The sequence below is a fragment of the Benincasa hispida genome, chromosome 12 (assembly GCF_027475165.1).
Source record: "Benincasa hispida cultivar pf3 chromosome 12, pf3_genome.v1.1, whole genome shotgun sequence".
In the NCBI taxonomy this organism is placed as follows: domain Eukaryota; kingdom Viridiplantae; phylum Streptophyta; class Magnoliopsida; order Cucurbitales; family Cucurbitaceae; genus Benincasa; species Benincasa hispida.
In genome coordinates, this window is record NC_143489.1 from 33,346,023 (window position 1) to 33,418,111 (window position 72,089).

A 72,089-nucleotide genomic window follows, 5' to 3' on the forward strand; every position below is an offset into this window, starting at 1 on the left:
CCACTTGCTCAATCGTCTACACGATTGTTGTTCCTCTAGTCTCTTTCTCTAACAAAGATCATACAAAGCCCACAACTCCTGGATTCTCACACCGAGAATACCAAGGTAACTATTGTGGTGGTGTCCTCACTCAACTCGATTGATTTTGAGGTTTTAGAGGTCGTTCGTTGGGTTCGTGATCGTTGTGCTCGTGTTATATCGATCGTTGTGTTTGAGCGTACGTGTATTGCTATCTTGGAGACTGATCGAGCATTCGTGATCAAGGGAGTTTGAAGAATGAGTCTTCAAAGGTATGTATACACTATCCCTTGATCTCATCTTAAAGCATGCTATAATTTCATATTGTGCATGACCTGTTAGTTTCCGTTTTGTGACTGTAATTGTTTATGTTCAATTTCGAATGGAATTTGAAACGATCTTTTCGTTGCTCATGAAAATCCTCATGTCTGATTTCTTTCAATTGGTACCAGAGTTAGGTTGTTCTGATATTCCAAATTTCACTTCTGTTTTGAACTTCTTTTACAATCGTGGTGGATTTTCTGTATTGCGTTTAAATGTTAAATGTGTTTGTGGATGATGTTGATGAATGTTTACAGGTTAATTGCCTCCCTTTAAAGCTTTCTTTAAAGTTACAAAGTGTCAATTTGTAAGGGCCCCTGCATTTTTTGGCATAATTAACAAGAAATTGAGTTTGTAATTCAAAGTGTTTGAGTTTGTTGAGTCATTCATAATGAATTTTCGAAGCAAAAATGCGGTTCTCAGCAAGGAAGTAGACCAAAGGTTGGTCGTATCATGTAGCCTCAGGTAAAAGATTGTTGGGATTTGACTAAATGATCATGTAGAATTTTTTTGCACGATTGTGTAGTATTTGCTAAACGATGGGGTAAAGTGTTTGCTCTATTGCGTAGCGTTGGTTGTCCGATCGCGTGGAAACTGGAGGTAAACGATCAAATGGGAGCATTTGATGCTCATCGTTTAATAAAATGCGCGTGCGCTAAACGATTGTGTAGTTAGCATGCCTCTTCGCATAGTCACTGACTACATAATCACGCGGTATACGATACTTTCGTGCTTGCTCAACGATCGTTTAAACGATTGTGCTTCACCGCATCGTTGTCGTTTAGATGATCGTTTAAGGCTTTCATTGTACATTGCGCATTGCATGATCGCGTGCCTCATGCTTCATTGCATAGTAAAGGTACACGATCGTTACTAAACGATTGTTTGGCTTAGGAAGCATTGGTAAACGATTGAGTAAAGCATTTACTCTTTTGTGTAGGCGATCACAAGGAGTTTGGTATACGATCAACGAGACGCAGACTTTGACCGGACGGTTCAAGACCCTGTTTGCCTGTTTGAACCGGAGACTCTTTGTTATTTGTAATAGTTAACTTTTTTTTTTTTTTTGAGGATTTGAGGCTAATTATCTCGGTTCATCAACTTTTATTTAATATACATGAGATGTATGTTGGTTTATATGGCACACTATAGGACGTATAGATTTGAAACCCACCTTAGGTTGTGCAATTATTCATGCATCATGTATTATAAGTGTTATAATATGGCATGATGAAATTACAAGAGTGCATGTGCATGCATCATGAAATATAAGAGTTATATTTCTGCATGCAGCAAGCATAATCATGCATCAACTTTATATTATAAGCATTATAGTATAAGGATGAATGGAAGCATGTTTGCTTGGTTGTATAAGTGTTATATAAAAGTAGCAACGAATGAACAATACATGGAGAATGACACATAGGCTAATTTATAAGCGTTATGAATGCCTCGTATGTGTTTGTTTCGCATTGTGAATGTTTTTGGTTGTTTCTGTTATAAACGTTATAATGGAAATTAGAACTAAAATCGATAAGAAAGAGTTGTATGTGGACTTAAGTGAACTCATGTTTTAAAAGGGTTTTAAAATTGGATTGAGGTATACCTAAGTTCAAGGTTCTAATGGGATTAGCAACCTAGTTTAATCCTTTTAAATCAATTTAATAGGATTAAGTTGATTGACATAAAAGATTAAAATTGTATTAAATCTATCTATAAGAAACCTTTTGTCTAAGGCAGGTTCTGTTTAGGCTGGGGTACTTAAGCTGACGGAAACGAAACACCCCTACCTGGAAAGGTGAATTAGATAGATTTTCTACAAGCATGCGACAGTTGATCAAAGACTCTGTTAAAGAGTTTAATGGATGATGATTAAAAGTTGTTCAACTTTCCAAAGTAAATGTTACTCTTGGGCAAACCTAAAAAGTCACTTAGTTAAAATTCTTAGCCATGTTTTATATTAAGTAAATTAAACCCTAGGTTACAAAAAACTCAGTGGGAAGAAGAGATATATATGATATGTTAATGATTCCACTCACGTTTCTCCCTGAATGTTTACACCGTGAGATTCATGCTTGGCCTCATGGTGCCCTGGGAGCATCCCCCTTCGAATGATGTTTGCATGAGTCAATATCAAGGTGGACGGAGAGAGTGTTTATAATAAGTAGGTGAAAGGTGTGTGTCAACATGTCCTGAGGTCTTCTTCATTGGTTCGCACCGTGAGATCATTCTTGCACTCCCTCGTGGCACTCTGGGAGCGTCCCTCTTCGAATGGGTTTTCTGCAGTTGGTCAATATCAAGGTGAACTCTAGAAATGGATAGGGTCACTTTAGTTTTTGCCCCAGTCGAATTTTTTTTCCTTCGGATTGGCTGCTTGGTGCAGAACTTTAGGGCCTAAAATGACGGGTCACGCTTACGAAAAATTATTAAGTAAGTTAATGATTTCTTGATCAAATCAATGATGGTTAGCAATTATAGGAGCAAGAGTTGTTCTGGTATTAATGATTGATTGAGAATGTCTCAATTCAAATAAGGGATAAATTGACCACCCTTCGGCAGCTTTTGTCTTAACATTTGAAACGTCATTGTGAAACTAGATGTCACACAGGGTTCATGTTAGTTTTGCTAAACTGTATTGGATGTTGTTTATTTTTCAACAAGTATTTGTTTCAAAACCTAATGTAGGTCAATGTGTTTGTTTTTTCAGCAACATGTTTGATTTTCTGTTAAATAGCTCTAGTTTGACCGATTACATACAGTGGAAAGAGTCCGTTAAAACGTATTTTGTGGTAAACGACCTCGAGTTTGTCATGGTTGAGGAATGTCCTCAAGTCTCAACCCTTGATGCACAGCAAAGTGTTCGCAATGCATAAGAGGTGTGGATGAAGGCTAATTCATTGGCTCGACTTCACATATTGGCTAGCATACCTGATGCTTTGGTCAAAAGGGTTAAAAACATGGTCAATGCATGTGAAATCATGGACTCATTGCAAGAATTGTTTAAACGGCAGTTCTTACTTTTTGAGCACAAAGGGGTGGATAACAAAGACACCAATAGTGTCAGTTCCCAAGTTAACCTCCAGTTAGAGAAAGTAAATGTTTCTGACTCTATTAAAGTTCATCGACTAGAAATGTTCTTTGACATGGAACTTGGAGCTTATTTAGGTTCTGATATTGATCTCACTACTCTCCAAAAGAGGAGGATGTCTAAAGACAGAAAATATGATTTAGTGATCTTGGAGACGTGTTTGGTAGAGAATGATGATTCTGCCTAGATCCTTAATTTGAGTGCTACTAATCATGTCGGTTCCTCTTATCAAAGATTTATTTCCAAGCAAACGTTGCCACAGTGAGAGATGGCTTTTCGAGTCGGTATTGGTGAGGTTGTTTCAGCTATTGTGTAGGCAGGCTGAAGTTATTTTGGACAAGAAACGTTAGCTATTACTGGATAATGTTTTCGTAGTACCTCATATCAAGAGAAACTTAATCTCAGTTTCTTGTCTCATTGAACAAGGCTATACCGTCTCCTTTTTTGAGAGTAAAGTGTTTATTTTCAAGAATGTTATAGAAATTGGTTTTGGTTCAATGGAAAATAACTTATATGTACTAAGGTCGTTAGTCATAAAAGCCTTATTTAATACTGAAATGTTCAGTACGGCGACAACAGTTAAAAGACTAAAGGTTTCTCCTAAGGAAAACGCCCATCTTTGGCATCTAAGATGTTGGGGATGATGCTAATCTATGTTCTACACGGCCAAGGAAGCATCATTTTTTAATCTCATTATGACTTGGTCGAAGACGAAAGAGAACTCCAAAGAAGGGAAGGGTGTCCCTATCTAAAGTCTCATGTCCTGTAGTTTGTAAACACAGTTTGTACGAACGCTTGTGATGTATAATATATGATATTTACTTCACTTTTTGACTTTGCATATTGGATGTTTTATTTGCTTTACCACAAACCAATAAACTAAAACCCTTGGTTGTCATTATGTAACTTAAACCTGTATGTGGTGACATACAAGTGGATCATGTCTTAAGAGACAACCAACACCTCATGGTATAGTTTACCATCGCCTAGGCTCTTGTTAATGCCTCCCTTATGACCAACGCATGTATGTCTTTGTTGCTGGTCAACGTCCTTAATCTCTTTCTCAAGACCAACGCACACTAACCTCATAAGCCTTATATACCGCCAGCCTTAACAATGCAAATACATTTAACCATGCGTCCACCATGGCTTGTCCCATCGCCTAGCTCATTGTTTAGTAATGCTGCCGCATAGCACCATCGCATAGTGTCTGCACCTATCACATAGCACATAGCCTACCGCACAGCTCTTGCTCATCGTGTAGCGCTAACGCCTATCGTCTAGCGCAACACGGCTATTGTCTAGCGCACACGCCCATCGCGTAGTGCCATCGCCCAACGTCATCGTCTAGTGCTGATGTCGATCGTGTAGTTTCAACACCCCATCGCTTAACGCTATCGTCCAACACATAGCGTTATCGTTTAACGCGATCCTTCGCCTCATCTAGCGCTGCGCATCTGCTAACGATCGCCTATCGTATCGCTTAGCTTTACGCATTTACTACATGATCGTCTCACGCGTGCACCTCCAGCGCCCGCACCCATGTTTACGTAACTTGAGACTGCTGCATGTTTTACTAACCTCTCAAGACATTGGCTGCCGCATGCTTTTCTCTTGGACACACTTTGGCTTCCTTCAACGCCTAAATAACCTCTCAAATGAGCAAGGCCAACACATGGAATAACACCTAGCCAATTTTCTAGCTTCTAATGCATGGGTTAAATTAGCCAATTTTTCAAGCTTTACCCAAGAGTCAAGCTTTCAAGTTCAAACTTCTCTTCTAACTTTTCACCCTTTTCTCTATAATTACACATTAATTTACACATCAACCTACTCACCACACTAGTCTTAGTGGGATCATACTCAAGTACAGAAATTAGGGAACACGTCCATTAGTTTGTAAACACGGTTACCAAAGGTTTCTCCTAAGGAAAATGCCCATCTTTAGCATCTAAGGTGTTGGGATGATGCCTTAAAGTTTCATGTTCTGTAGTTTGTAAACACGGTTTGTACGAATGCTTATGATGTATAATATATGATATTTACTTCACTTATTGACTTTACATATTGGATGTTTTATTTGCTTTACCACAAACCAATAAACTAAAATCCCTAGTTGTCATTATGTAACTTAAACATGTATGTGGTGATATACAAGTGGATCATGTCTTAAGAGACAACCAAAATGGTCTGTAGTATATGGATGTAGGAGGGAAACCTTATCCTGGTAACGCTACGGATACGGCCCGCTTTGTGGAATGGTTACAAGTGTTTTGACTTGCCACAGATGGTCTGATCCTGATCATTCGTGTGAGGACATGCGAGTGGGGGCGTCTTATACAAAGAGTTTGTTTAAGACCTAACTACGAAGTGTTAACTGATAACTTGTAGAATTATAAGTTATTTATACTGCTTTATTTAGACATTGCGACTAAAAGAGATAAAAGTTGTGTCGAATGTATGAAAATTGGCTAAGAAATGCAAGAATTATAAATTGTCGCCAATACACCCACTAACACCATTGCGATGGTAGAAAAGGATGTTTCCATTCTGTTTTGCAGGAAATCAAGTCACCGCAAGCGTTCATGGCTCAAGATGAACTGAACAACGCATCTCCGTCGCATTGCGCCTGTCAATCAATAATGAAGAGACGATCAATGCAATGATGACGCATGCGACAGTCGATCCAGGGCTTAACTTCATCCGCATGCGATAATAAAAAATAACACCACATGCGAGCACACGATCGAAGATGCAAATGAGCAACGTAATTGCAGAGGATTCAGACACGTGTACAGCTAACCTTTGTGCATTTCTGACGGGATTGATTGCGTAACAGAAGGAATATTCACTCCACCATTTCCAGAACTGCCTTAACAATAAAGTGGGGTTCACACTGTAAAGAGTCAAAGCTAAGCCTATAAATAGCCTCTGAAATTCCATTGCAAGATATACTTGATACAGGCATAATTTGATACTTGTATATTGAGAGAAAGACTAGTCTGAGTGCTGATCGGAGAAGATCTGGGAAGATTTAAGAGACAAGGCCGAGAGGTGAGTCTTAGGGCAAATCCTTTCAAATCCTCTCGGTTGAAGCTCTAGACCAAGGTCACTTCTATCGGATGAGAAAGCCTGAGAGGGAAGCTCTTTTTTCCATTCATTCCATACGTCGGCAAACAAATCCACCGTCTAGATCTGTGTCAAGACGTTGGCACTCTTCTGTATTTATTTCTATCTCTTATCATCAATTGTATTCATCTTCTTAATCTCTATCATTCACACCATGTATCAGATGCTAAATCTTAGTATAAATGTCATGATCATTTTCATCTCCATCTGTCTGTCTATTTTTGTTCCTCCATGAATCGCTTTCTCCACGATGTTTTCTTAATCCCTTGGTAGTTAGAAGGAATTAAGCAAGTAAATTAATCTGTGCTAAGGAAATAAATATGTTTAGCTAAAGTATGCTAGATGGCATCTTCACCTGTGAGAGCAGAAGTGAAGATGTCATTCCTCATGTCGAGAGAAGGTTGGAAGAATGCGTTAACTAAATCGAGAAGTGCTTCTAGAGATGGAAGCAACCTTGCGTTCATTACGTTCATCCCTGTTTCACCACAGAGATGTGGAAGTGAGGCCGATCACCAAGAGGTGTACGCCAAGGGAAAGCGGAACCTTAGTTATATCTTTAACGCAATTAATGAACTTGCAGTGTTTGTACTAGTTATCCTTTCTATTTCTGACTCATACATAAAGCCTTGTCATCGCATAACACGATCCTTTGTATAAACTTCACAGTCAGTCTCGAACTCAGTATCATGTATCCGTATCTTGTATCTTGTATCATAATAACTTAGGTTTACTTTTATTTTATTATCGCAACTTTATTTTACCGCACAATTTTACTTTACCACAACTTTAGATACCTGTACATACAACTTTTATTAATTGAAAAACCCCCAGTCACATATATCACGAACGTAACGCATTAACTAAGCAATCATTGTGTTCGACCTCGGATCTCTCCGAGAAACTTGCGTTGGAATTATACTTGGTTTCAGTGCAAGGAAACTTGTGACAACGCATAGCATACTACAAGCATTTCATTAATAATGCATACATCTAGAAGTAGTATTGCATAAAGTATGAATAAGCATAACACTTCATCCACATTCCATTTCCATCCTAAGTCATCAAGTTTATGGCAACATGAACTTGTATGATCCATCATTCATCACTATCCATATATGCTTATTTAGAACATCAATTTACGAGTTTACATTAACCTCTCGTTATATAACATCGTTCATGATAGAGACTTCATTTCACTAGGATGACCATAGGTAACATGACCTCAATCTTGAGTGAGTTGGGAACTCCTACCATTGAGAGTGGTCCTTTGATTTGCATGGGTGCGAGTGGCCAGGTCGCTGACTCAAACCTACCACTTTGGGGATTCGTCTGATTTGGGAGTTGGGAACTCAGCTACACAAGATGGAATTCACTTTTTCCCCCGAAGTAGAGGTGAATAGATAGATTGCTCTCTTAAGGGCTGATTCCGGGGCTTGAACGATGTGCCGCCACACACCTTCTCATGGCCCGAGAGGTGTTCACACATAGTAGAACTATGTTGTATTGTTCATTAGAGGGATTAGTGGTACTTAAGGAGTAAGATGTAACTATAGGGACATAATGTTAAATTGGCCCAGGTGTACATACAAGCATCTGTGAAGGGTTATCGTACTCATGATTGGTTATATCTGATGGACACAAAAATATATCTGTGGTAAGAAGAGTTCAGTTATCAGTCTTTAGTGGAATGCTTGGCAATTAACAGATGATGGATCTCGTGGCTAAAGAGTTTAGTCAGCTATTCACGTACCGTTGGAGCTTCGAGTCATAAGTCTATAAGGTCCCCTTGGTAGCTTGGATACAAGTTGAGAATCAGTTTTTGGGTCAGTTTGAACTGTTCAAATTGACAAGAGGGAGTTCGATTATATATGATATGATTTATCTGGTTAATTATATATGATATAATTGACTTTATGTATGTGATTCATTAATTTGGAGGAAATTGGATATAAATATGACTTATATCTAGTGAAGGAGAAAACTTTATGGTTGATATGTGATATTAAACTATAGGTTAATAAATAAAATATGATTATATTTATTATTTTTTTAAATGGACAGTTATGGGACAATTGGTCGGCATTTTCTCTGTAACCATGCGTTAGTGGGAAGTTCAATTCGATTTTCGTAACTGAAGAATAAAATGAAAATGGTTTTCATTTTGCAAAGAACGCGATTATTAGCTCACGAGATGTTAGCATCCTATCGCTTAGTGAATTGAGAGCCTATACGATAGCGCATCTTTTACTAAACGATCGCTTACACCCACACGCACTTCTTTTAAACGATCGTCCACATTTTTCCTAAACGATCGCTTAGCGCCCGAGCTTTACTCGACGATCATGTAGACAATCGCTTACCTTTTCCTACACGATCGTGTACCTCACCTAAACGATCAAGCATCTTGTCTATAAAATAGACTTGCCTTTTTCCCACTTGTTTGATCGTTGTATACGATATGTTTTCCTCTTTTCCTTTACCAAATCCGAACAGAGCCCACTCTTTGGATTCTCACTCCGAGAATACTAAGGGTTCCAAGTGGTGGTGTCGTCCCCATTCTACGTCTGTTCTTGTGAAGCCGTTCGTGGTAGACGATTGGGTGTTGCTGAATGATAGCCTGACATTCTAGCGAGAGCAAGAGCTTCCATTCATGGAGAGAGCAAGATTTTCCGAGAAGAAAGTCTTCAACTGGTAAGTTCGTTGTTCTCTGTGTTATTTTATCTTTAAGCATGCCGATAATTTAATAGTATAATGCATATTTGTTTGTGGGAATGTAAATGTGAAAATTTTGTCACAATGTTTTGGAAGATTCGCTTCCGCTCAGAGGTACTCTTGTATAAGAGTTCCTTCATAAGGTTAGGTCACATCAACCTTAATAGGATTTAGTAATTGGTAAAATGTGGACTTTTAAAGAGTTTAGAAGAAAACTCCTTGTCGGTATGTGAATCATGCCTTGAAGGCAAGATGACCAAATGACCTTTTACTGGAAAAGGTTACAGAGCCAAGGAAACCTTGGAGCTTGTACATTCAGACCTCTGTGGTCCGACGAATGTTAGAGCTCGAGGTGGGTATGAATATTTCATCTCTTTCATATATTATTCAAGGTACAAGTATCTCTACCTAATGCAATGTAAGTCTGAAGCCCTTGACAAGTTTGAGTATAAGGCTGAAGTTGAAAACTTGTTAGGTAAGAAGAAAAAAACACTAAGATCTTATCGTGGTGGAGAGTATATGAACCTCCAATTCTAGAACTAAATGATAGAACATGGAATTACATCCCAACTCTCAGCCCCAGATACACCTCAGCAGAATGGTATATCAGAAAGGAGAAACAGAACCTTGTTGGACATGGTTCGGTCTATGACGAGTTATGCTCATCTTCCAAACTCGTTTTGGGGTTTTGTAGTGTTGCATGTTATATTTTGAACAACGTTCGAAAAGTGTTTCTAAAACACCTTTTGAGCTGTGAAGAGGCCGTAAAGGTAGTTTACGCCACTTTAGGATTTGGGGGTGTCCGATCCACGTGCTTAAGGCTAACCCGAAGAAGTTGGAACCGCATTCGAAAGTTGCCTTTTTGTAGGCTACCTCAGGGAAACGAGGGGTGGATACTTCTATGATCCAAGTGAGAATACAGTGTTTGTTTCTACAAATGCTATTTTCTTGGAAGAAGACCATATCAGGGATCATAAACCACGAAGTAAGCTTGTTTTACATAAGACTTCTAGTGAGACTACTGAGAATTCAACAAGAGTTGTTGAACAGACTAACAGATCAACAAGAGTTGTTGAGGTCGGTACATCTAGTAAACCATCTCAAGAGTTGAGACTGCCTCAATGTAGTGAGAGGGTTATGAACCTACCGGAATGCTACATGGGATTGATTGAAGCCCAGAACATCATTTTTTATGATGGGTTGAGGATCCATTGTCTTATAAGCAAGCAATGGATGATGTTGACAAATATTAGTTGATTAAGGCCATGAACTAGGAAATGAAGTCTATGTACTTCAATAAAGTCTGGGAACTTGTGGATCAGCCTAATGGGGTAAAACCTATAGGGTGTAAGTGAATCTACAAGCGAAAACGAGGTGTAAATGAAAAGGTGTAAACCTTTAAGGCTAGACTCGTGGCAAAGGGTTATACCAAGTCGAGGGAGTGGACTATGAGGAAACTTTCTCACCTGTTCTCATGTTAAAGTCTATCAAGATACTCCTGTCCATAGCCACATTTTATGATTATGAGATATGGAAAATGGACGTCAAGGCTGTCTTTCTTAATGGTAATCTTGAGAAAGACCATCTACATGGCTCAACCAGAGGGGTTCATTGTTCTAGATCAAGAGCAAAGAGTTTGCAAGCTTAATAGGTCCATTTATGGGCTGAAATAAGCGTCTAGATCGTGGAACATTAGATCTAATAGTGCGATCAAATCGTTTAGCTTTGATCAGAACGTTGATGAGCCTTGTGTCTATAAGAAGATCATCAACAACTCAGTAGCTTTCCTGGTATTGTATGTGGATGATATCTTACTTATTGGAAATGATGTAGGGTTTCTGACTGACATTAAGAAGTGGCTAGCCGCCCAGTTCCATATGAAAGATTTGGGTGAGGCATAGTATGTTCTAGGGATCCAGGTCATTTAGAATTGTAAGAACAAGAGGTTAGCCTTGTCTCAGGCATCGTACATTGATCAAATGTTGATCAGGTACATGATGCAGGATCCCAAGAGGGGTTTATTACCCTTCAGGCATGGAATTATATTGTCTAAGGATCAATGCCCTAAGACACCTTAAAAGGTTGAGGAGATGAGACAGATTTCCTATGCTTCAGCTGTTGGAAGCTTAATGTATGCAATGTTATGTACCAAACCTGACATTTGCTATACGGTAGGGATTGTCAATCGTTATCAGTCCAATCCAAGATTAGATCACTAGACGGTGGTCAAAACAATACTCAAGTATATTCAGAGAATGAGGGACTACATGCTCGTGTATGAAGATAAGGATTTGATCTTTACAGGATACACAAACTCTAACTTTCAGACTGATAGAGATTCTCAAGGTGAAGAAGCTTTTCTCTCTAATGATTGCAATGACGAGAGATCATTAAATCTTCTGCTCTGATGCGCCAATTAATGGTCATCGAAAAGTTGAATGTACTTGCTACAGTGTGTCATTAACAGCTTGTCAACTAAATTTGGATTCGACCATCATCAGCTTTCCGCCCCATCATGATTTATTAAGCTTTCACCTCGATGTGCCATCTTTATGCAGCCACCTTCTTGAGCAAGTTCTCACGAGCGCATACGATCGCATGACTTTTTTATCGCAATCTTGCAATGCGCATGGATGCCAAATTCCTTGTATCGCAATTTTACTTGCGCCAACGCATTTTCCTGCACAAAATAAGTAAATTAGCTGCTTTTATGCGATGGGCGCATGCGATCACAATATTCTCAGTTTAATGCTTTTGGACATGATTTTGTATATTTTGACCGTCGCATTCCCTCATTGTTTTACTTATTTGCAGTGTAATAACGTGCATTTCTACCCGTTATCACACAAAGTTGTTGATTCGTTTACAAAGGCTCTCACGGCTAAAGTGTTCCAGGGTCATCTGGAGAGTCTGGGTCTATGGGACATGCGACATATTGTCTAGGGCAAGTGGGAGAAGATACTGGGGTATAGAGTATGCCCTAGTTTATTGTATATTGTACTTGTTTTTTCATGTATTGTACATTAGTCACCCAAGGCATTAGAACAAGTGAGAGATTATTGGTATTGGTGTCCTAATTCTCTTGGAGTCTCGTAGTTTGTAAACACTATACACATTGTTATGAATAATGAATAAAATAAGAGTTATTTTATTTTGCATTTACTCATACCCAATAAACAAAGATCCATGGTTATTGTATATAAACTTAAGCATGTATATGAGATATACAAGTGGATCATGCCACATCCCACTCCAGATTACCCTCTAAACCTGAATAAAATGGTGACTGCAGCAGTTACCAACCCTTTTGCTGGCACTTACCGCCTAACTATCCTGTTAACCTTTACTCAAACCCTAAATACATATATATCACCAATATACCAACATATTAACTCGAAACTTAACACATTTATATTACAGGGTTTTGCAATATTGTTCATACATGAATATTACCACTTAGTGAGCCCCATCTAGTATACTAGTCACTAGACAGACACATGTGTACTAACTAACACAGGTCTTTAATTACACTTCCTTCAACCTATTTCTTTGAGTGGCAGAGCAGCAACAGAATAGTCTTTTGGGAACTGACCGCTACCTGAAAGAAAACATTTGAAAATGTGAGCTAGAACCCCAGCAAGTGACTTAATAAAAATATAAATCTCATGCTCAAAACCGGAAGCTTGAAACCATAATACTAAAACTAAAGTATACCAAGCAAACGTGTACATAAAACATTTAAACCACCATTAAACATCACTATTCCTTAGTTGAGAACGAGCATACATCGCTCTAGCTCCCAACGTCTGTTATCGGCCAAGAGACCCATACTTCAGCCTCCCTTTGCTGGTATATAACCTAGGAGACCCATACTTCGGCCTCTCATTCGGAACTACCTACAGCACATGGAGTTTTCTATGCACCGTCAACACCTTAGGTTCATTTATTCAAATACCTTCCTTACCTTCAGTATCCGACTCACTTAAGCTATCAAGTTCTAGAATATAACATAGAAAACTCTTTAGGATACCTTCCCTACCTTCAGTATCTCTTTTCATTATGTTTAGGAATACCAATGCATGTACTTTGACAATCTTAGGTATTTAAAACATAGTACATAAGGCTTCGTTCAACCTTAGCTTTAACCCTAACGCCTGCTTCATACTTTGTAAAATAAGTTGACTCAAATCATGTTGAACTAGCTTGTAGAAACTATTAGCATGTGTTAGATATGGAAAACATACTTGGAAAACTCATACAATAGTAACATCATGCGTTGATAAACATTCATAAGCATTAGCAATTCCAGATTATCCTTCTAGCCTAGGGGAAGATATGATTGCCTTTATCCTTAGTTGAGAGTGAACTATTTGATCTAACCCTCAATGTCAACCTTGGTCGGGGAGAACCCTTTTGCTTATTCCCTCGACGTCGTATTACCTACGTGCACGTGGTTATAACCGAGTACCGTCATACCTTAGGTACTTGACTATGATATCTTCTCATTGTCCTTCAGTATCCTTAGGATACCTTCTCATTGTCCTTCAGTATCCTTAGGATACTTTCTCATTGTCCTTCAGTATCTGTCATATAACTAGTCATAACCATTTAGTTGAAAGGATACCTTCTCATTGTCCTTCACTATCCGTTATATAACTAGTCATAAACATTTAGTTGAAAGGATATCTTCTCATTGTCCTTCAGTATCCGTCATAAACATTTAGTTGAACACTAAGGCTTAGTGTTCAAATCATCATACTAGTTCATCCATCATACTAGTTCATCATAAAAATGGAGTTACTTAAACATACTGATAGTATTTGGACAATATAACATATCTAAATAATGTCAATTCCATGGAAAACATGCTTTACTTAACATGAGAAACAGTTTCACAAATATGTTGCTTGGCAATCCATTTAAACACTTAGCATGGGAAATATCTTCAAGAAATCATAGTTTCTAAGTCATCACATAGTCACTCACAGATCGTTGGCCTCTTAACGGGTTATACGCCTCTCCTAGCCCTTTTTTTCCTGAAAGAACATAATTCCCGGTTAAACTACTCAGACTTCTTAGCAAAATACCTCAAATAGTTCATTTACTAAAGGATTCATCAACAAAGACAGCTTTACTAACGAGGTCCTCCTCATGAGCGAGATCAAGCTTTTCCTGGCAAACTATCATCCTAGCGATACTAACCTTACCGGCGAGATTCAACCCAATTTCTAGTGAGATTCCCTTCTAGAGCGACATCCTCATCACAAAATTAGCAAGATTTCCTTCATTAGTGAGATCCTCTTTCTCCATATAAGCTGTTTGCCTGTTCTTCCCAAGCGGCTGTTTGCTTATGCACAGCTTCTCTATTACAATTTCAAAAATTCATAACTCAAAATCCCGCCCTCTTTTGAAGAAGCTTCCTTCTACAAACATGTTTAGAATTAAGTTAGCAACATTACCTTAAAATTTTAACTTAAAATTCCTCGTCGTTTAATCTGGAGATTCAAAAATTCATTATTGGCCCCAATTCAAATAGCTGCTTGCTTGTTCAACAATTTCCAGTTCAAACTTCAAAATTATATAACTCGATTTTCTGGCCTCATCTTAAAAAGTTTCATTCTACAAGAATGTTTATAACTGAATATTTCCTCAAATTTTTAGCTCAAAATACTTCGTAATTTGTCCTGGAGCTTCAATTCTTCACTAATGGCCTAGATTCATTCGAGAAACGAACCCTTCGTCTTTATTTTACCCCTCTGGCCTTATTCCAGCGAGTTTTCCTTCCAGCAGCCCAGCCACTGAAAATAGACACACAGAGCTTTCGAATGCCACTGGAATTACACAAATGGCCTAAGTAGTTTGTCCAAACCGACCCAATGGACTCGACCTTCATACTTATATTACCGCCCAAAATCCAGCATGAACTCTCCTTGTGCCACCGGGCCCACTATTGGTGATGAAGGCTAGGATTTAACAAATTTCTTTTTGTTAACTTCTCTTACAATATTACTTCAGCACCATACCTCATTAGATGGCATGGTTTCATTCATATGCTTATTATGCATTCCATCATCAAGCATGCCCTTCCTTAGCCTAACCGAGTTTTGTCCTACTTTTACACTTAGCTACCCAAGAGCCTATTTTTTCTTGCTTACATCTTCTACCCTTACTAAGACATGGCTTCATTTAGTTCATTAGAAGACATCACATTACTTACTCTTACTTGAAGTAATTAGGGTTTGGGTTTTACAGATCATGCCTTAAGTGATAACCTAAAAAGGTATGTAGTATAAGGATTAAGGAGGGATACATGATCCTGGTGACACTACGGATACGGCCTGCTTTGTAGAAGTTTACAAGTGTTGTGAACTACTACAGATGGTTGATTCCGACCATTCATGTGGAGACATATGAGCAGGGGTGTCCTATACAAAGAGTTTGTATAAAACCAGACCATGAGATGATTCGTCTCTTTATATAACGCCATTGATACTTGAGATTCACATCTCACTTAAACGACCATAGGTGATATGGCCTTAATCCTGAGTGTTTTGAGAACTCCTACCTTTGAAGCGATCTTTTGATTAGTATGGGTGAGAGTGGCCAGATTGTCAACTCAACAAGTCTACCTTTTAGGGAATTTATCTGATTTGGAAACTGGGAACTCAGTTATACAACATGGAATTCACTCCTTCCCTGAAGCAGGGGTAATTAGATAGATTACTCCTCTTAAGGGCTAGTTCCGGGTCTTGAACATAGTGGCCACAACCTCTTTTTAGAAGAGAGGACTCGGTCGTAGTAGGACTATGACTTATGTTCATTAAAGGGATCGGTGGTATTTAAGGAGTTAGATGTAACTATAGGGGCATAACGGTAAATTGGCCCAACTGTACTTACGAGCTATCTGTGAAGGGTTATCGTACTATTGATTGGTTGACATGGACACATAATATTTCTGTAGTGAGGAAAGTGCAGTTGCCGGTCTTTAGTGGGGTGCTCGACAGTTAACGAATGGTGGATCCCGTGGCTAAAGAGTTTAGTCAGTTATTCACGTACCGTTAGAGCTTCAAGCTACAGGTCCATAAGGTCCCCTTGGTAGCTCAATGGATTCAAGTTGAGAATCAGTTCTTCGTGTTGATTTGAATTGTTCAAATTAACAAGAGGAAACTCAATTATATATGATATAATTGGTGTGATGTATGAGATATATCAAATGAAGGATTAATTTAAATATGATTTACATTAAATACCATAAAATAGAAAAAGAACTATGGTTTACATGTTTCATGAGATAAAATATTCAAACTATAGGTTATAAATATAATATGGTAAGTTGGTTATCATATTTATTTATAATTGTTGAAATTAGGATTTTTTACTCTAGGGGCATTTTTGCCTTTTTTTTCTTGTACCCTAGGGTTTCCCTTTTTTCTATTTAAGCTGGTGACCACAATGTATTCTTTGTATCAGTCTTCTAATAAGAATTCTTTTATCCCATGGTTTTTTCTCCCTGATTAGGCTTTTCCACATAAAATCTTGGTGTGCTATCTTTCTTTCTCTACTTCTTTTTTTATCATGGTATCAGAGCATGGAGACGAAACTCTGGCCACCATTGAAGAAAATCCAATAAGAGAATCCCAAATCAATAACCCAAATATAACCAGTATCATCCAAAAAGCCATTGACTGATATTTTCAGTCTCTTCTTCCCCACTTTCAGCATGACGATCACCGAACCCATTCTGACCAGCCGATCCAAGCTGACCAATCAGTAGACCTGCCAACCGGCTCGTTCGAAGAGGGGATGACCAGCCGACGTGACCTGCAGATCGGCGACCAGATCCAGTTGCCAGTCGCGATCAGATCGACAATCGATATTGCCCAGTCGCGATCGGTGCCCAGTTCTTCGCGCATGTTGTCATCGCAATCGACCTTCACTCCTCAGCCGACACTGCCCAGTTCTTTGAACCATGCCCAGTTTACCTCTCAGCCGAACCATACCCAGTTTGTCTCTCAATTGAACCAAAAAATCGACGAAAGATTTGTGGGTTTCTCTCAGCTGAATATGAGCAATAAATTGGGGCAGTTTTCGCCAGTCATGGGTGAGTTTGGAGAGGGAGATTCTTCATCATACCACCAGAACCAAGCCAGTATAATCCAAGATCAAGTTACTCAGTTGCAGCTACAGATTAAACGACAGAACGAGATGTTCCAGCAACAGATAGCTGCTATTGGGGAAGCCCTGGGATCGACATCCAATGTCCAACCAGATCTAAACCAATATCCTGAAAATTCGATAACTTTGTTCCCTACTTACTCCTCAAATTTATATTCTGGAGCTATAGGCAACTCTTCTAGCTTTATTATGGAGAAAAGTTGAATGGTGATAATTACTTCTTTTGGTCCCAATCCATTAAAATGGCCCTTAAGAGTCGTCACAAATTTGGACATCTGATAGGTAAAATACCAAAACCAAGGACAAGTGATCCCTAAGAGCTAATTTGGAAAGGAGAAGATTCTTTATTAAGATCGATTTTGATTGGAAGTATGGAACCTCAAGTTGGAAAACCCTTATTATATGCAGTCACAACCCGTGATATTTGAGAGGCAGCCCAAAAACTCTACGCCAAAATCGCTATTCTTCAGAATGATAATGGTCGAGAATATCTTAATAACACCTTACGAGAATTCCTAATCTCAAAAGGAATTGTCCATCAGAGTTCCTGTGCGTACACCTCTCAATAAAATGGAGTGGCTGAACGGAAAAACCGTCACCTAGTCGAAGTTGCTCGATCTCTTATGTTGTAAACTTCCCTTCCTTCTTATTTGTGGAGTGATGCTATCTTAACAACAACCCATCTAATAAATCGCATGCCATCCCGGGTTCTAAAGTTCCAAACCCCCTAAGATTTCTTCAAAGAGTCCTACCCAAATACTAGACTTCTTTCTGATGTACCCCTTCGTGTCTTTGAATGTGTGGTATTTGTCCATACTCATGGCCCTAACCGTACCAAGTTTACCCCTCGAGCTTAGAAATGTATCTTTGTGAGGTACCCACTACATCATCATGGGTACAAGTGTTATCATCCCTCTTCTAGAAAATACTTTGTCTCTATGGATGTGACATTCTTTGAAGATCATCCATTCTTTCCCAATGGTTCTCTTCAGGGGGAGCATACTAGTGAAGAAACCCATTGGGGTCCGAGTCTATCTGTCTTACCTGAACCCATCCTTGATATTAGTGTCAATACCAATGAACTTATTCTCCTGACCAAATAAGTCCCTTAGATCACATACTATAGAAAGAATCTAGGAAGGAAATAGCACCGCCTATTATCTCTCCGGCTCCAGTCCATGAGTCAGAACAGAGATCAGTTCCAGGTACTAATAGTCCTATCCCTGATCATGATAATAAATGTGATAAAACTGATGCTTATGTTTAAAATGTTGAGAGCAAAAGCAGGGAAGATAATGACAACAAAGATGTAATCGAGGTGATGATGGTGTAGAGACAGATGATTGTAAGACTCTTGAGAACATGGTTGAACCTGGAAAAGAAACGTCTCTTACTCCCGCTGAAAAAAACCGTTGAAAGTGGGAAAATAATAGAATAGGAGGGTGAGTGCAATATGTCAGAAGGAAGTAAAGACAGAGATGAATCCCTTGATCTTCTGATTGCCTTAAGGAAAGGTACTAAATCATGTACAAAATATCCGCTGCAGAGTTACTTGTCCTATAGCAACTGTTTCCTGAGTTCAAGGCCCTCACTACAAATCTAGACACAATGGTGATACCAAACAGTATATACACAACATTGGAAAGCCTAAATGGAAAGCTGCAATCATGGAGAAATGAGGGCTCTCAAGAAAAATCATAAGTAGGACCAAGTCAATCTTCCAAGTGGTCATAAAGCAGTCAGATGTAAATGGGTGTTCACAATAAAGTATAGGCCCGATGAAACAGTTGATGGATATAAAGCCAGATTAGTTGCCAGGGGATTTACTTAGACTTTCGGGGTTTATTATTCCGAGACTTTTTTGTCGGTCGTAAAGCTAAATACAGTTTGGATCCTCATTTCTGTTGTAGTTAATAAGGATTGACCCCTTCAGCAGATTGATGTGAAGAATGCCTTTCTCAACCGAGAGTTAGAGGAAGAAGTCTACATGAGTCCTCCCCTAGGATTTGAGAAACAGTTTAATCACCAAATTTGCAGATTAAGGAAGTCCTTATATGGGTTAAAACAGTCCCCAAGGGCTTGGTTTGGCAGGTTTATTATGTTTTTAAAGTCGCAAGGGTATAAACAGGGTCATTCTGATCATACTCTTTTCACAAAAAGGTCAGTATCTGGGAAGATTGTAGTTTTGATTGTTTATATTGATGATATTGTTATTTCAGGCGATGATACCTCAGAGATTGACTGATTGAAGGCAGAGATGGCCGAGGAATTCGAAATCAAGGATCTTGGAAAACTAAGATACTTCCTTGAAATGGAAGTAACTCGATCGAAAGAATGAATTTCAGTTTCCCAACGGAAGTATGCTCTAGACTTGCTTAAGAAAACAAGTATGACAAGTTGTAAACCAATTGACATTCCTATAGAAGTAAATACAAAGTTAAGTAATACGAGTAAAGGTGTTCCAGTTAGCAAAGAAAGATATCAGTGACTTGTTGGAAAATTAATATATCTCTCTCACACTAGGCCCGACATCTCCTATGCAGTGAGTATGGTAAGTCAGTTCATGCAGTCTCCATACGAAGAACATATGAGGGCAGTGGAGCACATTTTGAGATATTTGAAAACCTCTCCAGGGAAAGACTTGATGTTCAGGAAAATTGAAAGGCGATGTATCGAAGCTTACACCGATGCTGATTAGGTAGGATCTGTAGTAGACAGAAAATCGACATCAGGGTATTGTACCTTTATGTGGGGTAACCTTGTTACATGGAGAAGCAAAAAACAAGGTGTTGTTGCCAGAAGTAGTGCTGAGGCTGAGTACAGGACCATGAGTTTGGGAATCTGTGAAGAGATTTGGCTTGAAAAAGTTTTAAGAGGCCTTGATCAAGATTTACCGGTCCAATGAAACTCTACTGTGATAATAAAGCTACAATAAGCATAACAAATAACCCAGTTCAACATGACAGAATAAAGCATGTGGAGATTGATCGGGATTTCATCAAGGAAAGACTTGATAGTGGCAACATTTGTGTTCCTTATATTCCTTCCAATCAACAGATTACAGATGTCCTAACAAAGGGACTACCCAGACAGTTGTTTGACGCATGTGTGAGCAAGTCGGGTCTTATTGACATCTACGTCCCAACTTGAGGGAGAGTGTTGAAATTAGGGTTTTTTACTCTAGGGACATTTTTATCTTTTTTCTTGTACCCTAGGGTTTCCCTTTTTTCTATTTAAGATAGTGGTCACAATGTATTCTTTGTATCAGTCTTCTAATAAGAATCCTTTTATCTCGTGGTTTTTTCTCCTTGATTAGGGTTTTCCACGTAAAATCTTGGTGTGCTATTTTTCTTTCTCTACTATGTTTTTCATCAATAATAATATTAATTATTTGATAATTATCTCTTTTTCTCTAATAACCAATAGAGTGGGAGGTTATTGGTGGTTTTATGGTAACCATGAGATAAAAAGAAAAATATTTTCTTAAAATTAAAAGAGTTACTTGATTCGGAAAGAAACTCATGGTGAAGCCTATCAAGTGAAATTGTTTCACTAAACGATAGCTCATAAAGAGACTAAACAATCGTGGAGTGCCATTTTTATACGATAGGCTGCCATCTTTTACACAATTGAGCACATTGTCTATATGATAGATTGTGTCATCTCCCACTTGCTCAATCGTCTATAGGATTGTTATTCCTCCAGTCTCTTTCTCTAACCAAGATCATATAAAGCCCACGACTCTTGGATTCTCACACTAAGAATACCAAGGTAACCATTGTGGTGTTGTCCCCACTCAACTTGATTGATTTCGAGGTTTTGGAGACCGTTTGTTGGGTTTGTGATCGTCTTGATCCTTGTGTTCGTTGTGCTCGTGTTGTACTGGTTGTTATGTTCGAGCGTTTGTGTATTGCTGTCTTAGAGACTGATTGAGCGTTTGTGATCAAGGGAGTTTGAAATGAGTTTTCAAAGGTATGTATACTCTATCCCTTGATCTCATCTTAAACTTAAAGCATGCTGTAATTTCGTATTGTGCATGACCTGTTAGTTTCCGTCTTGTGACTGTAATTGTTTATGTTCAATTTCGAATAGAATTTGGAACGATCCTTCCACTGCTCATGGAAATTCTCATGTCTAATTTCCTTAAAAAATAGACTTAATTTTTAAAAAATAAAAAAATAAAAAATGAAATGGTTGCCAAACGGGACCTAAAAAAGTTGTTTTCAAATAAAGAAAAATGGACAAACTTATTTACAAATATAGCAAAATATTAATGTCTATCAGTGATAAACCACGATAGACATCTATTAGTGTCTGATAAATGTCTATCGGAGTTTATCATTGATAGATGTCTATCGTGGTCTATCACGGATAGATAGTGACATTTTGCTACACTTGAAAATATTTTTAGCAGTTTTACTATTCAAAACAATTATCATTATTAAAGCAATAAATTACCTAAAATTTTAATTTAGTCAAATCTCTATTTCAAAATAAGAGATACGAACATTCTTCTAATTTTTATTTATTTAAAACCTAATTATTTAAAATAATTAAGATAAAAAATTTAAACTAATCTGACATCTAATCCCTTATTAAATAAAATATTTTTTTTTTACAAACTCAAGATTTATAAATCTACACTTTATTTCCATGCTTAAGTTTGCAATCCAAACACAGACTTCTTAAATCAAGATTTCCAAAAACTTGTACTCTAAATACAATTTTCTTATATACAGACTACCTAAATCTCCCAGCCTAAACCCCATGCTTAATATTCTCAAGCTTAAGATTCAAAACTTGCATGCGAAACACCTCGAGTTTTATTTTAACATTTGTATAAGTTTGAGGATATAATTGTAATTACCATCACCATACGTTAGAGACGACTTTTGGAATTTGCCCAAAAATTGATCATTATATATATATTTTTAATGTACAATAAGAGAGAAAAGATCTTGAACCATATGGTGGCCAATACACATTCTATGTCAATTGAATTATACTCGTTTTAGTTGACATAAAACTTGTATTATTATCTTCGAGATTAAATATTTTGATAGATTTTTTCATATTTGTAATTCTTTAATAATGTGATTATAGAATATGTTACTATGCAGTTAATTATTATTAATCCACACGGCCAGCCCAACGTCGAAGATGAAGTCAAAATGCCCTTTTTATTCTCTCTTTTCTAAAAGAATTATTTTGGAATATCAATCCTCCTGTCCTGTCCTGTCCTGCCCTGCGCTCAACCCTCGTACTTCTCTCATTGCATTTCATCACTGTCCGCGCCTCTTCTCCTCTCCTCTCCTCGCACCTGTTCATCGCCGGCGAGGGTACTCCGGTGTTCGTCGAAATTGCAGAGGTACATCCATTTTACAGTTTCTTCTACCTCTTTTCTTACTTGCACATTTCCTCTTTTCTCTTCCTCTCCCATTCCAACGCTCTCGTTCAGTGGGCCTGAAGTATGTTTAGCATCTTGGTTAGTTCTTCAATGCTACATGTCATCTTCATTTCATTTTTCTTAATCTGAACCATCACAATGTGATATTCTGTGTGTGTGTTTTGTTATAATTTTCTGTTTTTTCCTCCATTTTTCATTTGTGTTGCTGTGAAGGGTGTCGAATCTGTGAATACACTATTGCCCCTTTGACCATTTTCATGAAAACCCTTAGCTATTCAGATCTAGTTTTTTCTTTTTTTCTTTTGTTACTTTTTCCTTGCCGGGGTGGGTTTGTATGGCTTGATGATGTGTGTTTCCTTGTTTATGTTGGGGCATTTGTGGAATTTGGCACCAGGACTCAACCCAATTCAAATTTCACAGGGTTGACCTCGATTCCTTCTTGTGTTCTGCTTATTCTTACATGATAGATTGTCAGACCTTCCCTCAATGGCTACTTAATCATTGTTTTTTTCTTAAGTTATATTTCTCTGTCTATAATTGAATTTTCTATGATGATTCTCTTGCAGAAGTTAAACACTGAAAACATGGCCGGTCCTAAGCCTGGTAGCTCTACTACTAATCCTAAAGCTGGTAAATATTGTTTCTTTAATACTGTAGTTGTTTGTGCAGTTGGTTCCTACTCCCTAGTTTGGTTTGTGTTTACTAGTTCTTTGCTGTTTACTGGTTTTTGCAGGCGGGAAAAAGAAGGAGGTGAAGAAAGAGACTGGTTTAGGTCTCACTAATAAGAAGGACGATAATTTTGGAGAGTGGTATTCTGAGGTGTGCTTAATTTTTGTTTCTATCCATTGCAAAATGACTATTTTTGTTCCGTAAAATTATTTATATGAGTTTGACAATGTTGTTTGACAGCCATTGTAGTGAAGGTAAACCGTGTAGTTTAACTCCAAGGTTATGTACATGTATCAATCCATGTGTAAAATGATTCGTATGATTTGAGTTTTTCCCCCTCTGATCACACTTTAACTTGACAACGCTTTGAATATTTCAAAAAAAAAAAAAAAAAAAAAAAAACTTGACAGGGCTTGAAGCTTGAACTGTTTTTCTTTAACTGTGGAGAGAAGTGTTTTATAATGGTCCATAAAATATTAAAAGGTGATTTGTCACACAAGATATAGATGTTAAACACGATGTTTAAGCTATCACAGAGACCACAAATAACACACAAAACACTATAACAAGAAAAGAACACTCAGAGTTCGGTAACTCAGTTCGATGATATACCACCTACGTTTGGGAGATAGTGTGCCCGGGAAAGATAAATTCACTAATATGAAAAGTCAAGCATTTACAACGTAGTACTTATCTATAAAGTAATGGGGTTTACAATGACACACGTAGAACCTAACTTATTGATCACCTGGGCTTCCCTTAGGTATGAGACTCATTCTTAATAGAACTTAGGCTCCCCCTAAGTATGTAAGTATTAGTGAAGATACACTTCGGTTCTCCTTAGTGTACGAGACTCCCTCTCTTTTGACGCTATCTTTCCATCTACTTGTGAAGACCCTTCATGGAATAACTTAGGCTCTCCCTTAGTTAGGGAACTTCTTCTCATGTAATAAAGTCTTAGGCTCCCCCAAGAGCGAGAGTCCCTTCTCAAGAGTGAAGTCTTAGGCTTCTCCCAAGATTGAGAAAAACTTCTTGTTCTGAAAGCTTCGACAATGATTTTGCATAGTGGATTGTAGAACAAAGACAAAGACAGTACGGAGTTGAAGTTGCAATATGTGGCCACCACAGAATACAAAAACTCCAAAATAAACAAAGTAGAAGTGGAAACCCTAGTGATGTAAAGACTTGCAAATGAATAGGCACAACGGAAAAGGGAAACATTCCCAATCAAATTCTGTAGAACATGGAAAAGGAAAGAATCCAGAAAAAATAACTTTGTGGAATTTTCCAGATAAGGAAAAGAATCTATGGCAGGATTGACATCTTGTATTATAACTTCTGTAACAACACCAAAACAACCGAGGAGCCAAAATCTAGCAACCTTAACCAAATATACAACCAATGACTAAACTCTAACAGTTCATAAGGTGTTTTAGGAGGTATTTGGGGTAAGGAGTGGAATAGTGAAGAGTAAGGAGTTATGAAGTCTAGAGAGTTGTGAACTCCTGGGGTCCACAGTGCAAGGAGTTGATAAGATATAAAGTTGATGTTTTTTAGTAGTGGGACCCACAAATTTCTTGGGCCAAATAAGAAGTGAAGTTCACAAACCCCTACTTCCTTACTCCTACTTCTCAACTCCTTGGGCTGGGCCAACCACACCCTTATTGATTTTAAAACTTTTATGCCACTTTTTGTTTTTGTTGTAAAATGCTGTTAGAAATAAGGGGCTTTGTTGATAGTTTATAGCCTCGAGGGTATTTTAGTATTTTACTTTACCCTAGGTTTATTTCCTTTTCTTGTATCAGGGCTTGCTAGATCCTATAAATATGACTTCTCTTGTAACTTTCATTTTATGGTAAAATAATAAAAAGAGACTCTCTATTGTGGTTTTTTCTCCTTGTTCTAGGGTTTTTTCACGTAAACTTAGTGTTCTCTATTTTCTATCTTTTAACATGGTATCAGAGCGTGGTGACGAAACCCTAGCCGTCATCAGCGAAAACCAACCGGTGCAAGATAACCTTAGTTCTGCACCAGCCTCGCTTCCGCCATAGCTGCCGGTGGGGCCTTCGACCACTGCCACCACCGCCGCCGCTGCTACTGCCGTCCAAGCCGTCGTTGATCGGTATCTTCAATCCTTGCATATCCGTCCAACTCTAGCGTCGCCACAACCCTTTGATGGAAACCCTAGTGCCACTGCCCTTTTTCACAATGTTGCCAGCTTTCCTCCCTTGTTACCAAGTGCTGCCACTGCTTATCCCTCCAACCTTGTTGCCAGTAGCCGAAACATACACCTTGAAGCCAAGATTGGTGAGTCGTCTGTCTACCACAGAGGTAAATCCCCTGCCGCAGCAACAAGCCCCTCGCAGCCGTCGGGAATCCCCGACTCCTTTCCCTTCAGTCGCAAGCAACTTACGTACAGTTGCCAGGCCTTCCTCATCATCCGCCACCTAGTTATGAACATCAAGGTTCGATTGGTTTATCTCCGGTAATGGTTCAACAACAGTTGGCTAATCTTTCAGCAACAAATTGCTGCTCTTGGGGCAGCCTTAGGTGCTTCCACAAACTTAAATTTCAGTATAGTGAATTCTGATATTCCTTCCGGTCTACCAATGTATCCAGAGAATCCGGTAACCTCTTTCCCTGCTTTAACTACTACAAACTATTTGTCTGGATCTATGGGAAATTCCTCAGGGTTAATTGCAGGAGAAAAGTTGAATGGTCAGAATTTTTTTCCTGGTCTCAGTCCATTAAAATGGCTCGTGAGGGACATCACAAGTTTGGGTATCTAACTGGTGAGATACCAAGACCTAGGCCAGGGGATCCTCAGGAGTGCATTTGGAAAGGAGAAGACTCCCTGCTTTTGATTAATAGTATGGAACCTCAGATGGGAAAACCATTGTTGTATGTTGCGACTGCTCGAGATATCTGGGATGCAGTTCATAAATTATATTCTAAGAGGCAGAATGCGTCTCGTTTTTACACTATGCTAAACAGGCTCACGAGTGCAAACAAGGGACGATGGATGTCACTTTATACTTTAACAAATTGTCCCTAATTTGGCAGGAGATGGACCTATATCGTGAAATTATTTGGGATTGTCCTTGTGGAGGTGTCTAGTATTCCAAGATTGAGGAAGTAGATCTTGTTTATGATTTCCTAGTTGGTTTGAACTCCAAGTTCGATGTAGTGTGAGGCCGTATATTGGGATAGAGGCCTATACCTTCTCTTATGGAAGTGTGCTCTGAGGTTCGTCTAGAGGAAAACAGAGTCAGTGCTATGAACATCATGACTGTATCTGCTTCTTTCAGTGCAAAATTATCTGGTTTCGATAGTGACAAGTAAAATGGGAAACAGACCTTGGTGTGTGAACATTGCAAGAAATCCTGACATATGAAAGGTCAGTGCTAGAAGTTACATGGTAGACCACTGAATGGTAGAAGACGTCCTCCAAATGACAAGCCCAATCCAGGTCGGACTCTTATGAGTGAATCTGCGAGTGTCTCTCAGTCATAACCTCAGGTGAATTGCCAAAGTGACCCTGGTGTCTCTTCTCTTGGAGCCGTCGCTCAATCAGGTACCTCTCAATCCTTAAGTCTCCTTAGCATAAATGGTAAGGAACCATGGATACGTGATTCAAGGGCTACAGATCATTTGACTGGATCTTCTGATAATTTTCTATCATATCTTCCGAGTGCTGGTAATGAAAAGATTCGGATTGCAGATGGGTCATTTGCTTCTATTGTGGGCAAGGGTCATATTTCAACTTATGATGGTTTAACTTTACAGAATGTGCTGCATGTACCCAAAATGTCTTACAATTTACTATCTATTAGTAAGATAATTAGAGATCTGAATTATCAAGTTTCCTTTTCACTAGGGGTGTTCAAATAACCCGACAACCTAGACTATCCAACCCAAAATGTAAGGGTTGGGTTGGGTTGGGTTGGGTTGTGGGTTGGCTAAAAAAAAATTTGGGTTGATCCAACCCAACTCGAATTTTGTATATATATATATATATATATTCCTCTTTGTTTAAAGTTTGATTTCTTTGTATTGATTAATTTTTGAATTTTTAATATTTTTCTTTTAAAATTGTTACGATATTTGTCTTTGTTTAAAGTTTACAATAAATATCATAGATATTTGGTATTTAGCATCTTAATTTTATGAGATTTTAGTTATTAGTCATGTGTTATATATAAATTTACATATTTTTCATTAAAAATAAAAAAAAGTTATAACCCGACAACCCAATCCAATCTAACCCGTTTAAGGGTTGAGTTGAAAACTTTATTTGGGTCATTTGGGTTGCCCAATCAAACCAACCCGGATTTTTGGGTTCGTCCAAAAAATACCCTCAATTCAACCCAACCCATGTACACCCCTACTTTTCACCACATAATGTTTTTTTTTCAGGACTTGAGCTTGGGGAAGACGATTGGCATTGCCTGGCACAATAAGGGACTCTATTTCCTTGATGATGATGCTTCCCTCTAGGAACTGTTATAGGACTAGTTTGTTGTCTTCTTATTTTTCAACTTCAAAAAAAGATTATATGTTGTGGCATTTTCGCCTTGGTCACCCAAATTTCCAATACATGAAATATTTATTTCCTCATTTATTCAATAAAGTTGATGTCTCTTCTTTGTCTTGTGACGTGTGCATTTGTGCAAAACAACATAGGGTCACTTTTTCGTCTCAACCTTACAAACCTTCTCAGCCTTTTACCCTTATTCATAGTGATGTTTGGGGTCCTTTGAGTATTACCACCTCTTCGGGGAAACGTTGGTTTATGATCTATATTGATGATCGTATCCGTCTTACATGGGATTTTCTCATCACTGATAAATCTGAGGTTTCATCAATATTTCAACAATTTTACACAATTGTTGAGACTCAGTTCAACACCAAAATTGCTATTTTTTGTAGTAATAATGGTCGTGAGTTCCTTAATCATACCCTTCGGCATTGTCCACCAAAGCTTGTGCGCCTATACCCCTCAAGAGAATGGGGTGGTTGAAAGGAAAAATCGTCACCTCCTCGAGGTTGCACAGTCTTTCATGCTGTCTACTTCACTTCTGGGATGCAGTTCTGACTACAACTCATCTTATTAATCGAATGCCTTCTCGTGTCCTCCAACTCCAAACCCCTCTTGAATGCCTCTAGGAATCATACCCTACCACGCGATTTATTCCTGATGTCTCTCTTCAGGTTTTTGGGTGCACTGCCTTTGTCCATAGTCATGGCCCTAACCAAACTAAGTTTACCCCTCGTGCTCAGAAATGTGTCTTCGTTGGGTATCCCCTTCATCAACGAGGTTATAAATGCATCCACCCTTCTTCTCGAAAATACTTCATCTCCATGGATGTAACGTTCCTTGAGGATAAACCTTTCTTCCTCGTTAGTCATCTTCAGGGGGAAAGTACTAGTGAAGAGACTATCTGGTCCACATCTTCAGTCTCGTATTCAGTCCCTACCGACTTTCCTGAACTCCTTCCCGAACCCATCCTGAGTGCCTATGACACCGTTCTACCCACTAAACAAGTCCCTTGGATAACTTACTTCAGGAAGAATCTCATAAAGGAAATGGCGTCTGCTACTGCCCCGCCGACTTCGGTCCATGAATCTGAACCAACACAAGCTCAAGGTACTACTGGCCTTGATAATACTAACTTGTGTATTGAGGATGATATTGTTGATTTGGCTGAGAATGACAGGATTGATATGTTAGTTCCAGAGAATAGTAGGGTTGCAAGCAGTGATGAGACTTCAACAGAAACACAAGAGGGTGAGACTCTTCCTCAGGCTGCAAAATGTTATCAAAATCCCATCATAGATGAGGAATCAGACAAACCGGGGGATTATGATCTCTCTCATGACATGCCCATTGCATTGAGAAAGGGCACCAGGTCCTGCACCAAGTACCCAATGTATAGCTTTTTGTCTTACAATAATCTGTCTTATGAGTTCAAAGCGTTCACTGCCAGCCTTGGTACAACAACAATATCGAAAAACATACATAGGGCTATGGAGATTCCTGAGTGGAAGACTACCGTCATGGAAGAAATGAGAGCTCTTGAAAAGAATAATACATGGGACCTTGTAGCTCTTCCTAAAGGGCATAAAACAGTTGAGTGCAAGTGGGCGTTCACTTTGAAGTATAAATCAAATGGAACTCTAGACAGGTACAAGGCCAGATTTGTAGCAAAAGGTTTACTCAAACTTATGAAATAGATTATTTTGAGATCTTCTCCCCTGTAGCAAAGTTAAACACGGTCCAAGTCTTTCTTTCTGTTACAGTTAATAAAAACTGGCCTCTCCATCAACTTGATGTAATAAATGCATTTTTGAATGGTGAATTAGAAAAGAGGTTCATATGAGCCCTCCCTTAGGTTTTGAAGCCTAGTTTATCATCAGGTTTGTAAATTCAGGAAGTCTTTGTACGGTTTGAAACAGTCCCCGAGAGCATGGTTCGGTAATTTACTACCTTTGTTAAGTCCCAAGATTTCACTCAGGGACACTCTGATCACACCTTGTTTACAAAAAGGTCGGTATTTGGGAAAATTGCTGTTCTAATTGTGTATGTAGATGATATTGTCTCGTCAGGAGATGATACTGCTGAGATCACCAGGCTAAAAAAGAAAATGGCTGATGAGTTTGAGATCAAAGATCTAGGGAATCTAAAGTATTTCCTTGGAATGGAGGTGGCAAGATCAAGGAAGGGATCTATGTCTCACAATGGGAATATGTTAAAAGAAGCAGGTATGACTAGATATAGATCTGCTGACACTCCTATCGAATTCAATGCGAAACTAGGAGATTATGTTGACAAAGTTCTTATTGATAAAGAGAGGTATCGTCGTCTAGTGGGAAAGTTGATTTACTTATCTCACACTAGATCGGATATTTCCTACGCTGTCAGTGTTATTAGTCAGTTTATGCAGGCACCCTATGGAGAACATGGAAGCTGCGAATCGAATTATGAGATATTTGAAAAGCTCTTTAGGTAAAGGTCCTGATGTTCAGGAAAACTGACAAAAAATGCATCGAGACTTATACCGACTCTGATTGGGTAGGATCAGTTATTGGTATAAAGTCTACCTCTGAATATTGTACTTTTGTATGGGGTAACCTAGTTACTTGGAGAAGTAAGAAGCAAAGTGTTATTGCTAGAAGTAGGGTTGAAGCTGAATAGCTATGAGTTTGGGAATCTGTGAAGAAATCTGGTTGAAGAAAGTTCTGTCTGATCTTCACCAAAACAGTGTTTTACCTATGAAGCTCTATTGTGATAATAAAACGGTTATAAGCACAGCCAATAATCCTGTACAACATGATAGAACGAAATATGTGGAGATTAGTAGACACTTTATAAAATAGAAACTAGACAATGACAGTATCTGTATTCCGTATATTCTATCTAGTCAACAAGTTACTAATGTTATCACCAAAGGTTTACTCAGACAAAGTTTTGACTGATGTGTTAGGAAGTTGGGTCTGATTGACATCTACGCCCAACTTAAGGGGGAGTGTTAGAAATAAGGGGCTTTGTTGATAGTTTATAGTCCGAGGGTATTTTAATATTTTACTTTACCCTAGGTTTATTTTCTTTTTTTTGTATTAGGGCTTGTTAGAGCCTATAAATATGACTTCCATTTTATATTAAAATAATAAAAAGAGACTCTCTATCGTGGTTTCTTCTCCCTGTTCTAGGGTTTTCCACGTAAACTTAGTGTTCTCTATTTTCTATCTTTTAACAAATACCATTGATTAATGAAATAGTTTATTATGTTAACCAAACAAAATAGGGAAAAACGATTTTAAGAAATTGCTTTTTGGAGAAAGCTTCCTAGTAATATTATGAACGGGCTCTTTTTGGTGACTTGAATAATTCTTTTTCTAGTTTGTATAGGTGGTTGTCAGTGGAGAAATGATTGAGTATTATGATATTTCTGGCTGTTATATACTGAGACCGTGGGCAATATCTGTCTGGGAGACTATGCAAGTAAGTATGCTACTCTTTCTATTGTCAATTTTACAATCTCTTCTTATCTTTATGTTCAAAGATTTAATTTTGTTATCGTGCAGGTATTTTTTGATGCAGAAATTAAGAAGATGAAAATCAAGAACTGCTATTTTCCACTTTTTGTATCTCCCGGCGTCTTACAAAGAGAGAAAGATCATATAGAAGGTTTTGCTCCTGAGGTGATGTTTTACTATTCATGTATGCAGCAATAGAGAAACTTCTCCATCTGAATTTAAAATGCTTATTATCTCTATTTGAAATTATTTATTTATTATTATTTTTTAATTTATGAGAAATGGGTATTTCATTTATATGATGGAGTTTGAAATGCTTACCATCTTTGTTGGGTGTAATACAAGTTAATTGATGTTATGGTTGTTATGGTCAATGGCTTATGAATATTGTTGAAATACGTTAAATTAGCCCTAAGGGCATTTTTGTCTTTTTACTACATTTGCTAAATTAGGGTTTCACATTATTCTATTTATATCTGAGGTTGGGTCTATTGTAAATATGACATAAAAATAATAAGTTCTTTTCTACCGTGGTTTTTCTTCCCTGAATTAGGGTTTTCCACGTAAACTCCTTGTGTTGTCTTCTTTCCCTATTTCAATATGGTATCAGAGCAAGGTGATGAAACCCTAGCCCCGGTAGAAGAAACTCAGTCATCAAACTTGATAGGTGAAGGTACGCTGACTAATGAGGCGGTGATTCAAGCAGCGGTTGACCGCTATCTCCGAACCATCATCCCAGGTGGCTCAGCCGAACAGATCTAGCTGGCGAGTCGAACAGCAGGTGGTGGGATTGCTCCAGCTGGCGCGGCGATTAGCTTCCAGTCTCAGCCGTTCCAACTGAACACCATCGATCGGATCTTTCCAGCCGAACAGCAGGTGGTGGTGGAAGGTCACGCCTTCCAGCCGGCGCACGCGATCGGGTCACAACCGATTGGACCCTCAACTTCGCACACAACCGTTTCAGCCTCGCACGTTCTCCAGCCGGCGCACGCGATCGATCTACAGCCGATAGGTATCTCGGCATCGCACAGAATCGGATCTACACTAGACGGTCATGGGCTTGCTCCAACTGCCGGGTCGGGTCAGATCGGCGCGATTTCTTCAGCTTCGCAGTAGATCGCCGAGCCGTTTGTCCGTTACCCACCATCACAACCGTCTGGGAGCAGCGCCGGTCACGGGTTGCCGAACTTTGCCGTTGGTGGACTTCCGGCAGTAGCTTCTTCACAGTATCATGGTGGACAGCCTCTTCCTCATGTATATCCAGTTCAGCCCCAGTTTCGAATGGGTGAGTCCATTGAAGAAAATCCCATGGTATTTAGACAGAAAAATTCCAGATCTGAATCTCATGGGGAACTCCAACAACAATTAGTTAGTCTTCAGCAACAGATGGTCGCCCTGGGAGCCAGATTGAATGGCCATGATTCTTCCTCGATGTATTCAGAAAATCCGGTATCAATGTTTCCTACTCCAACTTCTAATCTTTTATCTGGAACAATTGGAAATTCTGCAGGAATGATCACGGGAGAGAAGTTGAATGGGCAAAATTACTTCTCTTGGTCCCAAACCATTAAAATGGTTCTTGAGGGATGCCATAAGTTTGGATATTTAACTGGAGAGATACCACGACCGAATCCTGGGGATCCTCAAGAGCGTGTCTGGAAGGCAGAGGATTCTTTGCTCCGCTCAATGTTAATTAGTAGTATGGAACCACAAATCGGGAAACCCTTACTCTATTCAGCCACTGCCCGAGATATTTGGGATGCAGTCCGAAGGTTATATTCGAGGCGTCAGAACGCATCCCCCCTGTATACTCTACGTAAACAGGTTCACGAATGCAAACAAGGGAGCATGGATGTAACGTCATACTTCAGCAAGATGTCATTGTTATGGCAAGAAGTAGATCTATGTCGGGAGATCATCTGGACCTGCCCACAAGATGGAATTCAATACTCCAAGATAGAAGAGGTTGAGCGTGTGTATGATTTTCTTGCCAGGCTGCACCCTAAATTTGATACAGTTCGCAGTAGAATACTAGGGCAGAAACCAATTCCGTCTCTCATGGAGGTATGTTCAGAAGTTAGATTGGAAGAAGATAGATCGAGTGCAATGAACGGGCCAGGTGTTACCACTATAGAGTCAGTTGCCTTCGGGGTGAAGTCCGCTGGAGCTGATGGTGACAAGCAGAATAGTAAAACACCCCCAGTTTGTGAGCATTGTAAAAAACAGTGGCACACGAAGGATCAGTGCTGGAAATTGCATGGTCGCCCTCCAAATGGTAAACGTCGCCCTCCGAGTGACAAGTCGAAATCTGGGCATGCTCTAGTGGGTGAATCAGTTGAGGGGGCTGCACAACCTCAGACACAGCCTCCAGTGACTAATCCTGGTGATTCAGGTACCGTAGGAATCGGAACAGTTGCTCAATCAGGTAACCCTCAATTCTTTAGTTTCCTTGCTGAGGGGAATGAGTTATGGATTCTAGATTCAGGAGCAACCGATCACTTGACTGGCTCATCCGACCGGTTTCTCTCATACTATCCAAGTGTTGGAAATGAGAGGATTCGAATTGCGGATGGGTCCTTCGCTCCTGTTGCTGGAAAAGGCAGACTGTCACCATTTCAGGGACTAACTCTGCAAAATGTCTTACATGTGCCCAAAATTTCTTACAATTTATTATCAATAAGCAAAATAACAAAAGATTTGAACTGTAGAGTTGTCTTCTCACCAGATACTGCTTTGTTTCAGGACTTGAGCTCGGGGAGGACGATTGGCACTGCCCGATATGACAGAGGCCTATATTTCCTTTCTACAGATGCTTCCTCCAGAAGCTTGTTTAGGACTAGTCTTTTATCTTCGTTTGCTATATCTGAAACAGATTATTTATTGTGGCATTTTTGTCTTGGACATCCTAGTTTTCAATATATGCGATATTTGTTTCCTCATTTATTCCATAAGGTGAATGTTTCTTCATTATCTTGTGATGTCTGTATACGTGCTAAACAACCTCGCGTGTCATTTGTTTCTCAGCCCTATAAGCCTACCCAGCCTTTCCACCTGGTCCACAGTGATGTTTGGGGTCCCTCGAGCATCGCTACCCTGTCTGGTAAACGGTGGTTTGTAACTTTCATTGATGACCATACCCGACTTACATGGGTATATCTCCTTGCTGATAAGTCCGAAGTTTTATCTACCTTCAAACAGTTCTATACCACTGTATCAACACAGTTTAACACAAAGATTGCCATTCTTCGAAGTGACAATGGTCGTGAGTTTGTCAACCACACCTTCCAGGAATTCCTAGTGTCAAAAGGGATCATCCATCAAAACTCGTGTGCATATACTCCACAACAAAATGGGGTAGCTGAACGGAAAAATCGCCATCTCATTGAAGTTGCTCGTTCCTTGATAATTCCAACGTCTCTTCCTTCGTACCTGTGGAGGGATGCGATTCTTACCGCAGCTCATCTAATTAATAGAATACAAAATACCCTTTGCATAGCTTTCTGACCTATAGTAACTTATCTCCTGTTTTTAAGGCTTTTACTACTCAGCTAGATGCTCTAACAATACCTACCAGTGTACATGCGGCCATGGAAGTTCCCGAATGGAAAGCAGCAGTAATGGAGGAAATGAGAGCTCTTGAGGCAAATAAGACTTGGGAGTTAGTAGCTCTCCCTAGAGGTCACAAAACAGTTGGTTGCAAATGGGTGTTCACAGTGAAGTATAAGTCTGACGGAACACTTGAGAGGTATAAAGCCAGGTTAGTTGCTAAAGGATTCACCCAGACGTATGGGATTGATTATTCAGAAACTTTTTCCCCAGTGGCTAAGTTAAACACGATTCGTGTTCTTCTGTCTGTCGCCGTGAATAAAGATTGGCCCCTACATCAACTAGATGTAAAGAACGCATTCCTAAATGGTGAGTTGGAAGAGGAAGTTTATATGAGTCCACCTCCAGGTTTTGAAGCTAAGTTTGGGAATCATGTTTGCAAACTCAGGAAGTCTTTATATGGGTTGAAGCAGTCTCCTAGGGCGTGGTTTGACAGGTTCACCGTGTTTGTTAAGTCCCAAGGGTTTGTTCAGGGGCATTCTGATCATACCTTGTTTACCAAAAAATCACCCTTAGGAAAGATTGCTGTGTTGGTAGTGTATGTTGATGACATCATCCTATCAGGGGATGATACTGCAGAAATTGCTAAGCTAAAACAAAGGATGGCAAGTGAATTTGAAATTAAGGATCTTGGTAGTTTAAGGTATTTTCTAGGGATGGAAGTGGCAAGATCAAAAGTAGGAATATCTGTTTCTCAGCGGAAGTACACTATGGACTTGTTAAAAGAAACAGGAATGACCGGATGCAAACCTATTGACACTCCTATTGAGGTCAATAGCAAACTGAAACGTGTTTCGGAAGGAGTTCCTGTGAATAAGGAGAGGTATCAACGCCTAGTAGGAAAACTGATTTACTTGTCTCATACTAGACCCGACATCTCCTATGCTGTGAGTGTAGTATGTCAGTTCATGCAGAGTCCATATGAGGAGCACATGGAAGCTGTGACTCGAATTTTGAGATATTTAAAGTCCACCCCTGGGAAGGGCTTGGTATTCAGGAAACATGACACACGAAGCATCGAGGCATATACTGACTCAGATTGGGCCGGATCTGTGACTGATAGAAGGTCAACCTCAGGGTATTGTACCTTTGTATGGGGAAATTTGGTAACTTGGCGGAGTAAAAAACAGGGTGTAGTGGCCAGAAGTAGTGCTGAGGCAGAGTATAGAGCTATGAATCTGGGAGTGTGTGAAGAAATCTGGTTGCAGAAAGTTTTATCTGATCTTCACGAGAGTAGTCCTGGGCCTATGAAGCTGTATTGTGATAATAAGGCTGCCATCAGTATTGCGAATAATCCCGTACAACATGATAGAACCAAACATGTTGAAATTGATAGGCACTTTATTAAAGAAAAGTTAGACCGCAGAGCTATTTGTATTCCTTATGTACCTTCAGTCCAACAGATTGCCGATGTTTTTACGAAAGGGTTATCGAGACAGACGTTTGAAGCTTGTATTAGCAAGTTGGGTCTTGCCGATATCTATGCCCCAACTTGATGGGGAGTGTTGAAATCGTTAAATTAGCCTTAAGGGCATTTTTGTCTTTTTACTATATTTGCTAAATTAGGGTTTCACATTATTCTATTTATATCTGAGGTTGGGTCTATTGTAAATATGACATAAAAATAATAAGTTCTTTTCTACCGTGGTTTTTCTTCCCTGAATTAGGGTTTTCCACGTAAACTCCTTGTGTCGTCTTCTTTCCCTATTTCAATAAATATCATTTCAACTTTTGTGGTATTTTGATTCTTCTGTGTGTCGCTCAGTGTATTGGTTCTATGTCCCCATTTAGTTACTCTAGCCTCACCTGTTACTTATCAGCATAGCTTTGGCTCAAGCGATGAATGTTTATTGCTTGATATTAAAAAGTATTCTGGATAAGATAATAGACACCCAGCCTCTTCCTCTTTTCTATAGCAGTTCAGTAAGAATTTATTCAATAATGAGAAATCTTTCTTGGCATTTTATGTTTGTTTCTTATGTTCTATTGATTCACTCTTAATTTTGAAGTCGATAAAGTTGCAATTGGTGGTTTTATGCTGACGGATTGGTGCATGGAATTGATTTGCAGGTTGCTTGGGTGACAAAATCTGGGGAGTCTGACTTGGAAGTGCCCATTGCAATTCGCCCCACAAGTGAGACTGTTATGTATCCATACTATTCGAAGTGGATTAGGGGTCACCGTGACCTGCCTTTGAAACTTAACCAGTGGTGCAATGTTGTGAGATGGGAGTTCAGCCATCCCACACCATTTATTAGGCAATTACTTTTGCTTGTGCTGATCTTTTTTGTTGATTTCTTTTCACTATGTTTATGGACTAAGTTGGACCTGGTAACCGTTAAATGTTTTATAATTTGTTCAATGTTCTTAAGTAATTGTCTTTTTTGCATAAGTCAGTATAATCTTCTTGAAACTTCTAAGTAATTTTAAAGGTCTTCATCGTTTTCAAACTATTTGTAAACATTTGTTGAAAAAGACTTACTTTATTAACTACTGATTGCAGGAGTCGTGAGTTCCTTTGGCAGGAAGGGCATACTGCTTTTGCTACCAAGGATGAAGCAGATACAGAGGTATCAAACTCTTGAATTTTAGCTTTAGGGTCTGAAACCAACTTATTTTTTTCTCAGTTTCCAGTGATTAAATGAGTCAAATATTTCTGGGATTAGTGAATTGAATTTGAATCTAACTTTGTTATATAGTTCCTCTTTTGGGTTGACTTCTGTGCAAAAATTAAAGAAACATCCTGTTCAACTGCAATTTCTATTTTAATAATAATGAATTTTTTAGAACATAATAAACTCGTTGATCTGTTTGATGTCACAAGAAAGTGCTGTGGAGTCTTAAGATAAGGTAACTGTGAAGGTGGATCTTTTAGGACTTTTGAGATTTGGGGTCACCATGATAGAACTCAAATATATTGAGATATTATTGGTAACCAAAATACAAGATAAACCAAGTAATTCGAGGAACTTGGACCCTCGTTGAGATACTCTTAAGCCTCTAACCATTCACCAAAATATTGCTTACTTTTTCCCTTCCCTATCCACTGTATTTATAACCAAACTTCCTTAACAAACTACTTATCTAATTGCTAATATACCCCTACTCTAATCCCCTAATAACCCCTTAATACCCGATCCTATCATACCACTCACTACAGAACCATTACTACTATAATTACAAAATTTATTATCTCAAGCAAATTTGGAGATTATATAAAACTCACTTTGATTGGAAGCAAAAAGAATGAGTGGGGGGATCTATATTGGCAGCATTGAGTTCAAGTGATCATCCTTAATTGCGTGCTTTGAACTCAAGGTTGAGCGTGCGTCTTTTTCAGTTGGATAGCTTGATGGTGCAACTTAAATTTCATTTGCCTCATAAAAGAATGAGTGGGGTCTATATTGGTTTTTTCCTTCTTTTTCCATCTTTTTTAAGTTTGAAGATTGTTAATGAATTCTTTAGTTTTTTTTTTTTTTTTTTGGGGAAAGAATTATGTATGTGCGCGTGTGTGGTTTTGTTTTCCTTTTTCTTGCCATGTGTTAAGTTTAATTGATTTTCTCACGATGAACCATGTTCCATTGTTCATAGATGAACTATGGGATGATAGATAGCTCATAGCTGTTATGCTTATGACTTTTCTCTCGTTCTTTTCTTCTTTGGGTAGAAAACAAAGTTATATAAACAATTGAAAGAATATAAAGGGGAGAGGGAAGGTTAAATCTCCATCTTATTCTTAACGAAGCCAAGGGAGATTACCAAAATAGCCTTCAATCTAACCCTGATAATATGCAGTTCTTTTGTGTAACTGTGGTCATTATCTAAAGGTCACTTTTATTTCAGGTTCTTGAGATATTGGAACTGTACAGGCGCATATATGAAGAATACCTAGCGATTCCTGTTATCAAGGGCAAGAAGAGTGAGATGGAGAAGTTTGCTGGTGGTCTCTACACCACAAGCGTTGAGGTATAAGTTGACTAAAGTTATGACACGTTTTCAGCATGGTGACTTGATATCTGTACTGGTTTTAAGTTGTATAAAACCATTTCTTCATTTATGATATGCAGGCATTTATTCCAAACACTGGTCGTGGAATTCAAGGTGCGACTTCACATTGTTTGGGTCAAAATTTTGCAAAAATGTTTGAAATCAACTTTGAAAATGAAAAAGGGGAGAAAGCTATGGTCTGGCAAAATTCGTGGGCCTATAGTACCAGAACGGTAATATTTTGATATTTGCATTTGTCTTAGACTTTGGTAACTTGTCAGAGTGAATTTCTGCGTCTTGTTAATCTAGTCTTCCAAACTGTTTGCAGATTGGTGTGATGGTTATGGTTCATGGTGATGACAAGGGATTGGTGCTGCCTCCCAAGGTTGCATCAGTTCAAGTCATTATAGTTCCTGTGCCGTACAAAGATGCAGACACTCAAGGAATTTTTGATGCTTGTTCTGCCACTTTGGATACATTGTCCAAAGCAGGAATTCGTGCAGAGGTAGACAGTAGGGATAACTATTCTCCTGGATGGAAGTACTCCCACTGGGAGATGAAAGGTGTTCCACTCAGGATTGAAATAGGGCCTAAGGACTTGGCAAACAATCAGGTTAGATAAACTGTCTATTAATGTTATTTTTCGCTGCTACTGAAATATTGTTTTCCCCTTGCTAATACTTGATGATTTGGATTGTGTTAATACATAGTGCTAATATATAATTATATACTTTGTTTTCTAGGTACGTGCAGTACGCCGTGATAATTCTGGAAAGAAGGACATACCTAGGGCTTCATTGGTTGAACAAGTGAAAGAATTGCTAGATAGTATTCAACAAAGCCTGTTTGATGCAGCAAAAGAAAAACGAGATGCATGCATTAAGGTTATTAATACATGGGAGGAGTTTACTGAAGCACTCAGTCAGAAGAAAATGATATTAGCTCCATGGTGTGATGAAGAGGTACAGCTTCAGTGTTTCTTGTCGCTCTTTTGATTCCACTTGTGTTATTTATTATGTTTATTTTGATTTTATTTGATTAGTTGAAGGGTTCCTCGTGGCCATTGTTTTCCAGTAGTCGATATGCTTTCATATGCTGAAATCTATTTGCTGAATTTTTCTGTAAAACCCTGGTTTGTTGTTGAGTTTGTTTTTGTAGGAAGATTTTGTTGCCATCTTGACTGCTGCAGCTTAAATAATGTTTAATTAGGATGGTTTCTATGGAATTGAGGGGGGTAATTATATCAATAAAACTTTGAACTGTATTGATCACTGGCTTGAGTCGATGCATGTTCAAGTAATTAGTTTCTATTGAAGTCTGCGGTAGTTATGTCGAATAAATTGGGAGATTTTTTTTTTCTAAAATATGGAGTTTGCAATATATCCGTTCTATTCCAACCTCTATCATTTACTGGTATGTGTGTTTGTGTATATTTATGTTTCTTTTTCCTAAAGGATGATGGTCTCATTGTTATGTTCCTCCAGGAGGTCGAAAAGGATGTAAAAACAAGGACCAAAGGTGAGATGGGAGCCGCGAAAACCTTATGTTCCCCGTTCCAGCAGCCCGACCTTCCAGAAGGTTACTAAATTCGTGTCCAAATCTGTATTCATTTTATTTCTTTTGATAATAGGAGTTTATATCATATTGGGGCATCTTGGGAAACTTATTAGCAACTCTTTTGGTTCCTTGAATTTACAATGGTGTTTGTGCTCAGGTACCAAATGTTTTGCATCTGGGAAGCCTGCAAAGAAATGGAGCTATTGGGGCCGAAGCTACTAAGCTGTCAACTCATGTTCATCTCCTTCAAATCGGCTGGGTACAGGATGCAAGAAATCAGCTTTAGAGTTCTCGAGTACGGGGGCATTTGATTCAGTTTAACTCCGAGTTCATCATAATTTTCAATGGTCACTCGTATTTGATGAAGAAAAGCATTCACTAAGCAAGTTTTAATTGTAGAACAATTTTCTTTTTCTCTGTTTGCATACTTGGGATTTATTCTTTTTGAAAATTTTTGGGTTTTGCCTTTCAATCTTGGTTTTCATTTCTGTTAATCTAGGCCAACTCTTGGAGTTTCCAAATTATATAGTTTGTAACGTGCATATAACATCGCATCAATTTTGGAAACTCGTTTGGGTATCTGCTATACTATGAATATGAATTATGGTTTAGGCCATGTTTACCGATTTGAAAATTGGTGTAATCGTAATGGGATTTTATTGATAGATCAATTGTTAATCGTAATGGACTACAATTGAATTGCTTTTTTAATCCTGTTTTCTTAGAATTATAAATATTTCGCATTTACTATTATCATTATCTTTTGGGATCAAATGGTAATGACAATAGTAAATATGATAGATTTTGTGGTTCTCATGTTGTAATAGTATCATAATTGTAACAGTAATGATACTGTGCATTCTAAATTCAATCGGATTGATCATCTTTTGCTCTTCAAATGGATTGCATTTTTTGTTTATAGATTTGGAAATGGGTCTCAAATGTTAGTATATGTATGAAATACAAATAAACAACTCTAAACGTAATTAAATGAGATCTACTTCTTCTTTTTTTTTTTTTTTTTTTTTTTTTTTTTTTTTATCACTATTGATTTATTATGTTTCACTTGGGTAAATGTAATATCATCCCACAAACCAAATAATCAAGTCTAGTATTTCACTAGAGTTGTCTGTTGTCATATGACGTATTGTTAATGTACGAGGTAGGCACTTTTAAATGGACGGTTGGAATTTTGTTGCCTGGATACTTCGACCAAGTAAGCATTTTATGAGAATTAATTATATTAGTTTGATTGTTTTGATTAAATTGCTGTTTCGTCCCATATATTTAAATGAAAATTGATTATTACGGAAGTATAATTAAAGGGCTTGTACTGGTAAGGAAAATTGGCTTAGAAAATTTTTGAATTGTTCTCAAGTATTCAATTTTCAACAATCAAATATGGGTTATAATGGTTAAATTACAAGTTCACTTTTATATAATTCGGAATTTATTTAAGGGAGGTCTCTCCCCCTTAAATTTTTATTTTTATATAGAGTAAATATTTGAACTTTTAAAAGTGTAGTAAATTTTTTAACTTTTGCGTAGAATGGGTCCTAAATATTTAATGTTTTTCTTTGACAATATGGAGTGAGAATATCAAATCTCTAACTTCGAGATTTTAATATAAATACTATATCAATTGAATCATGCTCATTTTGATCTAAATATTCCACGCTTAATTGGTCAAAAATTGTAGATATAAAATTTAGGATTTAAAGATATATTAATTGCAACTAACAGTTTGAGAATCTATTAAATATATTTTAAAATTCTTCCTAGAAACTTTTTAGAGTTTTTCCTAAAAACATTTTAAAGTTCAAAGAAAAAACAAACCAATTTAAAATTTTAGATATGGTTTAATAATCATTAAAATTGTGTTAGTTTTCTCATAATTCCTTCGTAATAATTTTAAAATATGAAATAAACAAGTTCTTAAAAACTACTTTTTTTAATTTTTAAAATTTAGTATGATTTTTTAATACACTAAAAAAAGTAGATTACTTGGCAAAAAAAAAAAAAAAAATCATAGATAGTAGTGTTTGCAAGCCTAATCCTTAGAAACTAAAAACAAAAACCAAAACCCATTTGATAACCATTTTGTTTTTTGTTTTTAAAAATTAAGCATATTTTTTCTTCATTTTTTAATAATAATTTGTATATTTCTTAATTATAATATTGAATTCTTAGCCAAATTAGAAAAATAAAAAATAAAAACATAATTTTAAAGCTATTTTTTTTTAATTTTCAAATTTGACTTGATTTTTTTAAACTATTGGTAAAAATAGATAATAAAGGAAGAAATTTGATGGCAAAATATTATCTATAAGCTGAATTTTCAAAAACAAAAAAAGGAAACTAAATAATTACTGAGCAGAACCAACCGATTATCATATAAACCATACATAAATAGTATCAAATAGGTGTTAGAAACTAAAATATCTAATTTGACCTAAATATTAGTTGCTAGAATCCAAGGGAACAAATGGGTGATGACAACTTTCACGATTAATACGTAGTTTTTCATTCTCTTCTACCTCTATTTTTCACTAGTTTACACATTCATTAGCAGAAAATTATACGTGACAATTTTCTTGTTACTTTAATAAAATTTCGAGAAAAAAATAAGTTTATTTCGATAATGCTGGGTTGATTTTAAATATATGTAATAGGAATATAAATTCGAAGTTTCCATATAAAGACATATCTAACACAAACAAAGGCAGGCATACCAAACAAACAAGTAATTTTCTTATCACTCTATTACTTCCAATCGAATGTACATGACACATGTTATTATGAGTTTTTGGAACTCCGTCAGACAAACAATAACCCTTTTCAAAAAAAAATAATCCCCAATTCAAATAATCAATGAATTACAAACGAATTGTCCAAGTGATTGTACCTCAACTAACATACGAGCATGTTAGTGATCACAAGACCTATGGTTTGAATCCCCTACTCCAATTCTACTCCAAAAAACAAAGAATTACATATCAATTACTATCCTACAATCTCAGACTTCTGCAAACTTTCCTTATAATAATACACCATACTTTACTATATTATTTCAACTAAAAGTCTAATGAACTATCTTTCCAACCATAGTGGTGGTCATTATCTAGAATGAATCAACTCAAATCCATTTCATGTGATTAGCAAGCAAGAAATTTCAGGCTGCTAGAAGAAAGAAGACAATAATTTGCTTCAATTTCATATCACTACTGTACACCCAATAACTTTGTACTCATGAAACGTGTTTTTATGTTTTTCTTTGAAGAAATTTCATCAATAAGTTGATTGACAGGGCTTCCATTCGCCTGCAATTCGTTTTGAAACATGCAGCTGAGTTAAAAAAAAAGAAAAAGAAAAAGAAAAAGAAAAAAAGTTGAACAGAACACAACACATGAAAGAAACGTAGATCTAATATTTCCTTCTCACCTTTATTCCAATTGCAATTGCTGTTTTAAGGTTAACGAGTTCACCTAACCTTAATGACCCTTCTTTATCTTTTACGAGTATCAATGGTACCTTCCTAGACATGGCCAAGCTTGGCACATGGTTTGTCAACCATCGAGGGTTGCAATTGGCTGTTAACAGTACAGCCTACATAATAAAAGGTGAAATGTCGAATTAATTAGACACCATATACAGAAAAGACAGTGGGCAAAGGATGATAAGTTGGGTTTAAGTTAACCACGAGAGTTAAATATAAAGCATAAAAAGGATGCCTGTCCTAGGGAATTCACAATGACACTCACCGATAAGAACTAAAATGGTGCAAAGAATACATATCAAAAATAGAGTTAAAAGTTTGCACATAAAATATCAACTCCCTATACACAACGAAACCACTTTCAAAACTTGTGGACCAATAAAGCAGTCACTGCAATCAAACCACGAGAATGAAAAATAGCCTTTAAGACTCAGATGAATCTTTACAAATAAGGCAAGTTGTGTTCTGCATCAATGCTCCAAGTACCTTTATGTGTCTCACGAGACATGTATTATGACCATACGTTGGTAATTTCCTAATTGTCTACTTAGACGACAAACTGCTCCAAATTCCACCAAGCTTTACTTTAATATCTCTAAGTGCACGCTTCTTACAAAACAGTTATTCTTAGGATCCATGACGAGAATCAATGAAGTCCAGATGGAAGTTTCTGCTAAAGGGATAGGAGCAGTTCTATCTAAGAATAGAAAACATATGGAATGGTTTAATGAGAAACTAAGCTTACCAGGGAGGAAATAGAACTTACCAATAGGCGCTCAAAGCCGCATACCAGTTCTTGCTACATAAGAAACACTATATAATGGCCACTAAATTTGCTTTATACTAGTACCAAGCATTGAGAAGGGATACTTCACAAGCAAACAACATTCTGTAGGATACATAAACAATGGGTCATTCTTGAGAAGTTTTCTACTGTGGTCAAGTATAGCTCATGGGCTATACCAATCAAGTAGCATACTCTCCAAGAAGGTATGTCACCATGCTAACGACACTAAGCATTTTGTTGAGAAAAATTAGATGAAAATAGTGAGGGTTTAGGAAGTTTTAGGAAATCATCTTATCATAACCTTGCTCATGGAAGCACCAAATGGAGCTCACATTTTATATTGGTTGCCTCTTCCCATGAAAAACACACACACCCACACATTATAAACACATCCATTTTGCACGCACGAGATTGACACAGAACTGAAACAAAACAAAGAAAGTAACGCTTATGACTTCAAGCTAATGAAAGGCTCCATCAATCCACCAGAAATAATAAGGTGAAGATAAAAAACACTGCAGTAGGAGGGTAAAGCTGGGATTCTATTAATTACACATTCAGCAAATTCCTAAACCCACTATAGCATTTCCCAACATAAATATAAGAGTAAACTACCTGAAGCTTGACTGTACACGCCTTATAATTAGGGTTCATTATGCGAGCAGAATCTCCACTTGGTGTCATCCGTTCAAGGACTCTAGTAACCTCATTAACTCCAATTGCGAATTGTTTCTAAAAAGAATGCCATCACTCAACATAAGTGGCTTATAACTAATAGCAAAAAAAAAAAACATTATTGACATGACATGGAAAGGAGAAACTAAAAAAGGCGAGAATACGAAGAGACGTCATTGAAACATAAGGATTAGAGGAAACCTTAAGCCAAATTTTTTCCGGCAAGGATTCCGCATTCAGAAATCTTGCTGTCTTTATCTCTCTGTTAAAAAGAAGGATCGGTTACTGGTGGGTTGAAGTGCATTATTAGATAGTTTAACTACAGTTTACCTCTGAATCGATTGTAGAAACTCATCGAGACGTTCTCCTTCGTAGGAACTGCGTTAATCAAATTCCGGAAAACGTATTCCATTACAAATTAGGGCAAAAACAGCAAGGTAAGAAATCGAATGGAGAAGAGGGGGGAAAAAGGTCCGAAAAGCATGAAAGTTAGAAAGAAAGCAGGCATACTCTTCGTTAGGTTTGGATTGAAGGACTGCATCAGGAGCAGAAGATTTAGCCTTCTTTCCCATGACTGAAAACTTGCTGGAAAGAGTAGAAGCTTCAAAGTCTGGAGAGAAATAACGGCGGCGTTCTCCGATTGGAAGACAACGTTGTGGAACAGGATGAAGACGAACTAGCGCTGCCTTCTCCACGGCCCACTCGCGGCTTTATTTGAAATTTGGGTGAAGTAATGCAGTTGTGGAGTTCAAATAATGGGGGAAAATCAAGGTTACATAGATAATTTATAATCTATAATATATATAGAAATATCGAGGGATTTGGCATGCAGATTTGAAAGGTTATGTCTAAAAATAATAAATCTCGAGATTAAGCTAAAAGATTTAGGTAGTTTATGTTTTGAGTGCAAGTTTTGAAACTCCGTGATTGAAGTGAAGAAATTGGAATGAAGTGAAGATTTATAAATTTTGAGTTTGTGAAATATTTTTTTATATTTACTCCATGATTAGATTTTAGGTTAGATTAAATTTTTCATCTTAATTGTTTTAATATAATTAAGTTTAAAATAAACTAAAAATTTTAGAAGAATATTTGTTTTTTTTTAAAAAATTTTGAAATAGAGTGTTGAATAAAATTATAACTTTATTTAATTTATTGTTTTAATAATTTGATATTTTGATTTTACTAGGTTTTGAAATAAAATTTCATTGAAACATGTCACTTTAACTAATTTAAATTAGGATTTTCTACACATATAGCCTAAAAATATACTTAATTACATTATTGTTGTCTAATGTGCTATTATTTTACACAAAAAATCTAGTCCAATTTATTTTTTAACCCTCCTTACTATTTAACTTTTATAAAAATTGTGTCTATATAATAATAATAAAATTGTGTCTATATGATGCTGATGCTGATGATCATAACTATAACCATAACCATAACAATAATAATAATAAGAGAAGCATGAAAGAGATGTTTCTTGTAGTGATAACATACAACTTGGAGAAATAGAAAAAAAAAATGAAATCTTCTTAAATAAAGGAAAGGGGGATTTTCAAGAATAGAAAAGTAAGGAAAAATATTTACTCAAATAGCAAAATTTAATTAAACTTGTGATAGATATTGTTAGCAATATCTACAGATAGACGTGGATAAAAGTCTATCAATGTCTATCAATGAAGCATAGATAGACGCAGATAAAAGTCTATTAATGTCTATCAGTGATAAAAAATGATAGAAGTCTATTATTGGTAAAAACTGATAGAAGTCTATCATTGTTATTATTAGTGTGAGAAACGGATACAAGTGATGATAGAGGTTAATAGAAGTCTATTAGTGTTTTTTTTTTTTTTTGCTATTTCTGTAAATAGTTTGACATTTTTACTATATGTGAAAGTTTCTTATATAAACAAAGAAGGGAATAAGGAGAACTAAAAGAGATAATCTAATAAATTAATAATTAAAAAGAAAAACTCCACATGTAAACTAATAATAATAATAATAATAATAAATAAAAGAAAGAGAAAGTAGATTTTAAAAATATTATTGTAATAAAACTAAAAGTCTGTTTGGAATGACTTAGAAAAAACTGTTTTTCAAAAATTCATTTTTATTTAAATACTTTTGGTTAAAAAAAGAAGAAAGAAAGTCCTTAAAATAAAACACACATGTGTTGGACAAACTCTTTCTTAGAAGTATTTTGATATATAAGTTTGTTTGAATTGTCATATACTAAAAGTGTTTTTATAAATATTTTTCAAAGTTGGCATGTGGCGGCCGAAGTTCGCTGGAAGTGATGGCTGGAGGTTGGTCGACAACAATCAAGAGAGGTGGTGGTTATAGTTGGTTGGCAACGATCATCGAAGGTGGTGTCCGGAAGTTGGCCAACGAACTTCCTAAATTAAATTAGAAAAAGAAAAAATGTAACCCATGGGTTTGAATAGTGTTTACTAGTCAAACCCATGAGAAAAACGGTAGGAAGCCTTGGCTTCCTAAACTCTTGCCCAAACAAGGGTTGGACTTAGGTGAAGGGATCGATTCCCAAGCAGAAACGTGTGATCACCTTGCAATTTTGTTTTCAATTTTACATAAACAAAATACGATATAAAAATAATAACATAATGGATAAAAAATCAAGATTAACATGCATTTAAGAGAAGAAAAGAGGGAAGAGCTAAACCTTACCTTTGTAAATTCCCAAAATCTTCACTATTCCTTCTGCGTCTTCTTCGGAACGTCTCTTCAATGATCAAAGGACACCACCATAAGTGAAACCTTGTTATTCTCTATGATCAACTTGGAAGAGGAAGAAAAAGTAGTAGAGAAAAGAAGAGAGATTTTGATAAGTAGGAGACCAAGATTCAAAATTTTCAATTCAACTATGCCACAAACATGTGTCATGAAGACCTATTTATAGATAGAAGGGTGATCCCATTCTTCTAGTTTTTCTTATTTTTACTCTAGTTCTAATTTAATTAAATAACTTTTATTTAATTAATTAGTTAAATAATTAATAACAATATATATTAAATTCAATTTAATATATATAATTAATTTATAAATAAATAAACATCACATGTTTATTTATCTCTACTTCTAAAAAATTAATTAATTAATTAACCATTAATTAATCAATTAAACAACTATATTAAATCATATTTAATATATAATAAATCAACATATAATTATCACATATTTATATATGTATACATATCTTTAATATTTGAATCTTATTCAAATATTTTTCTCTCTTAATTATACATCACATCTACAATTAACCATATTATATTAATCACATTAATATGTCATTGATTTGAACAATTCAAACCATTCATCTTATATATCCTTTAGTGAGCTAACAAGAGGACCTTATGGACTTACTGATTAGAAACTCTAATGATATAAGATTAATTAATTAAACTCTTTAATTAAAATAATCAATTTTCATTAACTATCGATCACTCCACTAAAGACCGATAGCTGCACTATTTGTACTACAGATTTATTTCTATATCCATAGATATAACCAATCAACAATGAATCGACCCTTCACAAACTACTCATAACTATAGCTGGGTCAAAATACTATTTTACCTCTATAGTTACATCTAACTTCTTAAATACCACTGATCCCTCTAATGAACAAACAATTTATAGTCCAATTACAAACTAACAATTCTCGGGCCAGTGAAAGGTTGAGGCCTCAATATTCAAGACCCGGAATCAGTTATTAAGGAAGCAATTTATTTACTTTCTCTAAGGTCGAAAAATGAGCAAATTCCATCTTATATAGTCGTGTTTCTTAGCTCCCTACTCGAACAAGTCCCTAAAATGGTAGGCTTGTTGAGTCAGCTAACAAGGCCACTCTCACCTATACAAATCAAAGGATTGCCCTCATAGACAGAAGTTCACAACTTACTAAAGATTAAGGTCAAGTCACCTATGGTTATCCTAGTGAAATGTAAGTCTCTTCTAGCAACGGTGTTATATAGAGAGGCTATTCATTTCGTGGTTTAATCTTATACAAACTCTTTGTATACAATACCCCTTCGCATATCTCCACATGAACGATTAGGATCAGATTATTTGTAGCACTTTACAACATTTGTAACATCTAAAAAGCAGGTCGTATTCGTAGTGTCACCAAGATATGGTATCCAGCCTTATCCATCTACTACAGATCGTTTAGGTTATCACTTAAACGTGATCCACCTGTATGTCTCCACATACATGTTTAAGTTTCATAACATAACCTTGGATCTTAGTTTATTGGACTGTTTTAATGCAATATTTTATTAGATATATAATTTGTCTTTACAAACTACAAGACACACTCGATTTAGAACATTAACTCCAACAATATCACACTTGTCTTAAAACGAAAGGATATACCGTATCAAATAAAATACAATAAATAAGTGGAGTAGAAAGTATTAAATACAAAAAATGGGATGTATAGTATCAAATACAAAAAATGGGATGTATAGTATCAAATACAATACAATAAACTAGGGCATACAATATACCCAACAACATCTCCCACTTGCCCTAGATTAAGTGACTCATATCTCGTAGACCCATGCTCTCCAGGTGACCCTAAAAAAGTTTAGCCGTGAGAGCCTATGTAAATGGTTCAACAACATTGTGCTCCAAGACAATCTGTATGATAATCACATCTCTTCGTTGCACAACCTCCCTAATGAGATGATACTTGTGCTCTATATGCTTTCCACGTTTGTGACTACGAGGCTCCTTGGAGTTTTCCACTGTACCATTATTATCACAATAAAGAGTGATGGGCAAAGTCATGTTTGGAACTGTAAACCTCGAACTCTAGGTTTTCTAGATAAGCATGTTAGCCAAAGGGATGTTATATTACATATTTATTAAAGTAGCAATTCATGTTTATTTATAGGAATTATGATGGAAGGGAAGGAAAAACATATTAAATGAGGGGTGACGTGACAGTTAACCCTTGAACTCGGGAGGGGGCAGGAAGTTTCTGGAAGAAGAAATTCAAAAGCATGGTTTCGGCAATTGACATGAGCAAATTTAGTAAAATCAGTGTCATTCGAAAACTGAGAGAATCTAGTTTGTGAGGTTGTCTTGTCGAAAAAATATTGCAGGAGGAGAAGAACACGAAGTGAAGAAAGTTTAGAGGAGGCAGAATCTCGGATTAGTCAGTGCCCTAGGTGAAGATTGGAAGTTCTAGGCTAAACTATAAGGAATTCTCAGCTGAAATTTTAAGGTAAGAAAGTTACTCAATTCTAAACAAGTTTGTAGAAGGAAGTTTCTTGAAAAGAGCTCTGGATTTTGAGTTATGAATTTTTGAAATTATAATAGGGAATTAGTGCATAAGAAGACAACTGCTTGGGAAGAACAAACAAACAGTTCACTGTGGGGAGTTGTAGCAAGATATGGGAATGAGAATCTCGCTTATAAAGAAAATCTCGCTGATTTCGTGATAAGGATCTCGCTCTAGAAGGAAATCTCGCTAGGAATTGGGCTGAGTATCGCTAGAATGAAAATTTGCCACGAAAAGCTTGATCTCGCTAGCAAGGATCTTGTTGATCTCGCTAGTAAGAATCTCGCTGATCTTGCTAGTAATGATCTCGCTGATCTCACTAGTAAGGATCTTGCTGATCTCGCTAGTGGGGATCTCACTGATCTCGCTCCTGAGGATCTCGCCAGTAGAGCTGTCTTTATTGATGAAAGTTCCTTTAGTAAATGAATTATTTGAGGTATTTTACTAAGAATTCTAAGTATTTTAACTGGGAATTATGTCATTTCAGGCCAAGAAGAACTAGGGGAGGCATATAAACCGTTAAGAGTCCTGAAGAGCGGTGAGTGAATAAGTGAATTAATGTTTCCAATACTTATGTATATAAGAACAAGTAAGTTACAGTGACATTAATGATGAATTTATACTCCCCCCAAACAACAAATGGTTGGAGAATACTTAACGCATGTTTCCCGGCTTGTATATGTTTAAAACAGGTCAAGGTATGTCATGTAATCACTACAAAAGTTAAGTTTCTAATTTTATAATATGCTTCCTAGGGGAAGGCTATGAGAGAATGAGTTCTTGTGTGAATTATAGGCAATGGAACTTAATTTGATGTTACAAAATACCTCGGTACCAAAGGACATTTGAGAAGGTACCTGACCAACTTGATACCGAAGGACATTTAAGAAGGTATCTGACCAACTTAGTACCGAAGGACATTTGAGAAGGTACCTGACCAACTTGATACCGAAGGACATTTAAGAAGGTATCTTAATAGCTCGATACTGAAGGACAAGTTTGAGAAGGTATCTGAGTAGAAATACTTAAGATATGATGGTACTTAGCATGGCCACGTGCATGTAGGCAGTACAGAAATGGCTATAATAGAGTTTCTGTTATTCGTATTAACAGCTACTCTAGGTATGGGTCTCTTGGCCGGTAATAAACGTTGGGAGCTAGAGCAGTTAGGCTCGTTCTCAACTAGGGAGTAATGATGTTTAATGATGTCTAAGAATGGTTTAAAACTACATTTAGAGACAATTGCTTGAGTTACTCATTAGTATATTTACATGTTTATAGTGATGGAATGTTTGGTGTTATACGATTCTATAGTCACTCACTGGGCTTTTAGCTCACAGAATTTCTGTGTTTTCCCTTTTCAGGTAGCGGTTAATTTCCTCAGGGTTGATCCTACTGCTGCTTGCTATTGAAAGACTCGGCTTATTAAGAAGACTTAGGTTGATGATCTGTTTATGTACACATGTTTTGAGAGGGACTAGGGCTTCTTTAGGAATGTTTGGGTCATCTGTGAATATTTTTTCTGTAAATGTTATGTCATGGCTGTATGCATGTATTTATGTAATCTTTGTAGAATCTTAAGGGAGGTTTGCTGTATGCGTATATTATCAATGTTTTAAACAGGTTGGTATTTAGATTAGAAGGCTTGAGCGGTGGGTGCTGGCAGTAGGGCTAGTAACTACCACGGTCATATCCTCTTTCAGAATAAAAGGGTAATCTGGGTGGGGGTGTGACAAGGTTATATCAGAGCATAAGATTTTAGGAATGAGAGGGGGAGTTCATGCATAGGTCTAAGTCTCTAAGTGTGAGTCCCTAACATGTGTACATTGTATTAGGTGAAATGTCGAGGCAATGTGGCAGACCGAGTAAGCAGATAGGTGGTAGGAATACTGACCCTATCAGTAGGGGCCCGAAGGTTAGAGAGAACCCACCAGGTGAGAAAAAGAAGGTGAATGATCCAGTGGATCAGGAAGCAATGTCTGAGGGACAGTCTAGTACTCCCCAGGCAAGAGCAGATTCTCAGCTAGAAGATGTAGTTTTTTACAGGATAGTGTAGAGGTTAGCAGCCAGTGTGGGCTTTGTACGAGCCAACCCAGAGAAGAAATACGGTATTGAGAGGTTTAAAGCCCTAGGGGCTGTGACATTTGAAGGTACAACAGATCTGGCTAAAGCTGAGTTATGGCTAGATGTAGTTGAAAAATGTTTTAATGTTATGAGTTGTCCAGAGGACAGGAAAGTAGGGCTCGCCACTTTCTACTACAGAAAGGAGCAGAGAAATGGTGGAAAGTGATATCCATCAGACGAACCAGCACAGATGCGATGTTATGGCCTAAGTTCAGGAAGGCCTTTGAAGACAAGTATTACCCTAGCTCGTTCCGGGATGCAAAAAGGGATGAGTTCCTCAGATTAACGAAGGGAACAATGTCAGTGGCGGAATATGAGTAGAAATTTATAGAGTTATCACAGTATGCTCTATCGATTATTGCTGAGGAAAGAGATAGAGGCAGGAAATTTGAACAAGGTTTGAGGAAAGAAATCAGAACTCTAGTGAAGTCTACGGCTAATTGGCTAGATTTTAACCAGTTAGTAGAAACAACAACACGAGTCGAGCGGATTTGGCAGATGATGAGCAGTTGCCAAGAGGTAGTGAGGCAGTAGTAGGGCCTAGAGACAGGGGATCCCGACCTCGAGTTGCAACTCAGATTAATGGAAGCCAATTAAGTGGAACGAGTTGGCAGGGATCCAAGAAAAGAAAAATGAGACAGTTATGAATGGCCACGTGCACGTAGGCAGTTATGAATGAGAGGCCAAAGTATGGGTCTCTTGGTCGGTAATAAACGTTGGGAGCTAGAGCAGTTAGGCTCGTTCTCAACTAGGGAGTAATGATGTTTAATGATGTCTAATAATGGTTTAAAACTACATTTAGAGATAATTGCTTGAGTTACTCATTAGTATATTTACATGTTTATAGTGATGGAATGCTTAGTGTTATACGATTCTATAGTCGCTCACTGGGCTTTTAGCTCACAGAATTTCTGTGTTTTCCCTTTTCAAGTAGCGGTTAATTTCCTCAGGGTTGATCCTACTGCTGCTTGCTATTGAAAGACTCGGTTTATTAAGAAGACTTAGGTTGATGATCTGTTTATGTACACATGTTTTGAGAGGGACTAGGGCTTCTTTAGGAATGTTTGGGCCATCTGTGAATATTTTTTCTGTAAATGTTATGTCATGCCTGTATGCATGTATTTATGTAATCTTTGTAGAATCTTAAGGGAGGTTTGCTGTATGCGTATATTATTAATGTTTTAAACAGGTTAGTATTTAGATTAGAAGGCTTGAGCGGTGGGTGCTGGAAGTAGGGCTAGTAACTACCACAGTCATATCCTTTTCTAGAATAAAAGGGTAATCTGGGTGGGGGTGTGACAAAAACAACTTCCAAATCTGCCAGAAAATTTCTAAGCCACACAACTTCCTTAACAGTTTCACAAGCAGCTACATATTCTGTCTCCATTGTGGAATCTACAATGCATCCTTGCTTGATGCTCCACCATACTATAGCTCCTCCATTTAGGATGAATACTGATTTTCATGTGGATTTCCTAGAATTCTTATCAGTCTGAAAATCAGAGATAGTGTATCATATAAGGAACAAATCCTTAGCACCATACACAAGCATAGTGTTTCTCGTTCTCTTAAGATTCTTAAGATTGACTTTGATTGTTGTTCAATGCTCAAATCCCAGATTGGACTGATATCTCTAACCATTCTGACTGCATGACAGGTATCGGGCTTAGTACACATTTTTCAAGATTTTGACCGCAACGTCAAACCTCATTTTGCAAGATTTAGATGCCTGTTTCAATCTATAGATAGTTCGATTGAGGTTGCAAACTTTTTACTTTTTACTTTTGACCCTGCATTATGAATCCTTCTGGTTGAGTCATGTAGATTATCTTCTTCAAGATTACCATTATGAAAGGCAGTCTTGACGTCTATTTGCCATATCTCATAGTCATAATATGTGGCAATAGGCAAGAAAATCCAGATAGATTTTATCATAGCAATAGGAGAGAAGGTTTCTTCATAGTCCACCCCTTCAACCTAAGTATAACCCTTTGTTACTAATCTAGCCTTGAAGGTTTGCACCTTTCCATCTACACCTCTTTTCCTATTATAGACCCACTTGCAACATTTAGGTTTTCCCCTATCAGGTTGGTCTACAAGTTTCCAAACAGAATTGGAGTACATAGACTCCACTTCTAGATTCATGGTTTAATCCATTCATCTTTGTCAACATTTTCCATTGTCTTCTTGTAAGACATCGAATCTTCAACATCATCGTTAATGATGTTTTGGGCTTCTATTAAACTCACGTAGCGAAAAGGTGGGTTCACAACTCTTCCACTACGTCGAAGCAATCTTAACTCTTTAGATGGATTACTTTGACTAGACGAACCGACATCTACAACTCTTATTGTTGTACTAGCCTCTTCAACAACTCTTGTTGAAGTTTCAGGAGTATTTTCAGAAATTTTTCTTAAAACTATTTTGCTTCGTGGTTTCTGGTCCCTCAAATGGTATTCCTCTAAGAATATAGCCTTTGTCCATACAAACACTTTATTTTCATTTGGATCAAAGAAGTACCTACTTCTCATTTCCTTGGGTAGCCTACAAATAGGCATACTTTCAAACGAGGTTCCAACTTTTTGGGATTTATCATAAGCACATGAGTTGGAGATCCCCAAATTCTGAAGTAGTGTAAACTACCTTTACGGCCTCTCCACAACTCCAAAAGTGTTTTAGAAACACTCTTTGATGGAACGTTGTTCAAAATGTAAACAACATTCTCCACTAGAAATCCCCAGAACGAGTCAGGAAGTTGAGCATAACTCATCATAAACTGAACCATGTCCAACAGGGTTCTATTTCTCCTTTCTGATACACCACTCTGCTGAGGTGTATTAGGGACTGAGAGTTGGGACGGTATTCCATGTTCTATCATATAGTTCTGGAACTTAAGTCCATATACTTTCCACCACGATCAAATCATAGTGTTTTTATCTTTTTACCTAACAAGTTTTCAACCTCAATCTTATATTTCTTGAACTTTTCAAGTGCTTCAAACTTTGTTGCATTAGATATAGATACCCGTATCTTGAATAACCATCTATAAAAGAGATGAAATATTCATACTCTCCTTTTGCTTTTACATTCATCAGACCAAAGAGGTCTGAATGTATAAGTTCCAAGACTTCTTTGGCTCTATAACATTTTCCAGTCGTTTTGTCATCTTGCCTTCAAAACATGACTCACATATAGGTAAAGAATTTTCTTCTAAACTATTTAGAAGTCCATTTTTAACCTATCTCTCAATTCTATTGAGATTAATATGAGCTAATCTTAGATGCTAAAGGTAGGCATTTTCTTTATGAGAAATCCTTGGTCTTTTAGTAGTTTTTGCTGGTATGAACATTTCAGTATTTAGGACAACCTTTGTAATTAATGGCCTTAGTACATATAAGTTACTTTCTTTTGAAGCAAAACCTATCTCTATTCTGTTTTTTAACATAAACACTTTACTTCCAGAGAACGAGAGAGAATAATTTTGCTCAATCAAACAAGAAACAGAAATTAAATTCCTTTTCATATTAAGAACTATATATACGTCATCTAATAATATATATCGATTTTTGTCCAAAAGTAACTTAAGTTTGCCTACAACAATAGCTGATATGAACTCACCAATACCAACTCGAAGAGTCATCTCCCTAACTTCCAATTGTCTTCAGGAATTAAATCCTTGATAGGAAGAACATACGTGACTCGTAGCCCTTGAATCAACTATCGAGTCAGAATTATTATTCTTTATTAAGCACAACTCCAGGACAAGTAAATCAAATTTACTATCATTGGATCTTTTCCTATTCTGGAGAGTAGTGGGATCAACTTAAACAACCTCATTATGAACTCCAAGTTTTTCCTCTGTGGTCGAACCTTTTTGATAAACTTTGCTAGAGTTAACAACTTTTGCCTCCTCTATTTGTCTCATGACATTCAATACGGACTGAAGTTTAAATAGGGGGGTCGGAGAAGGGCAATCATTCATTCTTAAAACCAGCATTCTTAAGACCAAAGAGGCAAGCGGAAAGGGGGGAAAGCTCTCCGTTCCTGGTTCTCCTGTAGCTGGATTCTCCGGAACCACAAGAATTCTTAGTGAGAATGGGATTCCAACTCAGTACCTTTTCAGATTTTGAGAAGAGTTTCTCTTTGGAGAGCACAGTACGATGAAAGTTGTAAGCTATATTCGAGGGGGAGTTATTGTCTATCATTGGCCACTATGGTAGAATTAGCCGGGGGCCTGGGAGGCGGTGGTTTACCCTGTGGCGGCCTGATATTACTGGTTTCGTCTATGTCAACCCCATTCTGCTTGAATTTTGAGGACACTCGCTCAAACAACTATTGAATTGATTGTATGACCTGAAGTGAAGTGATCATGCTCTCAAATTTTTTGGCCAAGGCATCGAATATGCTCGCCAAAATGTGAACTCGAGCCTCAAGATTGACCTTCGTCCACCTTTTGTATGCATCACGAACATTTCATGTTGTATCAAGGATTGGAATTAGAGGACAATCCTCAGTCAAGATGAAGTTAAGGTTGTTAACCACGAACATAGTTTTAATCGATTCTTTCTAAGTTGTGTTATTGAATTTGGTCAATATTTCAACATTAAGAAGGTTCATTGAAGCGTTAGTCATTTTTGCTGATACAAAACAAATTACTTATTTTAGAAACTTATGCAAAAATTCATTTTAATCTGATCACTTTAGCAAAAACTAATAATGAACCCAACATTATTCCATTTTGCAATAATACTTCAGTGATTTAGGACAAAAGCCATTGAAAGGTGGCCAGTCACCCCTTCCTCGAATTGAGATGCTTTTCAGCCGATCATTACACCAAAATAACTTTTATTCCTATAATGATTAGTCACCATTGATTTGGTCAAGAAATCATTAACTTGCTTAACAATTTCTTGTAAGTGTGATCCTTCATTTTAGACCCTAGAGTTCCGCCCTAATGAGCCAATCAAAGGGCAAAATCAATTGGGTAAAAAACTAAAGCGGTCCTATCTAGAAACCATATTTGAAGTTTACCCCCTGATATTGACCTAGTGCACAAACCATCCGAGGGCACACTCCCAGGGCGCCTCGAGGCCGTGCAAGAAGGTCTCATGATGCAAACCAATGAAGGAGGCTATAAGACATGTTAGCATATATTCTTCTCCCACTTACTATAAACACTCTCTCCATTCACTTTGATATTGACCCATGCAAACACCATCCAAAGAGGGATGCTCTTAGGGCGCTTCGGGGCCAAGCATGAGTCCCACGGTGTGAACTTTTGGGGAGAACATGAGTGGAAAAAGATTGACATATCGTATATATTTTTTTCCTCCTACTGAGTATTTTACAAAAATAGGTTTATTAACTTAGAAAAAACCGGCTAATTAATTTTAACTAAGTCTTTGTTAGTTTGCTCAGTATAACGCTTATATTGAATATTTTAGCAATATGTGACTTCATTTGTTAAACTTTTTAATGAAGTCAATCATTTATTGCATGCTTATAAAATATTTATCCAATTCAACTTCTAGGTCGGTTCCCAGGTAGAGGTTTTACATTTCTGTCAGCTTAAATACTGTAAGATTGTATCAACAGCAGCGGAAGTACAAGGATCATCTAAGTATTCAAATTCACTAATTCTGGCATAATATAAAAAATGCTTCTGCAGAAAAATGGGTTTCAAGACATACCTCTTATAGAACTTCTTCAAAGCTCCTTCTCCAGTTGCAATCTTCTCCATATCTTGTTGTAGACCATCTCAAGATCTTTCCCCCTATTCTCTTGATACTATAGATTGAGTTGTGGGACTCAAAACAAGTTTGAATCAAGAGATGAAGGAGAAAAGCTCACTCCAGCAACCTTGTTGAAGAACCATTCTTCAAACCGATTTTTCTCTAAAATTCACTATAGATTGTGTGCCCGATTTTCACTCCAATCTCTTCATTATATTGTAAATCAGCATGCAAAGAGAAGAGCTGCATGAGTTGTAGCTCATGCTTGGAGAAGACAAAGGCAAGACATTGCAATATGTGTGAGCTAGTTAGGTGATGGATAATGGAAAAATCTTTTTCCATTATGTGTTTTTGTTTTCTTTTCCTTTTTCAATTTTATCTCAAAATCAAAAATTTGATTTAAAAATCTATTTTGATTTTAAAAATGAAAATTTAATTAATTTCATAAATTAATTATTAAATAAAACTTAATTAATTTAATATCAAATATTAAATTAATTTTAACACATATTCATCTTTATATATTTAAATATATAAATTCTCCTATTCCATTTAATTCTAAAATTAAACATAATTATATCTCATATAATTACTAATTCCCTTAATTCTAATTTGAACATTTCAAATTAACTTATCACGCTATTCTAGAGCTAGTCCGTTACAAGCTAGTAGAGGGACCTCGCGGACCTATAGATCATGGGCTCCAACGATCTCAGATTAATTGACTAAACTCATTAGACTAAATTAATCTCTATTCTTAACTAATGGGTCACTCCACTAAAGTCTATAGTTGCACTCTCCTCACTGTAGATATATATATTATATCCACATGATTTAACCATAATCAGCAAGTCGACCCTTCACAGATTGTTCGTAATAATGACTGGGTCAAATATCTATTTTACTCCCGAGATTACATCTTATTCTTCAAGTCCCTACTGATCCTCTAATGAACAACTGATTTGTGATCCAATCACCAAACCAAACTCTTTCAACCCAGTGAGAGGGTGGGGCTCTTTGTTCAAGACCTGGATTCAGTACTTGAGAGAACAACCTTTCTCCTATCCCTAAATCGGGTAGGCATGAACTTCGTCTTGCACCTTATGTCCTCAGCTATCTATCCGGTCTTACCCTTGAAATGAGAGTCTTATTTGTTGAGCCAACCTTAACTATGCAAATCTAAGGGCAATCTCAAATAAACAAGATTTCATAGTTAGCTCAGGATTAAGATCGAGTTACCTAGGTCATCTAGGTGAAATAGTCAGTGTTATTCAGTAATCAACGTTATAAAGTAAGAGTGACTTATTTCTTGGTCCTAATCTTATGCAAACTCATTGCATAGGATGCCCCCACTCCTCATGTCATAACATGTACGAATTAGGATCACATCGTATGTAGCACTTTACAACTCTTTGTAACAACTACAGAGTAGGCCGAATCCAATGGTGTTACCAGAATAAGGTACCCAACCTCATTCATGTACCATAGATCATTTTGACTATTTACTTGAACCCAATCCACTCTAATGTCTCTACATAAAGTTTAAGTACTCATACAATAGTCATGGGTCTTAGTTTATTGGATTTAGACTTTCATTCAATTTATGAGATCAATAACAAGTATATTGATAATAGAAAATATTTATCATTTTACAAACTGCGAGTTTTTAGGACATAAAACCCAACAATACTCCCACTTGGACTAAAACTTCAGTGGATCAATATATACAAATATATACAATGTTGAGTTTACATGGAGAGACTAAAATGTACAAATACAATAAACTAGGGCATTACAATACCCATAAATTCTCCCACTTGCCCTAGTGATACAAAACTCGTAGACCTAGTCCTACTAGGTGACCCTCGAACACTTTAGCCGAGAGGGCCTTCATAAATGGATCATCTATGTTTCTTTTGCTGATTCTCTTACAGTTACATACTCAGCTTCCATTGTGGAGTCCGCAATACAATTCTGCTTGATGCTCCTCCACACATCTGCTCTTCCATTTAGAGTGAATATTGACCCCGGAATTGATTTCCTCGAATCAATATCAGTTTGAAAGTCAGAATCAGTGTATCCAATAAGGATCAAATTTTTAGGATCAGCATATAATCTCCCGTTCTCCAAAGATACTTGAGAATGTTTTTAACAGCAATCCAATGGTCATGACCAGATTGGACTGAAATCTGCTGACAATTCCTACGACATAGCATATATCGGGATGAGTACACAACATTGCATACATCAAACTCCCAGCTGCAGATGCTTATGGAATTCGATTCTTCTCCTCAACCTCTTGAGGTGTCTTAGGACTCTACTCCTTAGACAAGTGAATTCCATTCTTAAAAGGTAAAGATCCTTTCTTGGAATTTTGCATTTTATACCTAGACAACATCTTGTCTATATAAGATGCTTGAGATAATGCCAATATTTTGTTCTTGCGATTCCGAACTATTTGGATTCCAAGAACATATTGTACTTCTCTCAAATCTTTCATTTGGAATTGTGAAGCCAACCATCTGTTAACATCAGCTAGATATTCTACCTCATTCCTAATGAGTAGAATATCGACATACAACACCAGAAAAGTGACAGTTTTGTTAACAATTTTCTTGTAAAAACACAGGGTTCGTCAATATTTTGTTCAAAGCCATATGATTTGATTACAGCGTCAAATCTCATATTCCAGGATCTAGAAGCTTGTTTTAATCCATAAATGAATCGATTAAGCTTGCAACCTTTTGCTTTTGACCCTGCTGTATAAACCCTTCTGGTTGAGACATATAGATACACTCTCTTCAAGATAGCCATTCAGAAAAGTTTTCTTGACATCCATTTGCCATATTTCATAAAATGTGGCTATGGACAAGAGTATTATAATAGACTTTATCATGCAACTGGAGAGAAGGTTTCTTCAAAATCTAACCCTTCTCTTTGGGTAAATTCTTTTGCCATTAGTCTAGCTTTGTAGGTCTGTACCTTACCAGCTTGGTCTCGTTTTCTCTTGTAGATCCACTTGCAACCGATGGGTTTTACCCCTTTTGGTTGATCTACAAGATCCCAGACAGAATTGAAATACATAGATTCCATTTCAAGGTCCATAGCTTTAATCCATTGGTCTTTGTCCACATCATCCATTGCTTGATTAAAAGACAATGGATCCTCTAAACCATCATCTGGTATGATGACTTGAGTTTTAGTTAAACCCATGAACCGGTCAGACTATTGCACAACCCTCCCACTACAACGAGACATTCTCAACTCTTGAGAAGGATGTGAAGTATCAGTTTCACCAACAACTCTTGTTGACGGACTTGCTCTATCAATAACTCTTGTTGAAGGACCTACTCGATCAACAACTCTTATTGATACGTTTGTCGTTTCTTTGGACATTTCTTCTATTACTAGCATACTGCGAGGTTGATGGTTCTTTATATAATCTTCCTCCAGGAAGGTTTCATTTGTCGATACAACACTTTATCTTCCCAAGGATCATAAAAGAAACCACCTTTTGTTTCTTTTGGGTAGCCTACAAATAGACATACTTTTGAATGGTGTTCCAGCTATTTAGAATTTTGCACCAAAACATGTGTTGGACAATCCCAAATCTTGAAGTAACGTAAATTTCCATTACGTCCCATCCAGAGCTCATAAGGCGTTTTAGAAACGCTTTTCGAGAGAACTATGTTCAAAATATACACTGCAGTCCCAACTGTGTGTCTCCAAAAAGAATTTGGTAACTGAGCGTAACTCATCATGGAACGAACCATGTCTAACAAGGTTCAGTTTCTCCTTTCTGCCACACCGTTCTGCTGAGGTGTGTCAGGGGCTGTGAGTTGAGACTGAATTCAATTGTTCTATCAAATAGTTCTGGAATTCTATGTCCAAATACTCACCACCTCGATCCGATCAAAGTGTTTTAATCTTTTTACCTAATTGGTTCTGAACCTCAGCCTTATACTCTTTGAACTTTTCAAAAGTTTCAGACTTTTAGTGTATTAGGTAAACATGCCCATACCTTGAATAATCATCTATAAAAGTAATGAAATATTCATACCCTCCTCTTGCTCTAACATTTGGAGGCCCACAAAGGTCTGAATGAATCAGCTCTAGGGGTTCTGTGGCTCTAAGACCTTTTCCAGAAAAAGATCTTTTTGTCATTTTACCTTCAAGACAGAACTCATATGGTGGTAATGAACTGTCTTCCAACTTGTTTAAAAGACCATTCTTAACTAATCTCTCAATCCTGTTGATATTTATGTGACCCAGTCTCAAGTGCCAAAGATAGGCATAGAGAAATCTTTATTTTCTTATGAGTCCCAGCAGTTTTAAACATCTCTATGTTCAAAACAGCTTTGACCTTAGTTAGTTTTAACATGTACAAGTTATTACCTAATTTTGCAGAGCAAATCTGTTTATTTTCCATTTTGATGAACACTTCACCATTTTCGAAATAAACTTTATAATTTTGTTCTAGCAAACAAGAGACAGATATTAGATTCCTTTTCATAGAAGGAATATAATATACATTTTTCAAATAAATGTACTTTTCTCCTATAAATAACTTTATATCTCCCACTACTTTGGCTGAAACAATCTCCCCGGTCCCTACCCAGATTGTTTCACTTTCTGTCAACTGTCTTCAGGAACTCGTTTCCTATGATATAATACATACATGATTAGCAGCACCTGAATCAATTATCCAGATTTTATCGTTTTCCACTAAACATGCTTCGATAACAAGTAAATCATATTTATCTTGTTGTTCGAATTCAACATTCTTATCTACATAATTCATAATTTCAAATGAGTTGGGAGATAGAGGACAATCCTCTGTTAAAACTCTTTTGATATAATCAATCGCTAGTAATTTGTTTGTTGATTTGATTTTACTGTTATGTACTTTGAAAGTGCGTATACTAGAAGAATTTGACATGCTGATAAAATTCAAACAAATTCTAATTAGCAAGTTGTAACTAAATCCAAAGTCAAGTTTTAGCAAAAGGTGATAATGTACCCATAACCATTATTTATTTGCAACGATATTTTAGTGAGTCAGAATATGTGCTACCGTGGGGCAGTCAAATATTCCTTCACTAAAACAAACAATTTTGACCAAATACTATCCCTGGAATAACTCTTATTCCTATTGTCTCCAGAACAACTCTTATTCCTATAGTCGTTTAGTTATCGTTTTCGGTCAAGATTTTTTACTAACAACTTAGTAATTCTTGTATGTGTGACCCGCCATTTTCAGATCCTATAGGACAGTATGAATTTGCCTCCGAAATAGAAGAAAACATCCAAGACGGAACTAGAAGACCCTATTCATTTTACTGAAGCCTAGGTTGTTCCGAATCCTATGTTACAACCCTCTGAGGGGATAGCCGTCGCTAAACGACTAGCAAAAGGCCGCCTAAAGCAAACCAAATATTGTCCTATAGGCGATAGCCGTCGCTAAACGACTAGCAATAGCCGTCGCTAAACGACTAGCAAAAGGCCGCCTAAAACAAAATAGGAATCTCAAGATTCAAACTAATGAGGAGATTGTAGGATATATTGACACATATCCTTCACCCATTTATTATGAACCACTTCCTTCGTTTATCTTGATATTGGCTCATACAAAACACTCTCCGTAGGGAGGTCACTTCCAGGGTGACACGAACGTCATATGAATCTCAGGTGTAAACTATGTGGAGACGTGGCAGTTGAAATCTATTTATCGTATAATAGACTTATGTTTGAACAACTTCCTTTTATTCACCGAAATCTAGATTTAAGCTAAAAATACTTTCCGTAGGGAGGTCACTTCCAAGGTGACATGAAGTACCCCTTAAATCTGGATCGTGAACTTTTAGAGACGTGAGAGCTAAAAATAACGTATTATATATATTATTAATCTCACACTAAAGTTTTCTAATAACTCTATCATATAGAAGTTATGAAACTGCCACTGAAGTGTTCTATTTGGGTATATTTATACTTAGGTTCTTTTCGGCTAATAAAACAACCCTAAGTCTATGTGGTTTATCTAAGTATAACTCTTATAATTGGATTTTAACCTATGATGTCTAGGTGATAAACCATTTTATTACCTCACATCACTCATGTATGCTTATAAAATTGGTTACCAACACTCAATTATTCGGCCATAGTCCCCAAGTAGGAAGTATTCCAAAACCCGTCAACTTAAGTACCCCCAGTCTTAGACAGGATTGTATACCTCTTGAGTTTCTAACCTAGGTTTTATAAGTTTTAACAATTAAAATAGGTGGTCAACTTACGTGAGCATGCAGCTGTTGTTTATGGATTTTAAATGTCTAACCCAATTTTATAACAACTTATAAAAGTTTAGACATGCTAAACATCCACAACATACATGAGGCATTCAACATTTAATATAACATTTATATTAAATACGAGAAACCCTAACATGCATACTATATATTATAACAATTATAACATACTTTCAATGCATGTTACATACTTTCAATGCATGTTACATGCTTCCTATGGTGGGATTTTAAATCTAAATGACATAGTATATGCACATACAAGACTTATTTAATTATAACATACATCAAATGCATAAATAATTAAACACAGACTGATATGATTTTAGTTTTGGCAAAAACAAGCAAACAGAAGCCTAACTATTACAAAATAGCTTCCAAACCGCTCCTGGGCCGCTTGAACCGCTTCGAGACGAACTCAAGTAGCTTGAACCGGACCCGAACCGTCTCAATCAGACCAGCCAAGAACCATTCGAAGCTGAACCAGACCAGACCACAAGAGAACTGGTCGAACCGGCAGCCCTTGCACATGTTCAACATGTCACGTTCCACCCCAGATTACCCTCTAAACCTGGATAGAATGGTGACTGCAGCGATTACCAACCATTTTGCTGGCACTTACCGCCTAACTATTCTGTTAACCTTTACTCAAACCCTGAATACATACGTATCATCAATATACCAACATATTAACTCGGAACTTTACACATTTACATTACAGGGTTTCATAACATTGTTCATACATGAATATTACAACTTAGTAAGCCCCATCTAGTATACTAGTCACTAGATAGACACATGTGTACTAACTAACACAGGTCTTTAATTACGCTTCCTTCAACCTGTTTCTTTGAGTGGCAGAGCAGCAGCAGAATAGTGTTTTGGGAACTGACCGCTACCTGAAAGATAACATTTGAAAACGTGAGTTAGAAGCCCAGTGAATGACCTAATAAAAATATAAATCTCATGCTCAAAACCAGAATCTTGAAACCATAATACTGAAACTAAAGTATACCAAGCAAACATGTACATAAAACCTTTAAACCACCATTAAACATCATTATTCCTTAGTTGAGAACGATTATACATCGCTCTAGCTCCCAACGTCTATTATCGGCCAAGAGACCCATACTTCGGCCTCCCTTTGCTGGTATATAGCCTAGGGGACCCATACTTCGGCCTCTCATTCGGAACTACCTATGGCACATGGAGTTTTCTATGTACCATCAACACCTTAGGTACATTTATTCAAATACCTTCCTTACCTTCAGTATCCGGCTCACTTAAGCTATCAAGTTCTCGAATATAACATAGAAAACTTTTTAGGATACCTTCCCTACCTTTAGTATCCCTTTTCATTATGTTTAGGAATACCAACGCATGTACTTTGACAATCTTAGGTATTTAAAACATAGTACATCAAGCTTCATTTAACCTTAGCTTTAACCCTAACGCATGCTTCATACTTTGTAAAATAAGTTGACTTAAATCATGTTGAACTAGCTTGTAGAAACTATTAACATGCGTTAGATATGGAAAACATACTTGGAAAACTCATACATTAGTAACATTATGCGTTGATAAACATTCATAAGCATTAGCAATTCCAAACTATCCTTCTAGCCTAGGAGAAGATATGACTGCCCTTATCCTTAGTTGAGAGTGAACTATTAGATCTAACCCTCAATGTCAACCTTGGTCGGGGAGAACCCTTTTGCTCAATCCTTCGACGTCGTATTACCTACGTGCACGTGGTTATAACTGAGTACTATCATACCTTAGGTACTTGACTAGGATACCTTCTCATTGTCCTTCAGTATTCGTCTATAACTAGTCATAAACATTTAGTTGAAAGGATACCCTCTCATTGTGTTCAGTATCCGTCATATAACTAGTCATAAACATTTAGTTGAAAAGATACCCTCTCATTGTCCTTCAGTATCTGTCATATAACTAGTCGTAAACATTTAGTTGAAAGGATACCTTCTCATTGTCCTTCAGTATCCATCATAAAATTTAGTCGAACACTAAGGCTTAGTGCTCAAATCATCATACTAGTTCATCCATCATACTGGTTCATCATAAAAATGGAGTTACTTAAACATACTGATAGTATTTGGACAAGATAACATATCTAAATCATGTCAATTCCATGGAAAACATGCTTTACTTAACATGAGAAATTGTTTCACAAATATGTTGTTTGGTAGTCCATTTAAACACTTAGCATGGGAAATATCTTCAAGAAATCATAGTTTCTAAATCATTAAAACAGTAAGTCATCATATAGTCACTCACAGTTCGTTGGCCTCTTAACGAGTTATATGCCTCTCCTAGCTCTTCTTGGCCTGAAAAGACACAATTCCCGGTTAAACTACTCAGAATTCTTAGCAAAATACCTCAAATAGTTCATTTACTAAAGGAACTTTCATCAACAAAGACAACTTTACTAGCGAGATTCTCCTCATGAGCGAGATTCTCATGAGCGAGATCAGCAAGATCCTCATGAGCGAGATTAAGATTTTCCTGGCAAACTATCATCCTAGCGAAACTAACCTTACCAGTGAGATTCAACCCATTTTCTAGTGAGATTTCCTTCTAGAGTGAGATTCTCATCACAAAATTAGCGAGATTTCCTTCATTAGCGAGATCCTCTTTCTCCATATGAGTTATTTGCTTGTTTTTCCTAAGCAGTTGTCTGCTTATGCACAACTTCTCTATTACAATTTGAAAAATTCATAACTCAAAATAAAGACCTCTTTTGAAGAAACTTCCTTCTACAAACATGTTTAGAATTGAGTTAGCAACATTATCTTAAAATTTCAGCTCAAAATTCCTGGTCGTTTAATCTAGAGATTCAAAACTTCATCATTGTCCCCAATTCAAGTAGTTGCCTGCTTGTTCAACAATTTTCAGTTCAAACTTCAAAATTATATAACTCGAATTCCAGGCCTCATCTTAAAAATTTTTGCTCTACAAGTTGTTTATAACCGAGTTAACAATATTTTCTCAAATTTTTAGCTTAAAACGCTTTGTAATTCGTCATGGAGCTTCAATTCTTCACTGATGGCCTAGATTCAGCTGAGAAACAAACCCTTTGTCTTTATTTTGCCCTTCTGGCCTTATTCTAGTGAGTTTTCCTTTCAACACCCCAGCCACAAAAAATAGACACAGAGAGCTTTCGAATGATACTGAAATTACACAAATAGCCTAAGTAGTTTGTCTAAACCGACCTAATGAACTCGACCTTCTTGCTTATATTACCGCCCAAAATCCAGCATGAACTCTCCTTGTGCCACCTAGCCCACTATTGGTGATGAAGGGTTAGGATTTAGCAAATTTCCTTTTGCTAACTTCACTCACAATATTACTTCAGCACCATACCTCCTTAGATGGCATGGTCTCATTCATATGCTTATCATGCATTCCATCATCAAGCATGACCTTCCTTAGCCTAGTCGAGTTTTGTCCTACTTTTACTCTTTACTCTTAGCTACCCAAGAGCCTATTTTTTCTTGCTTACATCTTCTACCCTTCCTAAGACATGGCTTCATTTAGCTCATTAGAAGACATCACATTACTTACTCTTATTTGAAGTAATTAGGGTTCGGGTTTTACACAACATCTCGCTAAGTCTCATCTTTTAGCAATGACGACCATCGTCTAGCATTTTGCCAGATCGTTTAGTAAATCCTTGATTGTTTAGCGCGCGCAAAAGGTAAAAAATTGTTTAGTGCCATTGCATAGCATTCAACGCATTGCCCAGCTGCCGCATAAAGGTATGCGATCGCGTAGTGCTATCGTATAGCAACTCAACGCATTGCTTAGCTGCCGCATAGAGGTAAACGATCTCGTAGTGCTATCGCATAGCAACTCAACGCATCGTTTAGCTCTCGATCAAAGATAAAGGATCATGGTAAGCGACCGCTCAGGGCTATCGTATAGCTCTTCATCACATCGCTTAGTTATCATATAGCTATCGCTTAGTTCTATCGCATAGAACCAAACGATCGCTTAACACCATCGTCTAGCACATCATGTCATCGTTTTAGTATCTGTTGTAGCTAAACGATCTTAGCTCCATCGTAAGAACATCATCACGTCGTTCAACATCGTAGGTAAGCGATTTGTTTAGTTCCATCACATAGAAACTTCAACGTATTGCTTAGCACTTCGTCTACACGATCGCTTAGCTCCGCATCTAAACGATCGCTTAGAGCTATCACGTAGCACTTTATCGCATCGCTTAGTACGCATCGTTGCTAAATGATCACATAGTACTATCGTATAGTAAATTCACCGTATCGTTTAGTTCCCACGACAAAGCTAAACGATCGCTTAATGCTATCGTATAACAAATTGAATGCATTGTATAGCTCCCGTAGGTACACGATCGTCTAGCGTTTAACATCATAACGAACAACGCCCATTGCTATACGATCATCTAGATTTTCTTCCCATCGTGTAGCGTCTGGAGCTAGACGATCGTTTAACAACTGGAACCTCAGCGACGATAAGAACAGAGGCTGATTTTCTAGAACTGCAACTCGGCCCCTTCGTTTTTTTCTTTGATTTATAGCTTAATTTCAACTCTAATGACTTTAAATAATTCATAGACTCTTGGGAACACATTAAAACTCATCAAGCAAGAGCCAATTACAAATTTAAATCAGAAATTAAAGAGAATTAAAAAGCCAAAACTCAGAAAACCATATAAGTGCACTAGTTTCATATTTCTCATATAAAACACCCACCAAACCAAAATTAAATCGAATTGAATGCTTATTTGTAGCTCTGATACCAATTGTAGGATTGTATCAACAGAAACAAAAGTAAAAGGATCGTCTAAGCATTCAAATTCACTAATTTTGGCATAATATAAAGCATGCTTCTGCAAAAAAATGGGTTTCAAGACATACCTCTTGTAGAACTTCTTCAAAGCTTCTTCTCTAGCTGCAATCTTCTCCATATTTTGTTGTAGACCACCTTAAGTTCTTCTCCACTATTCTCTTGGTACTCTAGATTGAGTTGTGGGACTCAAAACAAGCTTAAATCAAGGGATGGAGGAGAAAAGCTCACTGCAGCAACCTTGTTGAAGAACCATTCTTCAAACCGAATTTTCTTTAAAATTCACTATAGATTGCATGCCTGATTTTTACTCCAATCTCTTCATTATATTGTAGATTAGCATGCAAAGAGAAGAGCTGCATGAGTTGCAGCTCATGCTTGGAGAAGATAAAGGCAAGACATTCCAATATGTGTAAGCTAGTTAGGTGATGGATAATGGAAACATCCATTTTTTCATTTTGTGTTTTTGTTTTCTTTTCCTTTTTCAATTTTATCTCAAAATAAAAAATTTGATTTAAAAAATCTATTTTGACTTTAAAAATGAAAATTTAATTAATTTAATATCAAATATTAAATTAATTTTAACACATATCCATCTTTATATATTTAAATCATATTTAAATATATAAATTCTCCTATTCCGTTTAGTTCTAAAATTAAACATAATTATATCTCATATAATTACTAATTCCCTTACTTGTAATTTGAACATTTCAAATTAACTTATCACGCTATTCTAGAGCTAGTCTATTACGAGCTAGTAGAGGGACCTCGTGGACCTACAGATCATGGGCTCCAACGATCCGAGATTGATTGGCTAAACTCATTAGACCAAATTAATCTCCATTCGTTAACTAATGAGTCACTTCACTAAAGCCCATAGTTGCACGCCCCTCACTATAGATATATTATGTCCATATGATTTAACCATAATCAGCAAGTCGACCCTTCACAGATTGTTCGTAATAACGGCTGGGTCAAATATCTGTTTTACCCCCGAGATTACATCTTATTCCTCAAGTCCCTACTGATCCTCTAATGAACAACTGGTTTGTGATCTAATCACCAAACCGAACTCTCTCAGCCCAGTGAAAGGGTGGGGTCCCTTGTTCAAGACCTGGATTTAGTACTTGAGAGAACAACCTTTCTCCTATCCCTAAATCGAGTAGACATGAACTCTATCTTGCACCCTATGTCCCTAACTATCTATCCGGTCTTACCCCTGAAATGGGAGTCTTATTGAGCCGGCGTTGTTGAGCCAACCCTCAACTATTCAAGTCTAAGGACAATCTCGAATAAACAGGAGTTCATAGTTAGCTCAGGATTAAGATCGAGTTACCTAGGTCATCTAGGTGAAATAGTCAGTCTTATTTAGTACACAACGTTATAAAGTAAGAGTGACTTATTTCTTGGTCCTAATCTTATGCAAACTCATTGCATAGGACACTCTCACTCCTCATGTCATAACATGTACGAATTAGGATCACATTGTATGTAGCACTTTACAACTCTTTGTAACAATTACAGAGTAGGCTGCATCTAATGGTGTTACTAGAATAAGGTACCCAACCTCATTCATGTACCATAGATCATTTTGACTATTTACTCGAACCCAATCCACTCTTATGTCTTCACACAAAGTTCAAGTACTCATACAATAGTCATGGATCTTAGTTTATTGGATTTAGACTTTCATACAATTTATGAGATCAATAACAAGTATATTGATAATAGAAAATGTTTATCATTTTATAAACTTCGAGTTTTTAGGACATAAAACCCAACAAATACCTCATCCTAGACATAACTTTCCTTAGACAAAGGTCCCTTATGGGCAATTATTTTAGAAATTTAATCTCTTATTGAAATTCGTTTTTAATCCTATTAAAACAGATTAAAAGATTAACCTATTTTTAATCTCATTAGAAATATGTTTAACAAAAGTCTAGGTGAATTAATTTTAAACCATTTAAAGTTAAATTGGACCTATGTTTGCATGAAACTCTTTAATATAGATTTTAATTCTAATTTCATTATACTTATAACCATTATAAAATTATGAAAAATGAAATCTATAACTGCATTCAAAGACGTTGATTAAATATAACATT

The 72,089-nt window shown here is 37.0% G+C and overlaps 3 protein-coding genes across 4 annotated transcripts; 2 read left to right on the forward strand and 1 right to left on the reverse strand.

Moving 5' to 3' along the window:
* Positions 1-22,599: 22,599 nt before the first annotated feature.
* Positions 22,600-41,340, forward strand: LOC120067215 (Class II aaRS and biotin synthetases superfamily protein). Of its 2 annotated transcripts, none has more exons than XM_039018724.2 (13): positions 22,600-22,811; positions 23,417-23,480; positions 23,584-23,669; positions 31,429-31,521; positions 31,605-31,721; positions 37,233-37,420; positions 37,666-37,732; positions 39,006-39,128; positions 39,230-39,382; positions 39,478-39,762; positions 39,893-40,111; positions 40,634-40,727; positions 40,864-41,340. In XM_039018724.2, exons 2-13 carry the CDS (start codon positions 23,435-23,437, stop codon positions 40,926-40,928), a joined length of 1,536 nt encoding a protein of 511 aa, XP_038874652.1. In that variant the 5' UTR covers positions 22,600-22,811; positions 23,417-23,434; the 3' UTR covers positions 40,929-41,340. The 2 variants fall into 2 exon arrangements, with proteins under 2 accessions (XP_038874652.1, XP_038874653.1); XM_039018725.2 differs by having other exon boundaries at positions 22,612-22,811; positions 31,420-31,521.
* On the forward strand, positions 32,706-34,481 carry LOC150031950 (uncharacterized). The gene is made up of 2 exons (XM_090308024.1): positions 32,706-33,981; positions 34,299-34,481. The coding sequence occupies exons 1-2, from the start codon at positions 32,838-32,840 to the stop codon at positions 34,337-34,339; spliced, it is 1,185 nt and encodes a 394-aa protein (XP_090164150.1). The 5' UTR covers positions 32,706-32,837; the 3' UTR covers positions 34,340-34,481.
* Positions 41,341-43,435: 2,095 nt separating the features above from the next.
* LOC120067781 (Ribosomal protein L7Ae/L30e/S12e/Gadd45 family protein) lies at positions 43,436-46,440 on the reverse strand. Its single transcript, XM_039019362.2, has 6 exons — positions 46,175-46,440; positions 45,995-46,042; positions 45,866-45,926; positions 45,605-45,721; positions 44,148-44,312; positions 43,436-44,026 (listed from the first exon to the last, which is right to left on the reverse strand). The coding sequence occupies exons 1-6, from the start codon at positions 46,234-46,236 to the stop codon at positions 43,928-43,930; spliced, it is 552 nt and encodes a 183-aa protein (XP_038875290.2). The 5' UTR covers positions 46,237-46,440; the 3' UTR covers positions 43,436-43,927.
* Positions 46,441-72,089: the final 25,649 nt, after the last annotated feature.

Coding starts and splice junctions, on each gene's coding strand:
- LOC150031950 (XM_090308024.1), top strand. CDS start 32,838: ATGGGTGAGTCCATTGAAGAAAATCCCATGGTATTTAGACAGAAAAAT. Junction 33,982..34,298: donor CGGAACAGTTGCTCAATCAG/GTAACCCTCAAT, acceptor GCTTTGTTTCAG/GACTTGAGCTCGGGGAGGAC.
- LOC120067781 (XM_039019362.2), bottom strand. CDS start 46,236: ATGGGAAAGAAGGCTAAATCTTCTGCTCCTGATGCAGTCCTTCAATCC. Junction 46,043..46,174: donor CAATCCAAACCTAACGAAGA/GTATGCCTGCTT, acceptor TGATTAACGCAG/TTCCTACGAAGGAGAACGTC. Junction 45,722..45,865: donor CGGAAAAAATTTGGCTTAAG/GTTTCCTCTAAT, acceptor CATTCTTTTTAG/AAACAATTCGCAATTGGAGT.
- LOC120067215 (XM_039018724.2), top strand. CDS start 23,435: ATGGCCGGTCCTAAGCCTGGTAGCTCTACTACTAATCCTAAAGCTG. Junction 31,522..31,604: donor CTGTCTGGGAGACTATGCAA/GTAAGTATGCTA, acceptor GTTATCGTGCAG/GTATTTTTTGATGCAGAAAT. Junction 37,733..39,005: donor AGGATGAAGCAGATACAGAG/GTATCAAACTCT, acceptor CTTTTATTTCAG/GTTCTTGAGATATTGGAACT.